The sequence below is a fragment of the Choristoneura fumiferana genome, chromosome Z, assembly GCF_025370935.1.
Source record: "Choristoneura fumiferana chromosome Z, NRCan_CFum_1, whole genome shotgun sequence".
Lineage (NCBI taxonomy): Eukaryota > Metazoa > Arthropoda > Insecta > Lepidoptera > Tortricidae > Choristoneura > Choristoneura fumiferana.
Window position 1 is genome coordinate 2,879,335 of NC_133472.1, and position 59,801 is coordinate 2,939,135.

Below are 59,801 nucleotides of genomic sequence, written 5' to 3' on the forward strand. Positions count from 1 at the left end.
AACAGCCTTATTTAAAGAAGCTGCGCCAATTCCAGTCTATGCCTTCGCGAGATCTTCCCAACTCTCGCATTGGGATGTTACATGCGGTAAGATGGCGCTTTAGGTACGTCCCTGTAACGCAAGAACTGGCCTCCCGGTGTCCGCTTTCCTTCTTGTAACATACATAACCACTACATAACCATCTTACATGTAGTAGTAAAAGTACATTCCAGGACACTGAATCACGTTACCGGGTGGGACCTTTGTCCTTACTAATGTCATTGACATCTCACGCATTTGCCAAAACAAATCAAAGCCAAATTGATTATGAAAAATTTCCATCCCGTGATTCAGTTTCTCAACAACAACATCAACATCACGGCCTGTATACGCCTCATTAGAACGAGAGGGCTCGGGCTCTATTTCCAAAGCGGGCCCAGTGCGAAATGGGAACTTCACACCACACCATAATAATACACTGTAAAGCTTGTGATAAACAATTGTGATTTTGGTGCATGTTCCTATAACTCAAAAAACCCACGATCCTCTGCTTGAGAGGCCATAGGTCAACCACCTTCGGCCACCAAGGTTCGCAAGGTAATAAAGGCTTCTAATAATAAAATGGTCACTATAGGTCTTATAAATAGGCTCACAGTTGCTCAGCGAGCTGTGGAGAGAGCTACGCTTGTTCTCTAAGGGATCGAATCAGAAATGAGGAGATACGTTAGAAGAACAGGGTCACTGACACAGCCCAAGCGAATTAGCTCGTTGAAGTGGCAACGGGCAGGCCATATAGCACGGAGAAGCGTCGCTCTGGGGCCGAAAGTTTTTCGAGTGGAGACAGCACGGCAAGCGCGCGTAGGACGTCCACCAACCAAATGGGCCGGCGCCACACTTGACGGAACTTATTGAATACAACGCGCAACGACCGATCTTCCGCGTAGTGTGCCCGCTATTTGTAATTTATATACAATAACATGTATTGGCGTTCCGTCGTGGAAGATCCGTGACGGAATTTCTGTCAAGTGTCCGTATTAAAGTCAATATTTTTAAGCCAGTGTTCACGGAATATTTAGTTTATTTAATATCCGATAGATGTCACTGGGATCGAATTAGATGGCGCTATCGTTTGGTTGCCTCAGATCCTATAAAAGGAAGTAGTTGTTTTTTATTCAATATACTTTGCTACGAATGTAAACTGTATGGAGTTTCATTTCATGAACCCTATAGTGGACCTCTTCTTTTTGGATTGTACGGGCATTGTACATGGTCCATCGAACCGGGATATACGGCAAGATTTACTGTGTCCAACTGCTGGCCTACGGTATCAAGGGGCGACGGATTGTCGTCGAGGATACGTCTTCGTCACACAGGAGCAACGAGTGCGAGCGAGAGAGGATATCATCGTGCCCTGTCATCGGATAGAAGAGGACGTCATCATAATCAACCTGAGGCTGAGCGGCGGACAAGTGACGTATAGTGCAGTGTTTTACATCTTAGAAGAAAAAACTGTGAGTACTCTATGGTTTATTTGTGAAGTGTCATCAGTCAAGCTTGCATGATTCATAACTGACAGCTATCAATTGACTTTGATTTGTTTACAACATAATTGTCAAATATTAACTTAGAAAATAATTGGAACTTTAGAAAAATGGTTAAGATTTTGCAAGTGTTAGAACTAGAAGTAGACTTAGAATAATTTAAGAAAATTTGATGAGACGGGGAATCCATGCCCATTTTCGGTTAGACATTTTAAAAACTAAAACACTTGTAAAATTTTACGAATTTTAACGGGACTTAGAAATTTTGCGGCGGTGTTTCAATTTCACTTTGGATTTTAATTTGGCGAGAATAATCATCAACAATGGAGGCAAAGATTAATGTTCAGTTGGATGTTTCTAGTCGTATTAACAAGGCTTATGTCAACTATAAGAAATCACCGAAGGAACGTATTACTGTACCGTATGTTGATGCGCGTTTAGAGGCTTTAGAAAAGTTATGGCAGCAGTTTTCGTCGATGCATGAAAAGTTAGTTGCAGAATCTTCACAGACTGAGTTGCAAAAATCTGTGTATGTCACCAAAGCGATTTACGACGCAACTGACGAGTGTTACCTCGATTACAAATGCGAACTTAAAACGACATTAAGTACTTTAACACCACTGCCATCAAGCGAAAGTTCACCTCAATCATCGTCATCAACGAGTAAAACTATGCAAGTTAGACTGCCAAAGATCACCATCCCTGTGTTTTCGGGGCAATATTCGGAATGGATTAGTTTCAGGGACCTGTTTGTGTCTCTTATTCACGATAATGCAGACATAGATGATGTGCAAAAGATGCACTATCTTAAGGGACACCTCAGAGGCGAAGCGGAGCAACTACTGCGTCATATTCCTATTACTAACAGCAGTTACCAGCAATGTTGGACTTTGTTGAAAAACCGATACAACAATAAACAGTATTTAGTAAATTGCATATTGAATCGTTTTTTCAACCAAAGAAATATTACATCAGAGTCCTCCAGTGCAATTAAGGAATTGTTAGATGTAACCACAGAAACTATGAACGCTTTGTTAAATTTAGGAATTGACACTGAGTCGTGGAGCGTGATTGTCATTTACATTGTAAGCCAGAGGTTGGATCCTGAAAGTAGGAAGCAGTGGGAAGCCAAGGTTAGCGCATGGGTAGCTCTTTCCGATCGATTGCCTTCAATGAAGCAATTTACGGATTTCTTGGAGACAAGGTTTCATTCCTTAGAATTTCTGGATCCAAAATCAGGTGCATCTTACGTACAAAAACAACGAACCTTTATTCCAAATTTTCACAAAAATAGCAATCCCAAACCTAATCCAATTCACATGCTACATGTCAGTCAAGTGTCTTGTGCATATTGTAAACGGGATCATAATATTAGAAGTTGTAAGGATTTTATAAACAGTGATCTCAACAGCAAGCGTAATTTTGTCCAGACTCACGGACTATGTTTTAACTGTCTAGGAAATAACCACTCGGTGAAATATTGCAAAAACACTACATCTTGCCAAATTTGCAGAGGAAGACACCACTCACTATTGCATCCAAAAGGGGAAACACACTCAGCTGATCCAACAGGTTCACATCCATCAGTTGAGAATCACGGAACACCACTAGCAGGGCATGTGTGCAAAGTATCAAACCAGGAGGCGGGGCCATCAACGGCCACGAGCATCAATAATCATTTTGTGAAAGGAGTAGCACATCAGGTGCTGCTAGCCACAGCGTTAGTTAAAGCTGAGTCACAAAATAAGGGAGAATATCAGCTCTTAAGAGCTCTCATTGATCAAGGGTCTCAAGCATCATTTATCACAAGAGCTTCAGTTCAGTTGCTTGGACTAAAAACAACAGCGGCCAAGGGAGTTATATCAGGATTGGGTGGTGAACAGAACCTTATCACAAGGTCCATGGTAGAAGTTTTAATCACTTCACGCCTCAATCCTGGCTGCGTGTTGCGAGTTTCAGCGTACGTTCTTGACAAACTTACTTCATACTTACCGTCGGCTGTAGCATCAGTCACATCATGGCCGGAGCTGGAACAGCTTAAACTGGCAGATCCGGAATACCATACTTCTAATAAGATAGACATCTTATTGGGGGCGGAGGTCTACAGCACCATTATAGAAAATGGAATAATCAAATGTCCCTCAGGGTCCCTAGTAGCACAAAACACCACCCTGGGATGGATATTAAGTGGGCAACTAAGGTCAAATGAAGATATATCCTGTAACGTCGTAAACATGCATACTCAAGTAGATCAGCTTCTTAGATCTTTCTGGGAAATAGAAGCCGAACCCTGCAACAAAGAAAAAATTCTGTCAGTCGAAGAGCAAAGATGTGAAGACTTCTATGAATCCACAACCACGCGGGACGATCATGGGCGATATATTGTTAGGCTCCCGTTTAGGGATGAAAATCCAGCCTGTGCGGATGGCCATTCAAAGGAAATTGCAGCGAAGAGGTTTAGCTTTCTGGAACGGAAGTTGGAGCGGGATCAGCACCTGAAACAGAGATACAAAGAAGTGTTAGATGAGTACCTAAATCTGGATCATATGATACAAATAAATCACAGCGAAGGTGAACAAGCAACAAAGTATACGTATTTACCACACCATGCTGTAATACGGGAAGACAAAGAGACTACTAAAGTAAGGATTGTGTTTGATGCTTCGTGCAAGGGTACGAATGGCGTGTCATTGAACGACGATTTAATGGTGGGACCAACTCTGCAACCAGAGTTGCGTCATATAATAATGCGTTGGCGAACATATCCTATTTGTTTTATAGCGGACATAGTTAAAATGTACCGTCAAATAAAGGTGAATGATGAAGACTCAGAGTATCAGCGCATTCTATGGCGTGACAATCCAGACCAAGAGATAAAAGAATACAAGTTACTCAGAGTAACTTTTGGAACATCAGCAGCTCCATATCTGGCAGTCAAAAGCTTGATTCAGGTAGCAAAGGACGAAGGAAAGGACTTTCCTTTGGCTGCTGAAAGGGTCAAGAATGAGTTTTATATGGATGACCTAATGTCTGGATGTGAGAAAGAAGAAGAAGCAGTTGAAATTTACAAACAAATGACAGAGTTATTAAGAAGAGGTGGATTTGAATTGCAAAAGTGGGCAAGCAATAGTCAAGCGTTATTGGAACAAATACGGGATGTAAATTCAAGAAAGGAGGAGGATAAAAGGATAGAGGTCAAGCAAGAGTCAGTAAATAAAATATTGGGACTTACCTGGAGTAGAAGCCTCGATGAATTTGTATATGCAGTTCAGCTGCCACCGACGACCGGACCTGTAACAAAAAGGAAAGTTATTTCGGATATATCCAAGCTGTACGATCCACAAGGGTGGATAGCACCGAGCATAATCAAAGCAAAAATATTCATACAGAAGCTATGGTTGGCAGGCATTGATTGGGATGATGAGTTACCTCCACCGTTGCTTGAAGAATGGATTGAATATCGTGAAAACCTATCAGAACTTACCAAATTTAGATTGAAACGTTGGGTGTGGTGTAGCTCTGACGCAACGTTAGTGGAACTGCATGGCTTCTGCGATGCGTCAAATTCAGCTTATGCGGCAGTCGTGTACATTCGAGTGATAGACGCTGAGGGAAAGGTACATGTTAGTTTGATCACAGCCAAAACGCGGGTAGCGCCGATTAAACAAATATCAATTCCTCGATTGGAATTATCTGGTGCAGTTCTGCTGGCAAAACTACTCGACGAAGTGTCAAAAGTATTGAAGGTACCAAAATCAAACTTACATGCTTGGACAGACTCTGAAGTAGTGCTGGCATGGTTGAGCAGCCATCCTAGTCGATGGAAGACATTCGTTGGAAACAGAGTCTCGGAGATTCTATCAGTGACTTGTCGTAGTCAATGGTCACACGTACGGTCAGAACACAACCCTGCGGATTGTGCTTCACGGGGGATTCAGCCTTCAGAATTTGTGACCTATGATTTATGGGTAAGAGGACCATCATGGCTACAAGATAAAGTAATTTGTTACAAGAGTTTCACAAAGCCATTAGACACCAATTTGGAAACCAGATCAATTAAAACTCACCTGGCTGACGTAGTTGAGGATCAGTCGAGTGACGAGGACGTCTGGTCGAAGTTTTCGTCGCTCACGAAGTTGCTGAGAGTTGCAGCTTATTGTAGAAGAATCCTGAAAAGACAAAACCATACTTACCTCCTGAAAGAAGAAATAGAAGATGCGTTAGTGATTATGATTAGAAAATGTCAAGGAGAAGCGTTTAGAGAGGAAATTAGCAATATCAAACTAGGTAAAAATATAAGCAAAAAAAGTATACTCACTTCACTGAGTCCTCAGCTAGACGACTCAGACTTACTCCGAGTTGGTGGGCGGTTGCATTTCGCAGAAATTGACAACGACGCAAGGCATCCAATCATATTGCCAAAACAATCATTCCTAACGGAACTCATAATTCGAGATGCACATAAAAAGTCATTACACGGGGGAGTGCAGTTGATGCTTAATTTGCTGCGGTCGAAATATTGGATTATAGGGCTAAAAAACTTAGTGAAACAGCAAATTAGGAAATGTGTCATTTGCACAAGATACGCAACTGCAAATAAAAATCAGTTGATGGGACAACTACCATCGCCGAGAGTGACCATGAGTCGAGCATTTCAACGTAGCGGTGTAGACTACGCAGGGCCCATTAACATAAGGGTTTCAAAGGGTCGCGGCAATCGGGCATACAAAGGGTACATATGCTTGTTTGTTTGTATGGCCACACGTGGAGTTCATTTGGAGGTCGTGAGTGACCTGACGGCTCAGGGATTTTTAGCAGCCTTTAAGCGTTTTGTTGCACGTCGCGGTCATTGTAGCGATTTATACAGTGACAATGGTAGTAATTTTGTGGGAGCAGCCAAGGAGTTGCTAAACTTATTTAATGACGAAAGATCAAGGTTTTTGCCAGAAATAGCTGATTGGCTAGCCACGAACGGCACCCAGTGGCACTTTATACCACCCCACGCGCCAAATTTTGGTGGTTTGTGGGAAGCTGGCATTAAATCCTGCAAATATCATTTGAAAAGAATCATCGGCAATTCAACACTGACATTTGAGGAGATGACGACAGTTTTGGCTCAAATTGAAAGTTGTCTGAATTCACGACCAATGTGTTACATACAGGACCAAGGGGATCCAATGCCTCTAACTCCAGGCCATTTCATTATAGGGGAACCCTTGCTAGTTGCGCCTGATCGTAACTATGAGCAGTCAGCGGTTGGTTCGTTAAGACGGTGGCAATTCTGCCAACGTATGCTACAAGACTTTTGGCGGCGTTGGTCGCAAGAATATTTGACACGGTACATGCAAAGGTACAAGTGGTCGCGTGTTATTCCTGAACCAAATATTGGAGATGTGGTGCTTGTTAAAGAACTGGATTTACCCCCAGCTAGGTGGCTCTTAGGCCAGATTGTAGAAAAGCATCCAGGGTTGGACAATATTACGCGAGTTGTGACGTTGCGTTACAAAGGCTCCTTAATAAAGCGACCAGTGTCAAAACTTTGTGTATTACCTGTCTCAGATTAGAAGTTAATCATATTGTCATATTGTATAAGGAACTTTATTAGAAGATGTTTGTTCTTTTATAATGATAATGTCGTTTCCTGTAAAGGAGGCTTGTTTAAGAACAGTTGTTCTTGGTGGGCGGCATGTTCACGGAATATTTAGTTTATTTAATATCCGATAGATGTCACTGGGATCGAATTAGATGGCGCTATCGTTTGGTTGCCTCAGATCCTATAAAAGGAAGTAGTTGTTTTTTATTCAATATACTTTGCTACGAATGTAAACTGTATGGAGTTTCATTTCATGAACCCTATAGTGGACCTCTTCTTTTTGGATTGTACGGGCATTGTACACACAGTGGACGCAAGCCGCTTCCAATGAGGGCTATCGCGTATGAATTCGCCACTAGAGGCGCTAGTGTAGCGTGAGGTCTCCGAAATGTCAAATCTCATAGTTTTTGGGTGAGCTACGCGGGTTTATTTATAATTAGAATAATTTTGTGAATATTTTGCAATATCAGAAATTAATTATGGCAAATATGCGGGGCAATGAATGTCTGTGTTTTGAGACAGTTTTGTCTTTCGGAAACCTTCGTCCTCCCTTTTTTCCGAACAAAACGGGGACTATGCAACACTGTGGCATGCTCGATATTTTTATGGTACGGTTTTAAGGTGTGTTAAATATGATTTTAATCTAAACTTTGTTTTCACGCCTGCAATAACAGACTTTGAAAGCCATACTTAAAAACCTCACGCAACAGTGCGCCATCTAGTGAGACAAAAAACGATAGCCCTCATTGAGGCAACTGGAGGTCTATGGGGGAGGCCTATGTCCAACAGTGGACGTCCTACGGCTGAGATGATGATGATAATAATATAAATTCGAATCATGTAATTTTCCTTAATGACTCAATCACAGTAATAACTTCTCGTTATCTTTATCTTGTATATTGACTTTTACTTTATTGCGTCGTACGTCTAATCGTCATCGAAAACAATGTAAACTAACGGATATTGCTTACATTAACACTTGACAGACGGGCGTGCCTTCAGTCAATTTTCTACTTTGACGTCATACAAATAAAATAGTTTTTACATAATCTGGAAACGTGGGTAGCGGTATACTAAAAATGGCTTTATTTGTATGACGTCAAAGTTGAAAATTGACTGAAGGCACGCCCATCTGTCAAGTGTGAACTCCAAGTAATCGTACAGTATCGACAATGATTTAATTTTTGTTCCTTGAGTCCTTCGGGATAATAATATACTACGTTTTTTTAGTATTAGAAAAAGGGTAAACAATCTTGACGAGTCTGTTTACTTAAAAACGATTACAAAAACAGTAATGATTCTATGACACCAAAATAATGTAAATGATCATATGTCCTTGCTAATTCTTACATATTTGCTGTGACTTATTTTTCAAAAGTATTTTTCAATAATAAGACACGTCAAGATTGCTTACCTTCTTTTTTAAGCTAAAAAAAAATAAGTATTGTGACTTAAAAGGCGGTAAATAAGGAATTACAGATGTACTGCTAAATGGTTTTCCATCGGGAAAAGTCGGATCCCAATCAGAATACGACGGCACCCAAGTGTCAATCAATTAAGTATTGTATAAAATGAATGGCTTTTTCATATCCATTAAAGGAACTTTATTATTTAGGGTCTGTTTCACCATCCATTGATTAGTCTTAGCTGACGGTCTACGTCGAACAAAACTAATAAATGGCATCACATTTAACCGTCAGTTAATTTATCAATGGCTGGTGAAACAGCCCCTTTAGTGTCAAATGTCAAAACGGCTGTACATCTGTATGACTTTATTTATACACTTTTGAACTAGTGGAGCTACTACGAAAATCGAAGTTCGTATCATGCCGTCCCTCTCACTCTCGTATTAAATAACATAAGCGCCAAGCGGGACGAACTTCGATTTTTAACACGCTTTTTTAATTTCGTAGTAGCCCTCAGGTGGGAATCGAACTGGCCCTATACGAAGTGCATAAACTTCGCATCTTGCCGTCCCGCTGACGCTAATATTATTTAATACAAGAGTGAAGGGGACAGTACGATACAAACTTCGATTTTCGAATTTCGTCTTAGCCTCCATGTTATAAAGTCACACCATATTTATTGCCCAGCCATCAACGAAAGGAACGAACGTAGACGTTAGCTCTTGCCATTTTTTTTCTATTGTCTGTCCAGCTTAATCAAGACTAGAGTATCAACTGTTGGTCTATCCAGTTCATAACGAGGTCTTCTCGTCTTTAAGAGGCAGAGTCTCATCGCTGTAGTCAACATGACTGGTCAGCACTGGCTCTGCCCCCTTCTTCTCGGTACCCATGTGTCCGTAAGGCATGTCTCGCTTCTCTAGCTCTTCAGCTAGCCGGGCGAACAGCTCCCTGGAAGAAAAGTGACGTACTGTTACACCAGCCAGGGCCTGATTTAGGGGAGGGTAACCGGGGCTACAGTCTGGGGGCCTCCACAAAAGAGGGGCCCAACAATCAAAGACTTCGGATTGTTTTTCAAATTCCGACGAGTGAACACTAGTAAACAACTATTCATCTATATTTGTTCACTTCAGTCAGCAGTTCGCTCCACTCCTTCGTTGCCCCAAGGGCTCCAAGCCTCTAAATCTGGCCCTGACACCAGCACCAATATCTGACACAAAGTGTACGTAAATATCTGATACAACTCTATTTCTAGGGCTGGTATGTAGGACATGTCAGATATTTTGCATGCTCCGCTGTGGCAGATATTATTGCAGGCTACTGTAAACAAGCAGCTTTGATGGAACGACATCCCGTGAGAATTTTACAGAATTCTACCTACAACCCAGGATCATCCCATCCCTACATGTCTCTATTCATGATTTTAGCTTTCTTGGTCTGATGTTTCCAACTGAGGCTTTGAGGAAGTCAGGCAGGACTTTTTTCAATAGCTAGTCTATTCATTCCAGCAAATAGTAAATATTTTTTTATTGTATTTGACGAAAGTATCCATACATCGGTCGATATTCAAGGTATACCGAATCAAAAGGTGAAAAACATTGAACCAATAGTTAAAAAAAACCGGCGATCTTTAGTCAAATTAACACCTTAAAACACCTCGTAAAAACCGACCTTTCAAATAAACAAAAAAATTGACTCAGCAAAAAACGAAGCTGAATTATATTTTTTAGGTTACAAGTGAAGGAAGGGAAGGTCGTCAGTAATATTTCTAACCGAGAATCAGCAACAAATCCTAAATCCAACTAACCTGAAGACGAATCCTTGCATGTTCTTCGCTAGGTAATACAGGAACAGCCAGTCCCCGAACTGACACCCGTTCACCACGCTGATAACGTTGTAGGGGTTGAACTTTCCGCCGGTGACTTGGCGGAACATCAGCTCGTTGAAACGAAGGGAACGGCGGTATAGGAAGAAGGAGATCACACGCCAGATCACAGCTGTAATGAGGTAATAGCATAGTTGGCAAATTTTGAATCAGAGTGCAAACTTATTAAGTTGTTCTTAGGAGTACTTGTCCTCAAAATTGAAACAGAATGCGTCATGCGACGTGTTCGCGTTTCTTCAGATTAGCGTCAGCGAAAAAAGTAGACTTAAGTAACACGGAACGTAATTTGATGATACGACAAATGAAACTGATACTACTGATAAACATATGATGATAAAATAAGTTCTCGAGTGGCGACCACAAACCGGAAGATGAAGCGTTGACAGACCTCCCACTAGGTGGACTGACATCGTAAGAATTGCAGACAAAGGGTGCATGCAAGTGGCGAGTTGTCGTTCATTGTGGCGTTCTAAGGAGGAGGGCTTTGTTCAGCAGTGGACGTCTTCCGGCTGATGATGATGATGTTGATAAACATACCGATTACAGAGACGATGAACAGGAACAGGAACCAGAACCAGAGGATGACGTAAATCTTCTCATGGATGATGTTGAGAGCCATGACGCAGAGAGCGTCGTGCTGCTGGATCGAGCCGCTGGGACCGTACTTGTGGAAGATGCATTTCGTGACCTGAGACATAAAGTCATCTTAATCTAGCATACACACACACACACACACACACACACACACAAACATCACGCCTGTATTCCCGAATGGGGTAGGCAGAGCACATGAAACGTTACCGCTTCGGAGCCACTTTTAGCAATTTTAGGTTTTAAGATAGAATACGCTGCGTGCGATTTAAAGCGCGCTTAGCCAACGTTGGGAAAAAAGGACTGGCTGATCACAGAGTTCGGCATACACCACTTGGTGAACTAGAAAGTGGCATCTGATGACGAAGTGGACGATGAATGTGATGGGAATAATGTAATGTGATGTGATGCGATGCGTACTGCCATACGCGCCCATAGGTTTGTCTTTTCATTAGACTGGGAGTTATATGAAAGACAAGACTAGAGGTCTTTGCCCAGCAATTCCAGCAGCCCTATTCGCTGGTGATACCGTTATTTATTACTAGCGTTTACCCGTGGCTTCGCACGCGTAAATCATTACATACAGCAGTTGAATTGAAATTCCGGGATTTTATTAAATTCTCATGGGAATTCCCTAAAATTACATCGTGCGTTTCATTGACGTTAAATTAAAACACCCATGCCAATTTTCATGACTCTAAAGCCAGCGGTTGTTATTTCGAGATTTTACCCCTATCCCGTGGGAATATCAGGATAAAAAGCATCCTATGTTTTAATCCAAGTTATAAACTAACTTTTTGCCAAATTTAATCCAAATCCGTCCAGCCATTTCAGCGTGAAGAAGTAACAAACATACTCACTCACTCACAAACTTTCACATTTATAATATTAGTAGGATAGGATTATTTCTAAGAATATTTCCGTTAAAAAAAGGTCACCTTAGGGAACACATTCTCCAGAGGGTCAGCAATATTGTTCCAGTCCTTGAAACCGATGACTTTGACCCCAAGGTCCATGAACTGGCCATTCAGGAAGCAGTTTACAATCCACACTTGGAACATGAGGTGCAACAAGTTGACGATCTCCATGGCAACCAACCACACTGACCAAGTGCGTGTGATGCGGAGTCTGAAGACAAAAAGGCATTTATGTCACCGATGTCTCTGAAAGCAAATTCTCTGGAGTGTTACGTCGTAATAGTGAAGATCAACAGCTGCCGGTGCAACCGGTGGGTGGAAAAATTTGAAAAAAATCAGGATGGTAGTAAGTATATTAAACTTTCAAGGAAAACTATAACGGCTAAGTTTGCTTGAGAACAATATATTGAGAATAATATTATTTATTAGGAGTAAATAGCAGCCTATGATATAAAATATACCTAAACTTGGAAGAGAAAAGAAAAAGAAAAAAAGAGTATAAAATACGAAATCCTTAGAAAAATATTACTTGATTTTTTCGTAATTTTTACGAAACCCTATTTTGGCCGTGTCCGACACGCTCTTAGCCGGTTTTTATATTTTCAGTAACATATTTTTACAAACAAAACTTAGGGCGACGGAGAATCCCTTGAGTTACTTCATTAATTCTTTCCCAACCTCAGGATGATGTCTCTTCTGATGATGTCGAGCTTCTTGTCCAGAGACTTCTGCGAGGGCACCGTGGTCCCTTTCACCACCATGTCGTCGCCATCTTGGATCGCTATGCTGGCGTATTGGAGGCCGTCTACCAACGCTTTGATCCGACCACCTGTAGAAAAAAACATCGGTGTAGTCCGAACGGCGGATTGTCGATTTCTTAGAGCTAGACTAGAGCTGAATCGTTTTTAACCGCGTGATTTTGTGAATCAAGTATACTAATGCATGCGGCTTTATGTTTACTTTATTCACGACTATGTTAAACACCGCGGCGGTTTAGCCGTAGTGCGGCCTAGCTGTTTTAGATATCGCTAGATGGTGCGCACGCAAAAAAAAGGTTGTATTGCCTTTGAGGAAGAGGTCCGTTTGATGCACGGAATAATATTCCGTGGTGTGATGTACAGTTTTGCTTATGACAGGCTCTAGATTGGCTCATTTAACTACGCATGGGAGCAAAGAAATCGAGCCGCCCTTGCAAATTTTCACGTTTCCATGATAGCACTTAAGACCTAAAAAACATAAAAAATCAACGTAAAAATTGGTGGCTCGATTTCTTTGCTCCCAAGTATATTTATCCAATCACATTTATTTTTTTCAGCAAAACATGTGGCACACACAAGCCGTGGTGGCCAGTGGTTTGACCTATCGCCTCTCAAGCAGAGGATCGTGGGTTCAAACCTCGGCCCGGACCTCTTGGGTTTTTCGAAATTCATTACATTTGAAATTTACCACGAGCTTTACGGTGAAGGAAAACGTGAGGAAACCTGCACACGCTTGTGAAGTAATTCAATGGTATGTGTGAAGTATGTAATGTTGCATAACAATTTGATCGCTTTGTTGCAGCTTGAATTGAAATTTATCAAACGATGCCAAGATTATCCTTATCTCGACCCCAATTTGATAAGTGGCCCGCTCGCTATACCCTGCAGGCTGCAGGTTTAATAAGAATTGGATTTGCAATGTGTTAGTTTTAAATTCTGTTCATTTAAAGGTACTGTCACCAGCACCAATATCTGACACAATAAGCCGTGCATAAATATCTGACACGTCTCTATCTCTAGGGCTGGTAGGACGTGTCAGATATTTTTGCACGCTCCGCTGTGGCAGATATTAATGTACGTCGAGAATTCGAGATCAGGCGTATCGTAATTTTTTTATACATACGTAATAACATAACACAAGTTCAACTTAAGGTAGCGGTAGTGTATAAGTCACCTGCCTATGTGACTACACCACCTTAGCCATACTCCACACTAACGGACTGACGTCACGACGGACTGAAGATACGAACCTAAGACGAACTTCACCGGTCTGATAATAGAATGAAACATATTTTATAATAAATTTGGTAGGTATATTAGAAAATATATTAGGAATGGGTTTGCTAAAAAAATCCTGGACAGGCTATTTTCTAAATATAAAAAATAATAATTATAAATCAGTTTTGTAAAATAATTAAAAATAGCCTGTCCAGGATTTATTTAGCAAACCCATTCCTAATATATTTTCTAACACTTGTACTAAATTTATTATAAAATACGTTTCATTATATTATCAGACCGGTGAAGTTCAGTTTAAGTTCGGATCTTAGACCCGAGGCAGTATTGCTTATCGTTTCTGAAGCTCGCGATCGCAATCAAATGACAGATTTCGCATACAAAAACTGTCATTTGATTGCGATCGCAAATGTCAAAAACGTTAGCCAACACGGCCTCACGTCAGTTATCGAACATAGCAAAAGTAAAAGGCATATGTGAATCGGAATAACGTGACCACGCCACTGTAAATGTGTACTGACCTTCCTTCTTCTTCCACACATAATGCGGCATATAGAAACAGATGGACTGTAGGAAGAGCACAAACGGGACCCACTGGTAATACGTGTGGTGGAGGGTCTCGTCGGAATCTGATATGGGCCCCACCCCAGGGTGGGGGAGGAACCCTGATTGAAGGAGACTCTCGTTGTAGTGTCGGACCTGTGGACAAGAAATGGGTTAACAGTGCTCTATCAGCCAGGCCCCATCAAGACAGGAATTGCCCGGCAGCTAAGGCAGTAGCGCTATTTGAATGCACTCATGTCTGAGGTCCAAGATACTGACGTGTTCGCCGAAACAATTATATTTTCAAGTGCGCTAGACAATACCGGGTGTGTCCTGTAATACGAGCAAAACATTTAAACATAGATCCCCCTCGTCAAACTGAACAACATTATTTCAGCGGCTTTTAAAGATAATGGAGTCTTTGAATCTTCCTTTTTTTCATACAAATTGTTGTTGTTTCTTTAAAAAAATATGGCTCTGTCCATCGGAGGACAATTTTGCCAGTGTCTAGTAGTTTTTGCCGTTGTACGGTAAAAAAATTCTAGAAAACGAAATATGAGAGGTAATGGTGGATGAACGATGACCGACAAAAGAACTTCATACAAATTAAATACTGCTATCAATTTACGTCGTCCTAGAATACAACTGACGTCGCCTGTCACGCTACAAACATCAAGCATTTTGCTTTACATTGCTTCTTCGAATAAACTTAAAAGTGAAATTAAAATTAAAAAACTAACTATTTAAAAAAATGGCTGCCAAGAGGCTGCGCACGATCGGGACAGATGGCGTGCTCTCGTTTCGGAGGCCAAGACACTCTTTGGGTCCCTGAGCCAAATTAGTTAGTTAAAAAAATGGCTAAATGGCTGATGGCTGTTCAGTTTGACGATATGATCTATGTTAACTATTTGCTCATATTACAGGCCACACCCGGTATAAGGCCTCTGGTTATCCAACCATCTCGTTGCTGGATGTTATACGCTGCGCTGGCTGACCCGATGAATAATAACAACTACAATACCCCTGGTGTTGCAGATGTTTATGGGCGGTGGTGATCTCTTACCATCAGGAGACCCACTTGCTCGTTTGCCATACAGTCGAATAAAAAATATAAAATAAAATAAGCAAATATTCTGAGATTTTTTTTTGGTTTCGGAGTGATAGAGGTACTTGGGAAATGAAACATTTGAAAAAAAAAATTGTGCGAAACGGCAGTAGGTACACGATTGATTAACTATTATTATAATTTAAAAATCTCGAATCAAATGAACCATCAAAAGTAGTAGGCAAATTTTGAAAAATAATATCGCCACCATTTTACTTAATATGGCACAACTAAAAAATGGTCGAAGGTCGGTCTGAAGCGGACACTTAAGTGGGTGACAACTAGGGAATCCAATCGCGGGATTGTTAGTACAAAAATCCCTGGATTGGATACACCAGTGACATCATAAACTCACTATAGTGAATGTGGCCATGAAGAAGCAGTACGTCTGTATGACATTGTCAGGTACACCCTGGTCTGATATGCACTTGATATGGTCCCCGAAGAACTCCCTGGCGCAGACCAAAATCACAAAGGCCACAAGGATGGTCACTGTAGCTTTGTAGTGTAACTTGAAGACTACGTTTTCTATGGTCGGCTTGGACTTGTTGAATTTGAAGCGCGGCGCGAGCGTCGATATAGTCGCGGCGAAGAGTTTGCCCTCCATCTTTGTTTTTTGTCCTTCTCCTAGTTAATCTGTAATGAAAAAACAATATTACTTAAATAATTTATTGAATCAGGCGTTACTTATCGGAGGTCCATATTTTTTTTTATTCGACTGGATGGCTAACGAGCAAGTGGGTCTCCTGATGGTAAGAGATCACCACCGCCCATAGACACCTGCAATGCCAGGGGGATTGCAGATTCGTTGCCAATCTAGAGGCCTGAGATGGGATACCTCAAGTGCCAGTAATTACACCGGTTGTCTTACTCTCCACGCCGAAACACAACAGTGCAAGCACTGCTGCTTCACGGCAGGATTAGCGAACAAGATGGTGGTAGCAATCCGGGCTGACCTTGTACAAGGTCCTACCACCTGCAAAATATATCAATGAACTAAAATTATTTCTTTGCTCACCCGCGACCGCGACCTAAGTTTATGCAAAATATGCGTGTTTATGCAGTTCCTCCACCTCCACACTGTAAGAACACACACAAATCACACAAACCCATCTATCACCACCACCACAATACACTACACACATAGTGTGATGCTTCACTTCTTAGACAGAATGTCTAACATCTGGTAGTATAGGGTAGGTACGGTTGTGTTGCCCTGAAGATGAGCTCTGGTTGAGTTCGAAACGCGTCAGTGTACTGTGGTGGTGGTGATGGATGGGTATGTGTGATTTGTGTGTGTTCTCACAGTTAGTATAGTACGCTGAGGTCCGTTTGACGTTTCAGTCTTGCTTGCGATTGGCTCATTTAGATATTTAATATCCAATCACAAGCGTGACAGAAATGACGAACGGGTCTCACGATTCAAACGCCATAGATATTCCGCCTGTCGAAAAACCCATTATTTTAGTAAAAGCATAGTAAAATTGGAGGCAATAGCCCGAAATTTTAATCATACAAACTGTTGGTTCTTATGGTTTACGCGTATGAAGCCGTGTGTATAAACTAGTTTAAAATAAAATCGCTTCCCGCCGTCTGGTAAACGACGTAAACGACGAATTTAAATGTTTATTATAAAACCCTTCTATTCGTGGTTTTCATGTGGTCTAAGGCTTTGTGATGTGACTATTATTCTTTTTTGATTCCTTTTAGATGATAATTGCAACAACAGGGACATATTATATAATCAAGTGTGCCCACGATAGGGTGTCTTAAATATGTAGAAAATTGTCAGATTCTATTGAATTGTACTTTAGGTATATTTTAACGACGCAAGACTATAGTTCTCATTTTGCTATCTGGGCTAAGAGTAAGATCAGAAGGAATTCAAGCAATGACAGTATTCAATGTTTATCGTTAGTCATAATATGCCTGTTAATATGACTGTTCATTGGTATGCTATGCGTTTTATGTTTATACGCGCATTTATAACAAATGAACAACCGGTCACATTGTTTATTTAACAATCTATGCGTTGATACGCGCGTAAGAGTCCAAGTGATGGTAAATACCTATCTCTTAGTGTTATAGGTCATTGGCATGTAAGTAGGTCACCTGATACACAGGTTGTCCCAGCTATGCCATATGGAGAGAAAGTATGTTAAAATTTGTAGATAAGCAATTTTACTGAAAGAGGCTTCAATTTGATTTTAAAAACAATTTTAACTGCATTTAAAGATTTTTGAATATTCCCCTGTCTGCATAAAAAACGCCTGTAATTTACGGTAGGTACCGATCTAAAGTCATAAGGACTTTTTTCAGATAAGTAATATAAAATCTTAAATAAAGGGAAGACCGTGTGAATTTAAATTTATAGGTAACTAGCTTATGCCCGCGACTTTGTCTGCGCGGATCTAGGTTATCGCGCGGTGGCGCCCTCTACCGGAATAAAAGGTATGTTGATCCTTGGGGTTCAAAATACCTATATACCAAATTTCATCAAAATCGAATCAGTGGTTTCGACGTGAAAGCGTAACAGACAGACAGACAGACAGACAGACAGAGTTACTTTCGCATTTATAATATTAGTAGGGAAGTAGGGATTTCAGGAAATTTAATATTAGGTGCCCTTTTTTAGTATTTGGTGGGTTCCGCATTAGAGACCTTATACTTCGAAGTGCAAAATTCGAACTTCTTATCTTGCCGTGACGACGCTGATATTAATAACACGAGAGTGGAGGGACGGTACGAAATGAAATTCAATCTTCGAATTTCGTAGTAAATGGTACTTAGTAGCCTCCCTGGAGTTCGGAATTCGAAGTTGGCTAAGTATACAGAGTATTTATGGGTGCGGTCTGGTAACCAATATCACTCATTCAGACCCCGAACGTTGCCTATCGATGTAAAACGTAATCGATTCCCACAATATCGATAATAAATCGATAAAAGTAATCGTTTCTGCGCTAGTATCGACACACTCGATTTAACATTAATTCAGACCGCTAAACTAGCACAATCGTAAAAACTTTATTGTTACTATTACACCTAACTTATTAGCCATAACATGGCTACCTTTCCATTTTATAAGACTAGCGAGTAGCGACCCGCTCCCGCTTCGCACTACGGGATTAGTAAAGATCCTAATAATAAAGACTACTTTCGTATGTTATATTTTAAAAAACCTATGTATTTTTAGGGTTCCGTACAAGGAAAACTATAACGGTTAAGTTTGCTTGAAAATTATTAGTAGTTTAAAAGTAAATAGCAGAAAAAGGTATAAAATTTACCTAAACTTGGAAGATTCCATATAAAATAAGAAATCATTAGAAAAATATTACTTAATTTTTTCGTAATGTTTGGAACCCTATTTTGGGCGTGTCCGTGCTTCCGTTAAGTTACCATGGGATCAAGATAAAGCCGCGGGTGTAACAGCTAGTCGATGAGCATTACGTCACATTAGTCAAATATTATTGTGTCAAGTCGTTTAGTCTTTAGTGTACGCACTTTCCGCTAGTGGCGCTAGTTACATACAACAGGAATAGCTGGGAGGAGCGCTAGGAACATAACTAGTTTAAAACTTTCGCAATAGATGGCGCTACCGTTCGCATGTGCAAAAATTCGCTTCGCATTACATTTAAAATAAATTTTCTAAAAATAAAAGAATGTGTAAAGAATATTAGAGAATAAAAAGAAATTGAACTGCGACTAAGAAATTGAAAGTGATCTGGTGTGATTAAAAATAACCGACATTTTTAAATCACACCAGATCACGCCGTTCGAAACCTCAGATGTACGGCGAAGGACTTAATTTCATAGTAAACATCATGGTGACATGGCATTAATTAACAAGGAAAATCGTAATGACTTTCCATTTGAAAGGGTTCCATAGTGGCTCATGTATTAAAGTCCTTGACCACTAGAAAACTAATAAGAGCTGCAATTTTCCGCAAAGCAACGCTTATTTCAAATTCGGCTTTGTTTTTCACCGGCATGGAATAATATTTTAGAATTATGATTTACTGAAAACAAGTAGGTACCTATGTAAGTAGGTATATGGGCCTCTGCGGATCAGATCCAAAATGACATGTGTAAATGTACTTAATAATATTTTATCTACATGCATATCATAACTTCCCAATATGTTCAGAACGACGCAAAGGGTTTATAAGAAAGTATCTGCGGTGCAGCTTAATGTTCACAGTAGTGCACTAAATACTTTTTTTTACAATGCATATCTGTACATATTGTAGAAAACTTATGACATGCATGTAGTTAGATAATAATTATTTTAAATTCAAAGTAAAGTCAAAGTCAAAGTCAGTCAAAGTCAAAGTCAAATACAGTCCATATTGAACATATTATAGAAACTTATGATATGCATGTAGATAAAGTATATGCGGCTATACTCATTGCGTGATCAGATCCAACATGTACTTTAATGTCTCAAATGTACAGCCACATAATATAATTCTGTCTGTAACACTTGTGTTTAAATGTAAATATTTAATTAGGTAACTCTTGTCCTGTATTTCAAACAATGTATATTGTTTCTGAATAAATAACTATCATAAACTATGTACATAACTTTGTCTTTGCTTAATTGACCCACTTTTTAATTCATCGGAATCAACAACAAACGGGCTATACTACGAAATGCAGAATAAGAACTCCATATCTCGCCGTTCCGCTGATTCTTATATTATTTAATATGAGAGCGAGAGGGACGGTACGATAGTACTATACGAACTTCCATTTTCGAATTTCGTACAATCGTACAATCGTTTCCACTTCTTTCTGTCATACGGCATAAAATGAGGGTAGAAAGGGATGGTGCATGTCAGTGAAGGAAGACTGCAACTGCATTGTTATACTACTATGATTACGAAATTTTAAGCCAATCCGACCACTGGAATTGTATCTTTGATCTGAACAAAAACATAGGCTTTTAAATATATCAATGATCTAAAAACAATTACTTTGCTCACCCGCGACCCTAGTCCATGCAACAAAATGTGTGTTCAGCTCCTCCATCTCCACACTGTAAGAACACACGCACACAAACCCAATCACCACCACACTACACTTCGTTTTTTCTGCATTAGAAAGAAGGTAAGCGATCTTGACATGTCTTTTTAATGAAAAACACTTTTGAAATAAGTCACAGCGAATATGCAACAATGAGGGCTATCGTTTTTTGTCTCACTAGATGGCGCACTGTTGCGTGAGGTTTTTAAGTATGGCTTTCAAAGTCTGTTATTACGGGCGTGAAAACAAAGTTTAGATTAAAATCATATTTAATACACCTTAAAACCGTACAATAAAAATATCGAGCATGCCACAGTGTTGCATAGTCCCCGTTTTGTTCGGAAAAAAGGGAGGACAAAGGTTTCCGAAAGACAAAACTGTCTCAAAACACAGACATTCATTGCCCCGGAACGCATATTTGCCATAATTAATTTCAGATGTTGCAAAATATTCACAAAATTATTCATAATTATAAATAAACCCGCGTAGCTCACCCAAAAACTATGACATTTGTCATTTCGGAGACCTCTCGCTACACTAGCGCCTCTAGCGGCGAATTCATACGCGATAGCCCTCATTAGCAAGGACATATTATCATTTAAACATGCTTTTTGTATCATAAATAATAGTAACTGTTTTTAAAAAAAAACGTTTATCAATAAAGATACTCGTCAAGATTGTTTACCCTTTTTCTAATGCAAAAAAACGAAGTAGGTATACACTTTACTGCGTTTCTGACGTGTATTGCATAAACATATAGCTATCATAACCATAACATAACTCGCGGCTGAGCGTCATTGTTCCTAGTTCACTGACATGAACCTCCGCCAAGTAACGCCTGGTCAACAACTACCGTGAACTGCTTCAACTTTGCCATCTGGCTCCAACTTTGCCTGATTCAATTTAGAGTCGATAACTAGCACCCTTCTAGGTTTTTAAACTTTTATCCCCCGTAATAATAATTGCCGTGTAGATAAAAGTTTAAAACCTATAAGAGTGCTAAGTTATCGACTCTAAATCGAATCAGGCAATGTTGGGGCCAGAAGGCAAAGTTGAAGCAGTTTACGGTACTACTTTTTGGTAACTGGGATGAATAGCGGCTCGTATATAGACGGGCCATATTTTCACTGCAATTTTGTGGCCGGCAACTATTGGTGTCCCTCTCTTACTCACATGTTAGACAGGGACACCAATAGTTGCCGGCCACATATTGCAGTGAAAATAGGGCCCGTCCAGGAGCCCCTTTACCTAACGAGACAAGTTCAGCTGGCTGCGGGGCTACTATGCAATTCGAAAATCGAAGTTCGTGTCGTTCCGTCCCTCTGACGCTTATACTATTTAATACGAGAGTGATACGGACGATACGACACGACCTTCGATTTTCGAATTTCGGAGTAGGCCCTCGCTGCTCCCTAATAGACCAGTGTACACTCGAGTGGAAATTCTTTGCTCTTAAAAATTACATGTAAAACAGATTGCTTACCTACGCTGTGATTTCAACGGTCCATGTTAGTTTTTACAGGGAAATAAATAATTATTATGTATAATATAATAAATACCTTAAGTTATCCACGTTTTTATGACATAGCACGGGCAGCAGGCATGGCTATACTGAAGTTCGCTTTGTCTTGTCGCGTTATCATTTTGATAAGATTGGCTCATACTGTGATAAACGAGATAATGATCCGATTCTTTTGCGCGAACTAAACGCAAACAAATCTAAAATCTAAAAAAAAATCTGCTAGCAGTCCGCAAAGGGCTCTTTAACGTGCGACTACCAAATAAACCGCTAAAAATTAAGTAATATTTTTCTAAGGATTTCGTATTTTATACGGAATCTTCCAAGTTTAGGTATATTTTATACCTTAGGCTGCTATTTAAGAGTAAAACTACTAATAATTCTCAAGCAAACTTAGCAGTTATAGTTTTCCTTGAAAGTTTGATATACTTACTACCAACCTGAATTTTTTAAAAAAAATCCACTCACCGGTTTAGATTTTAGAGGGGGGGGGGACGCTCGATTTTATGAAAATTTGCACTTTACAGTTAATTATTTCGCAAACAAATCACTGAATCGAAAAATCGTCTTAGCAACCCCCTAATGGTTTTAAAAACCTATCCAACGATACCCCCCACTATCTATAACCCTAGTTGGATGAGAAAAAAAAACACCCCCACTTTACGTCTATGGGAGGTACCATAAAAAAATATTTTTGAATTTTTAATTGTACCATTACGTCGGCATAGTTTACTTATATATCCGTGCAAAATTACAGCTTTCTAGCATTGATAGCCCCTGAGCCAAGCCGCGGACGGACAGACAGACAGACATGGCGAAACTATAAGGGTTCCGTTTTTACCATTTTGGCTCCGGAACCCTAAAAACGAAGTATACGGTGGCCGATGGGTCAGGAATCAATTGGTTCGACTCTACAATCGAACATACTAAATCATGATCCAGGGCGGAACCATTTAATAATCAATTTCACTATGATTTCCTTGACGATAATATGCGATGTTAACACGACATTATAGTAGCGCGAATGAGGGCTATCGTTTTTTGTCTCACTAGATGGCGCACTGTTGCGTGAGGTTTCCTAGCACGGCTTTCAAAGTCCGTTATTAGGTACGGGCGTGAAAACAAAGTTTAGATTAAAATCATATTTAATACACCTTTAAAACACCATAAAAATATCGAGATGCACAGTGTTGTATATATGCCATAGTTTTGTTCGGAAAAAAGGAGACAAAGGTTTCCGAAAGACAAAACTGTCAAAAACACAGACATTCATTGCCCCGGAACGCATATTTGCCATAATTAATTTCAGATATTGCAAAATATTCACAAAATTATTCTAATTATAAATAAACCCGCGTAGCTCACCCAAAATCTATGAGATTTGACATTTCGGAGACCTCACGCTACACTAGCGCCTCTAGTGGCGAATTCATACGCGATAGCCCTCATTCACTTTGTTTGACTGTAGGTACATGCAATACATAAATACGTTGTAAGTTGAATAAAAGCTTCTAATAATAATAACAATATATCAAATAATTTAAATTTGATAAATTATGAAATCAAATTAATTAAAAGTAACTTTAAATAAGTAATTTAATGTCATAATTTAACAAAATTAATAAAATTAAAAATAAAATTCGTTCGCTATTACTGCTGTAAGCTTTGCTAGCTCCCGGATACATCGAATCAAAAATGAGATCGCAGAATAACCGTCAAACACACAAAGATTCTGCTTTACCGGCATCGAACTCGGAAATACATAAAAAGTAAATGTCAATTCTATTTATTTATAACTACGTATCACCAGAATCACCCGCCGGTGGTTTGATGGTTTAGTAGAACCACCCGTTTGACAACTGTTATATTATAAAACAGTTATAATACATATATACAAGCGGTTGTCAAACAGGAGCGTCGAATCTAGGTAATACTAACCTAATATACTAAAGCGGCCGAGGGCAGTAAAACGTTAAAATACCAGGGTCTCGGTTCAGCATATAATTTCGTTGCTGTCGGATTTGAGACCCTGGGTCCTTGGGGTCCCGGCGCACAAAATTTTATTAAAGAAGTGCAATAGCGCCTGGTCTACACTACTGGAGACCAAAGGGCTTGCAGCTATCTCTCTCGACGAATCGCCATCGCCATTCAACGAGGGAATGCTGCCAGCCTCTTGGGCAGCATACCACGGGGGCCTTTTTTAGATTTAGGGGCTGTTTCACCATCCATTGATTAGTGTTAGCCGACGGTTAAATGTGATGCCGTCTCCGTCTATTCAAACAAAACAAATAGAGAAACAGCCCCTTAATTTAGTGGGTATTAAGTTTTTAAGTTAGGTAGTTAGTTTATAGTTAAGTTTTATATGGTTACTTTTCTTAAATCTTGTATTTCAAGTTAAATAAATATTTAAGGAATTGTAAAAAAAAAAACAAAAAAAAAACTTAATATCGACTAATTATATAATCTGTAATACTACAAAATAAACGAGTTTAAGAAACAAGAACAGAGTTCTATGTAAAATGCAACAGAACTCCGAGCGTTCTTTGAAAGCGTTGCATGGATAACGTGATATATGATCCGCCATTGTTGTGTTTCTAGAAAAGTTTACGACGAATATTTATAGGTTGCGTTTTATGCAAACCCCTCTTTATTGTGCTCTATCTTAAAATAATGCAACATGCCAATAGGTAGGTACGTATGTTGACACCTTGTTGACACCACCAATCAACTGACGTACTTTTTAAAACACAATAGGGATGTTGACACCATAAAAAAATAATTCAAAGACACGACTCCAGTAAAAGAACGCTTTATTTTAGCCCTGAAAACCAGATTAATTTTCGATTAACTGCAAAATTCGATTTTTTGTTGCTTTAAAACAAATAAGTAGTTATGATTGGTTTTTGTTTGGAGTCTTTTTGTATTTTTTTATTTCAACTCCAAATTTGTTACTTTTACGGATATCCCGTGAAACCATATCGAAAATACAAAATAAGTATAAGTAATGCTTAAGTAGCGTAGTAGAAATAAGCAACCTGAGATATGTATGCATAGGAAAAATTCGTGTCTAGATTCCTGTCCAGCGGTGGTGTAGGGGTTATAACATGCAGCACGGATTGCTGAGGACCTGGGTTCGATTCCCAGCGCTGGTCTCTTTTTCTGGTTTTTCTGTGCATCCATGTCTCAGTTTGTATTTTCGAAATAAGTAGGTAGTTAGTTGATTGAGTTGGCCTACATTAAACAGTAAGGCAAAAAATATTTATTTGCCTTGATTTAACTGAAATTTGAAGTAAGTACCTAGTTGGCGCATGATTTAATTACTTAGATCCTGAAGATGTTCATCGCTGAGAATCATATAGTACAGTCAACCAATTTGATTCCCAGGCCATCACACAACCGTATCGTTATGACATTTATTTACTTTCATAAGGCTCCATGTCGGCCCATCAATCAAATGAGGGCTATCGCGTATGAATTCGCCGCTAGAGGCGCTAGTGTAGCGTGAGGTCTCCGAAATGTCAAATCTCATAGTTTTTGGGTGAGCTACGCGGGTTTATTTATAATTAGAATAATTTTGTGAATATTTCGCAATATCTGAAATAATTATGGCAAATATGCGTTCCGGGGCAATGAATGTCTGTGTTTTGAGACAGATTTGTCTTTGGGAAACTTTTGTCCTCCCCTTTTTTTCCGAACAAAACGGGACTACGCAACACTGTGGTTGCTCGATATTTTTATGGTACGGTTTTAAGGTGTATTAGACATGATTTTAATCTAAACTTTGTTTTCACGCCCGTAATAACAGACTTTGAAAGCCACACTTAAAACCTCACGCAACAGTGGCGCCATCTAGAAAGACAAAAAACGATAGCCCTCATTCCTACCGCCTTATCAGTGATTCCTTCGTCATCACTTAGTCACTGATTAAATACTGCAAATAAGTTGTGACACATGAGCGGATAATATGTTTTCCTTCTTAGTCTAAGGTGTTAGATCTTTAAGCGGAAATGTTTGCTTAGTGAAATAGGTGAATCAGTGAAAGTCACTTTATTGTACAAAAACATTTAGGGTTGTTTGTTATTACAATTCATCATCATCATCATCATCATCATCATCCCAGCAGCTATCTACGTCACACTGCTCGGCATAGGCCTCCTCTCAGAGTGAGAGGGCCGTAGCTCCCACGCGGGCCCAGTGCTGATTGGGAACTTCACACACACCATTGAATTGCTCCGCATCCGCAGGTTTGTGCAGGTTTCCTCACGATGTTTCCCTTCACCGTAAAGCTCGTAAATTTCAAATGTAATTTCACACATGAATTTCGTAAAACTCAGAGGTGCGAGCCGGGGTTTGAACGACGGTCCTCTGCTTGAGAGGCCATAGGTCAAACCACTAGGCCCAACTGCTATAATACAATACAATGTATTTGTATAGTAAATCGAAAAATACTCCGAGATAAATGCTTTTTTAATCGTATCCTGTAGTTATTTCATTTTAATGTCCTGTCATGAATTGATTACATATTATTATATACCTAAATAATAAGCAATTATATTTATTAACTTTGAAAATAATAAGCCAATATTATTTGATTCAGTAAAAATCTCAATTTGTATGGAACACGAACATCGCAAACGTTCCGCTAGAGCGCTGTTATGTTCCATACTTAAGATTTTAACGCGAACGCGATCGAGACGTATTTTGTAACCGAAAACTTACGCTAAGGGCACTGAATTATTTCCAATTTACGCGTGGATTACGGAATTCGATTTGGACTCGCAATCTGACATATGACACTGAGATTGGCTATTGTGTCATCCTTGAGTGTTATTCTTGACAGTTTGCCATTTTAATACAGATATGAAAGGTCCTGAAATTTGACACGGCTGTTTTCGATGCAATTACAACGAAACTAATTGAAAAAAAAAACCATCTTTATTCCGAAAAATTCCAAAAAATACTTTTATTATTTTGCAAAAGTATTTTTGCTTTCATTTTGAAATGTGTAATCTTGAACCCTCACTGTCAGAGTTCGACATGCTCTTGACTGTTTTTCCCTACATTTTTAGTAATTTATTTAAAAACAGTGAGACGTATATAAAATTTTACAAGCAAGCTCCAGAGCTTCTAAATAGAAACGGCTCGGAGATTATTTGCTTAAACTATTCAAACGTCTTAGACGTATTTACCGACTTACGGAGAGAAGTGTTACTATGAGTGAAATGAGGGCACAGAGAGAACGCCCCGACGAGTTTAAACAAACGACTAATTTGTGAGAACCGCATGGAATACAGTTCCTGGTGAACCCAGCAAGCGCTCGGTGGCTTTCGCATCTAAATTTTCCTAGCGATTAGACCGAGCTAGATCGTTTTTTCGGTTTTTTCGCAAATAGTAGATTGTACAACAAGAGCATGAAACGAGCCATTTTATCCGAGGCGTTCATATAGATCGTGCAGGCGTTCATGGATAGCCACGTCGAGGGGAAAATACCCGTTTAATGCTCGAATTTTAAACTCTGCTTTTCAATTCGACTGAAAGGAAATTAAAAAGCAGCAGTGGAAACAATTGTTCATTTACTAGATACCTCTTATTTTTCATGCATTGCAATATAATTATATGTTTTTTTTTAGTTTTATTGATTTATTTGCGTTTATTTGATTGATTTTTAGTTTTATATAAATTAAAAATTATTAAAAAACATGTGATATGGGATTTTCCAAAAGTAACATTTTGGATTTCAGTAACGTTGTTTATACAAAACAACCGTGTCACACGACCCTAAACACAGCGGTTGAAATTTCGAAATTTTATCCCAATTCTGTGGGAATATCGGGAGAAAAATTAGCTGTGCATTAATCCAGATTAATACAGCTAGGTATTGTAAGTATCTACATATCAAATTTCATTTATATCCGTCCACCCGTTTTAGTGGGAAGAAGTAATAAACTTACGCAAATATCTCACAAACATTCAGAAACTTCTCATAGTAGAACTTTGTAATTAAGTTACTTTTAGTTCTGAACTATTATTCTTTGTTTTTGTAATGACGTATTTGTTATTGTATATAGTTATTGTGTGTTAATAAATAATTATTCTATGTATACGAACTTGCCCAATAAAATATATTATCTGTAAGGTATTCAATAAAATTGTAGATCTGTAAAGTGCGTTGGCGTCGAGTTGCCGTGGTGGCGCTGCACGCTGTGCCTGTGTGCGAACCCGCGCGACTGCATTCCTGCGCCAGCGCACCGCGCAGGGCATTCGAGCTGGTTTTAGGGGGGCTTCTACGAAATTCAAAAATGGAAGTTCGTGTCGTCCCTCTCGCTCTCTTATTAAATTGGATAAGCGTCAGCGGGACGGCAAGATATGAAGTTCGAATTTGGGGTCAGCTTGATGACTAAAGAGACCAGTATCTGGACGCAGAATGGTAACCTCCCGCATGGAGAGACAGGCTTGCAAAAAATTCCTTTGGCCGTTAATTCTACGATTGTTCACACTTTAATATTGTCAATGTGAAAGTTTGTGTGTGTATGTTCGTTGCTCCTTCTCGCCAGAATGGAAGGACACTATTGGACGTCTGGAATAACGACTTTTTCTAAATAAGTGGTCTATCAATTTTTAAACAAGTTCCTATCAAATGAATATCGCTAAAGTCGAACTTTCAGGTTGACAGACACGTCTATTGGCGTTACTGTTTTATGGCATGCAAACGATTATCAACTTTAGGGTAGATCACATATTCGGCTGATGGTACAGTCAAGGGCAAAAATATGTATACACGGCCTTAATGTTAAGTGCATAAAGTCGTGTATACATATCTTTGTAACTTTGGCCGTGTCGATATCTATGCCCTTGACTGTACCTACTCATGTACAGTTGAACAAATTGAATCCTGACCCAGGGGACCTTTGTGCTACTAATGTCATGTTGACATCTCGTGCTTTGCAGGAAATCATAGTGAAATTGATTATTAAAAGTTTCCACCCTGTTGAGGTTAATGATTACACACACACAGAAGGAATGAAGTGAATGAGCGAATATCAAAATTCCTCTGTCAATTGTGTTGCACTGAGGATGATTCTGATGGAGTTCGAAACGTGGTGATGGATATAGGGGAAGGATCTGAAGATGCTAGCAACGTTTACAATCCAAGCATTCGCCCTGATATCAACTCCTAAATGCCTACCAGCTCTTGGATAGACAGATAAGGATATAATTCAACGCTGCTGTACCTTTCTTGCATTATCAACACTTGAACTCAAGCCAGGAAAATAACTAGGTCTTTGTGAATATAAGTAGGGTACCTAAAACTGTTTATTTAGTACTTGAGTAGATAGAAGGACAAGTACTACTCTAGTCTTGTAGGGTTCTTGGAACATAACACTCAATTCCAGTTTATTTGAAAACAATAATTTTTGATCAAATTTTGCAAGGTGTTAATAAAATAACTGAACCGGAATGTAGTTTTCTCAGAATTGAGAGTAGAATCGATGTTTTAATCAGGTGGTGTCTGTCTTTTTGAATCCATTTTTAGATTTTTAGACGACCGGATGGCCTAGTATTTAGAAAAACCTGACTACAAATGAGCATTATAAATCCTACTAATATTATAAATGTGAAAGTTTGTGAGTGAGTATGTTTGTTACTCCCTCACGCTGGAACGGCTGGACGGATTTAGATGAAATTTGGTATGTAGATACTTATCTGGGCATCTGGAATAAAACTAGGCTACTTTTTATCCCGATATTCCCACGGGATAGGGACTAAATCTCGAAACAACAACCGCTGGGCTTAGAGCCATTAAATTTTCGGGAATTCCTTCGGTAATTTTAAAAAATCCCGATATTTTTTATTAAACTGCTGGATCTAATGATTTATAAACACTAGTACTCCATATTATTTGTCCATGTTTTAGTGTGATACAGTTGCTTCAAGATTAAGGTTTAAGGTTCCCACACTTTGCCCATTAGTACAACAAGCACGTGTATGGCTCCAAATTCCGAACAGTCGAAGAATACACAATACCGACACCAGACAAACAGCCATACAAATCGAAATCCGAAGTAACAATGAACTAGATGTTACACTGAAGAACCTCGACTGTCTTTTTTAGGGCTCCGTGGCCAAAATGGCAAAAATGGAACTTAGGTACTTTTTTTACTTAATTTCTTGTGTTTTTATGTACGAGTATTTTAAAGAGTATAACAATGGTATAGAGTACATCAATACAATACTAAATCTTATAGTTTGGCCATGTCTATCTGTCTGTCTGTTCTGTTGTATTCACTTTTTGGTTGGATTTATGCAGACAAAGCGGTAAAATAAATAGTAGATTGTACAACAAGACCATCAAACGAGCCATTGTCTCTAAGCTATATGAACGTCTCGGGTAAGATGTTCGTATAGCCTGGGGACTAAAACAAGCAATAATGACACGAGATGTTTATTCGGGTGGCATTATGGTTAAGTAGGTATTTAGTCTCGCGTTAAACACTCCTTTTCACTTGAATGGATTAATATTCGTAATCATTTCATTAATTGTGTTTCACAAAATTAAATCATGCTTTTTAAATATTTTTGCACAGTTATCATTTTGAGGCTATTTCCACGTACTAAAAATCCTTCATTTACAAATACCGTGATTGGCTGTTTAGGGGTTTCCATCGTGAATTAAAAAAAAACTTTTATCCCTAGAGATTAACGAGGAGCTTTAGTCCCGATATGCAGAGACTAAAGTAACATTTTAAGAGCATGAGAATTAATAAAATACTAACACTGTGTTCTGTTAAAAGTATGTTTGTCTGTCAGCCTGCCTTAATAAAGTTCTAAAGCACATAATGAAAACACATTTCCGCCTTTTTTCCTGATCGCCGGCTTATTTCTACGCCTACCTACACTAAACAGAGACACCGAACACGAATAAGAAAGAGACAGCAGCAGACCCGTTACTAATATCAACTACTACATTTACGCAGAAACAGTGATGTGATAGATATCGATGGTTTTTCTTATTTAATGGAATATATGCGAAATATAAACAAACAAAGTAGCATTCACAAAGGTTGAAAGCGGAAGTTCACTAAGCGACCTTTTTTTAAGATAGCAAGTTATATAGATGTTCGGAATCGGTAAACTTTTCTCTGTCATTTGAGCTATGACTCAAAATTTTCATTAAAATGACACTTGGTCAATTTCTCCTTTCAACCGTCGTAGGTAAGTATGTTCGTTACCCATTCACAGTTACTGTCCAGCTGTTCTGAATGTTCAGCGTTTTTGAGGGTTTTTTTTTTAAATACCGTTTTTGAAAGTATGTATTGATTAAAGCAGGGTTACTCAAAGTGGGGTACGCGAACCCCTAGGGGTTCGCTATTCGACGGTAGGGGGTTCGCGACAGGGTTTACGTGACTCCAAAATCCACCAGGCTGCAATACTAGCAAGATGATTAAGATTCGTTTTGGAGTCTTTTTTTATTTTTTATTTCAACTCCTTATTTGTTTGTTATTTGTTGTTGTTTGTTTCAGTTTGTATTTTCGTTGGCAAGATGATTCTTACCTATATTTGTTACCTTTTATTGAAATAAATAATATACGTTATATTATGATGATGATTAAAATTAAAATAACCTTACTTTCTCCAACAGACAATTTTATTACTTTCTTTGGGGGAGGAGGTAGGGGTTCGCTATCGTCTAGAAACTTTAACAGGGGTACGTGGAGCCATAAGTTTGAGAAACCCTGGATTAAAGAGATCACTTTCAGGGTTAAATCTAGCTGTCCTAGTCCTATACACGCGGATGGTTGTGCTATTGTGGTCATTGACATCTATGTACCTTACGGCACTAGACTGGCTGTTTAGAACAAAACGCGGCGCATACCCAATATTACTTTGACACAACCCCTGTCACGGAGGTCAACAAACTATAGTAAAAGGTTCACAAAACCGCGCTGTGAACAAATTTTGTGCGCCGTTTTGATGTAAGAAACATGCAGTCTGTTAGATGTCGATAATTGTGGTCTATATAAAACCAAATCAATGCGGCACTCTTTCACTGAAATCTTAGTAATGCCACTATCACAACGATTCACAGTAACTTTTTAAAAGAGAAGCCTAGTTAATAATACGGATGGACTCTCGACTCGGGCCAGACTTCTTTTACAAACTAGCAAATTAACAATCGTTTTTCCTGTGTCCAGATCTCAGGCTCTGTCAAGCGCACCACGCATGGCAACACCGGCGTTTTGCAGATGCTATAGGTCAGGGTTACTCAAAGTGGGGTACGCGAACCCCTAGGGGTTCGCTATTCGACGGTAGGGGGTTCGCGACTACGTGACTCCAAAAACCACCAGGCTGCAAGACTAGCAAGATGATTAAGATTGGTTTTTGGAGTCTTTTTGTATTTTTTATTTTTAGTTTCTCCAACAGTCAATTTTATTACTTGAGGGGGGGGGGTTCGCTATGGTCTAGAAACTTTAACAGGGGTACGTGGAGCCATAAGTTTGAGAAACCCTGCTATAGGTAATACCAATCCCACTAACTAATATTATAAATGCGAAAGTTTGTAAGTCTGTTGGTTTGTTTGTTCTTCTTCATAACGTCTAAACTACTGAATCGATTTAGACGAAATTCGGTATACAGATAGTTTGAGATACGGAGAAGGGCATAGGATAGTTTTTATACCGGAAAATTGCATAGTTCCCGCGGGATAACGATAAACGAATTCTGCGTGAACGGAGTCGCGGGTAACGCGACGAAGCGTTGATAATTCTACATAAAATATACATATAAACAGAAATTTCCGCGTCGAGCATAAAGATTAACTAAAACCAGTCAGTACCCTTAGTGTAAGTTTTCGGCTACAAAATACGTCTCGATCGCGTTCGCGTTAAAATCTCAATATATGAAACCACGAACAGCGCCTCTAGCGGAACGTTTGCGATGTTCGTGTTTCCATACAAATTGAGATTTTAACGCGAACGCGATCGAGAAGTATTTTGTAGCCGAAAACTTACACTAAGGGCACAGAACGTCGACTCCCGCGCATCACTACGCAGCAAAAACGCGCGGCGCTGTGGGAACGACCCTTACCTGTTCGCAGCGCTGGTTAAAGCCGGCCATCCATCGGATCTAAAAAAATATAGTCATGTACTTAGGGTTCAGCACCTCTAATAATATTCAATTCATTACGTTAGCTGGCTCATGGGTTAAGGAAAAAAATTAAATAAATATCGAATAGGTAGTATAAATGTATAAAAATTCGGTGAAGGAAAACATCGTGAGGAAACCTGCACAAACCTGCGAAGCGATTCAATGGTGCGTGCGAAGTTCCCAATCCGCACTGGGCCCGCGTGGGAACTATGGCCCAAGCCCTCTTGTTCTGAGAGGAGGCCTGTGCCCAGCAGTGGGACGTATATAGGATGATGATGATGAGGTATTATAAATTGTGCCCGCATTTTTGCTGACATGATTGAAGGCTCTGTTACAGTTTTTATGTCAACTAGAAGTACAGGACGTTTGAAAAATAATCGAAAATGTCATCAAATTCAAAAGCCCATTCATAAAAAATATGCAAACACGAAATTGAATTTAAGGCGGTTAAATGGCTCGAATAATGATTCAACTAGTGTTTTTATTTCATACATATTCAGCAAAAGGAGGTTAAATAAGTTTTTGGTAAAAAAATATTTTTTAATATAAGCTTACTTTTTGTTGGCTGTACTTGTATTGTCACCCAAACTACATTAGAATACCAAATTTCAAGTCGATGCCATTAACCGTTGAAGAGTTCCGTCCTGTGGAGACGATCCTGGCCGGACTACCAGGGTGTCACTATCAGATTATTGTATTCTCAACAGATTTACATAAGCTTACTAAATTTCAAGTCGATCGGACTACTGGAAGTGGGTCAAATTTAACTTGCAAGATTTGACCCAAATAATTAAACGAACAACTACGATTAAAAGCTTCTATAAGAGAGAGTTATTTATCTTACACCTCCTAACGCCCAAATCAAATTTTTGTTTTATGAACATGAAACTTTATGTCACTTCTGAGAGAGTTCAACGTTAAATTACTGATAAGCCCTTTATAAAGGACTTTGGGCGTTACGAGGATATGTGACATCATTCATCAATTTTCTAAATTTTATAATTCAACAAAAAAAAAATATTTTTTCAAAAGCTGTATTTGCTTTTGACAAACATTAACTGAACTGAAGCCAAGGTAAATCAAGAATACACTGTACTGACTAAAATTAAATAAATTTTGGACCTACCGTCGATTTATAAAAGAAATTAATAACCAACTTTCAAATTTTTGTTTAAGATATGCTTACACTGGCTTTAAACACAAACAAATGGACCTAAAATCCACTTGAACCTGTTTATATATGTCTAACTTTGATTATATCCCTATTGTTCTGTGTTTTAACCGCAATGATACATACGGGAATAACAGTTTGACATTAAAATTCGCAATTAAACTAATGTTATGCAGTTTTAATTTAAATTACTTACGTCATAAAAAGGTCCTTGATTTCAGTGGTTACGATGAGGAAAAATATTTCGCGTTTATTTATAGTAATTAGCCGTTGAAACACTTCTAAACTGTTGCTGAAAAACATTCTTGTTTCCTCGAATCTTGAATTTCATTAAAATCAGTTCATAACTTATTGCATGATTAAGGCATCCAAAAATCTTTTCAAAATTTCCCATTTACAATTTTAGTATCTAGGATAGGATAATTAAAAAAACGGACTGCAAAAATTTTGTATTTTTTTTATTTTTAAATGAAAAAAACAGAGGTCGACGTTCTCAAGTCGACGCGTATATATATATATATATATGGGCCCGCGTGGGAACTATGGTCCAAGCCCTCTTGTTCCGAGAGGAGGCCTGTGCCCAGCTGTGGGACGTATATAGGCTGGGATGATGAAACGAGCATACGGATCACCTGATGCCAACACGAGGGGTATCACAAGTTTGTGAGAGGTCAGTGATCTTACGAATGAAAATGACGAAAGTTATAACATTATCGATTTTTATTCCAGTTTATAAATAACCGAAGACCCGTAGACAGGTACGTGCTACGCAGGAGTGGGCGCAAGGCCGAAGCATTTGACTCCGACCCCCTGCTTCGATTAACGAGGATACCGCCGCGGTGACCACGAGGCGGCGGTATTTGGGAATGCGATGTTCAACGCTCTAAGTACATCGTCCCGGCCATACATTGTATTGTATTGTTTAACTCTTCATCTACACCCATATAGTAAATCCTCAATTATACGTTAAAAACCATAGGTAATGACCAGCATTACGACATTGGATTCTATTATGAACACGGCTGTATCGTAATGGTCATTACGATACAAAAATCTGTATCGTAATGAGATTTCAGACATCATTACAGCACGGGGGGGCGCAGCGGGCGCAGCTCGTGGGGCAGACATACCTACCTAGTTCTCGTTAATGCAGGTCATTCTCAATGGTTCTTGAACACATGATAGAGGATTTAATATATGGATATAGACAAACTATTGTATGCAACTGCAATGTATGTCGGCAGCACGGCACTAACTAAACTACTAAATGGTAACGGCACCCTACCTACTTCCTTTCATAAATAAATAATGATTCCTGAAATTATCGCGATTTATACACGAAATAACTTCCTACCGAATAAATACACAGACAGACAATTTTAAAGTAGGTTTAAATATAGGTAAGATTAACGATTACATTCATTTGCACATATCTAAGCCATACCTAAATATAAGTACCTTTACTTATAGTACTAGGGTTTTGCGATAGTCAGCCCTGTGTGTCTTACGCACACATTGACGCGTGTACAGACGTCGTGCGTATGTAGATTCAAGAACTCGTATTTTGTATGGCGTGGCTGCCGTGTGGATCAAGTTAACGCTCGTGACCGCACTTTATAAGACAAAGAAGAATGCGCCACAAGTATGTAGACAGAACGTCACCGTCACAAAAATACACAGACAGACACTTTTTAAGTAGGTTTAAATATAGGTAAGATTAACGATTACATTCATTTGCACATATCTAAGCCATACCTACATATAAGTACCTTTACTTATAGTACTAGGGTCTTGCGATAGGCAGCCCTGTGTGTCTTACGCACACATTGACGCGTGTACAGACGTCGTCGTGCGTGTAGATTCAAGAACTCGTATTTTGTACGGCGTGGCCGCAGTGTGGCTCAAGTTCACGCTCGTGACCGCACTTTATAAGACAAAGAAGAATGCGCCACAAGTATGTAGACAGAACGTCACCGTCACAAAAATACACAGACAGACACTTTTTAAGTAGGTTTAAATATAGGTCAGACTAACGATTACATTCATTTGCACATATCTAAGCCATACCTACATATAAGTACCTTTACTTATAGTACTAGGGTTTTGCGATAGTCAGCCCTGTGTGTCTTACGCACACATTGACGCGTGTACAGACGTCGTCATGCCTATGTAGATTCAAGAACTCGTATTTTGTATGGCGTGGCTGCCGTGTGGATCAAGTTAACGCTCGTGACCGCACTTTATAAGACAAAGAAGAATGCGCCACAAGTATGTAGACAGAACGTCACCGTCACAAAAATACACAGACAGACACTTTTTAAGTAGGTTTAAATATAGGTAAGATTAACGATTACATTCATTTGCACATATCTAAGCCATACCTACATATAAGTACCTTTACCTATAGTACTAGGGTCTTGCGATAGTCAGCCCTGTGTGTCTTACGCACACATTGACGCGTGTACAGACGTCGTCGTGCCTATGTAGATTCAAGAACGCGTATTTTGTACGTCGTGGCCGCCGTGTGACTCAAGTTAACGCTCGTGACCGCACTTTATAAGACAAAGAAGAATGCGCCACAAGTAAGTGGACAGAACGTCACCGTCACAAAAATACACAGACAGACACTTCTTAAGTAGGTTTAAATATAGGTAAGATTAACGATTACATTCATTTGCACATATCTAAGCCATACCTACATATAAGTACCTTTACTTATAGTATTAGGGTTTTGCGATAGTCAGCCCTGTGTGTCTTACGCACACATTGACGCGTGTACAGACGTCGTCGTGTCTATGTAGATTCAAGAACGCGTATTTTGTACGTCGTGGCCGCCGTGTGGCTCAAGTTAACGCTCGTGACCGCACTTTATAAGACAAAGAAGAATGCGCCACAAGTAAGTAGATAGAACGTCAGCGTCACAAAAATACACAGACAGACACTTCTTAAGTAGGTTTAAATATAGGTAAGATTAACGATTACATTCATTTGCACATATCTAAGCCATACCTACATATAAGTACCTTTACTTATAGTACTAGGGTCTTGCGATAGGCAGCCCTGTGTGTCTTACGCACACATTGACGCGTGTACAGTAGACATGGGTAATCTCAACTCCGCGAAGTGATCTGACTCACTAGATCCAGCTCCGGTGTCGGTACCGAATCCGCTTATTGAATCCGACTCCTTTATTGACTCCGGTTCTTTCGAGCGATTATTAATTTATCTATGGCCGATCCGCCCCGGCTCGGTTCGGTCGGTCGGTGTCGGTACGGTACTGCGGTGCCCCACCCGCTGACTGAACTGAAGTACAGATTCGTGAGAGAGAGAAAGATTCGTTCGTTAGTCCAAGTCCGAGTACCGAACCGAACCGACCAACCAAACATAGATAATAAGATCCAAGTCCAAGATCCGATCCGCAGGGCTACTACGAAACTCCAAAATCTAAGTTCGTGTCGTGCGGTCCCTCTGACACTTATACTATTTAATACGAGAGCGAGAGGGACGGTACGATACGAACTTCGAGTTTCGTAGTAGCCCTGCCGATCCGATCCGAGCCGAGCGAGAGCGAAAGCAGGCGGACGGAGCGAGTCAGTGTGAGTGAGCGTGACGGCGATCACGAGCGAGGCGAGCCGCTCGATCCAGTCGGAGTTAGTAACTCCGGAGTCAATAAGATTTGAAAGGAGTCATTAAGGGATTCGGATCCGCTTGAGGATCTGACTCTTTTGAATCTTCAGATCCGGATTTACCCACCTCTAGTGTACAGACGTCGTCGTGCCTATGTAGATTCAAGAACGCGTATTTTGTATGGCGTGGCCGCCGTGTGGCTCAAGTTAACGCTCGTGACCGCACTTTATAAGACAAAGAAGAATGCGCCACAAGTAAGTAGATAGAACGTCAGCGTCACAAAAATACACAGACAGACACTTTTAAAGTAGGTTTAAATATAGGTAAGATTAACGATTACATTCATTTGCACATATCTAAGCCATACCTACATATAAGTACCTTTACTTATAGTACTAGGGTTTTGCGATAGTCAGCCCTGTGTATCTTACGCACACATTGACGCGTGTACAGACGTCGTCGTGCGTGTAGGTTCAAGAACGCGTATTTTGTACGTCGTGGCCGCCCTGTGGCTCAAGTTCACGCTCGTGACCGCACTTTATAAGACAAAGAAGAATGCGCCACAAGTAAGTAGACAGAACGTCAGCGTCACTAAAAGATGGTGAACCTACAGTCTTGATTACATTTGTCACGTGACGAATATTAGTATGAAATCGTACACTAATTGTTAATTGCAGCTTCACTCACGAAGTCAGCTGATCCTGGCCATCCCACTGCCGCAATTTATCATTGTGTAAGCTTGTGTAAGAAGAGCTCAAGACAATGAGGGCTATCGTTTTTTGTCTCACTAGATGGCGCACTGTTGCGTGAGGTTTTTAAGTATGGCTTTCAAAGTCTGTTATTACGGGCGTGAAAACAAAGTTTAGATTAAAATCATATTTAATACACCTTAAAACCGTACCATAAAAATATCGAGCATGCCACAGTGTTGCATAGTCCCCGTTTTGTTCGGAAAAAAGGGAGGACAAAGGTTTCCGAAAGACAAAACTGTCTCAAAACACAGACATTCATTGCCCCACCATTTGCCATAATTAATTTCAGATATTGCAAAATATTCACAAAATTAATCTAATTATAAGTAAACCCGCGTAGCTCACCCAAAAAGATTTGACATTTCGGAGACCTCACGCTACACTAGCGCCTCTAGTACTAGCATTTAGCCGTGGTTTCGCCTTAAGTGCCTTAACTGTTAGAAGTGGCGTTAGAAAAGGAAGTAGAATTAAGATGGAAGGATGACCTAGTTAAGTTTTAAACCCCGAAGCAAAAAAGGCGTGTTGTGAGTTTGACCGCTATGTGTGTCTGTCTGCGGCACCGTAGCTCTTAAACGAGTGGACCGATTTTAATGCGGTTTTTTTAAAGCAAGTTTTCTAGCGATGGTTCTTAGACATGTTTTATCAAAATCGGTTTAGCCGTTTTCGAGATATTGAACTTTTAAGTGACAATGTCGGGAATCCAACTCTGTTGTTAAGTTATAACCTAACCTAACGAGTGTAATAAATAAAAATTGTCAATTTTATCGAAAGCCGTCTAGACGTTTTAATGACTCAATTAATAACTCATAATAGACTACTTGACTAAAAAAATCTAATTAGTCGTAGATAGACTATCAGAAAATCATCCCTCAGTCCTCCCCCATAGACCTTCAGTTGCTTCGGTTGGCAGCGGCTCGCACCCACGGAACCCGCGGCTTTAACCAGGTCATCCGTCCATCTCGTTGGTGGACGTCTTACGCTGTGCTTGCCGATCCGCGGTCTCCACACGAGAACTTTTCGGGGTATTTTTTCTTTTGTCAATTAAAGAAAAAACCGGCCAAGAGCGGACACGCCCAAAATAGGGTTCCGTAGCCATTACGAAAAAAACAAGTAATATTTATTTAAGGATTTCGTATTTGGTACGGATTATTCCAAGTTTAGGTATATTTTATACCTTAGGCTGCTATTTACTCTTAAACTACTAATAATTCTCAAGATAACTTAACAGTTATAGTTTTCCTTGTAAGTTTGATATACTTACTACCATCCTGAATTTTTTCAAAATTTTCCACCCACCGGTTTAGATATTAGAGGGGGGGGGACGCTCGATTATAATGAAAATTTGCACTTTAAAGTTGAATATTTTTCAAACATGTCACTGAATCGAAAAATTGTTTTAGCAACCCCCAATGGTTTTAGAAGACCTATCCAACGATACCCCAAACTACAAGGTTGGATACGAAAAAAAAAACACCCCCCCACTTTAAGTCAGTAAATTTTTGTTTTTACTTTTTTATTGTATAATTTTGTCGGCATAGTTATAGTTTACATATATATTCGTGCAAAGCTTTCTAGCATTGATAGTCCCTGAGCAAAGCCGCGGACGGACAGACAGACAGACAGACAGACATGGCGAAACTATAAGAGTTCTGTTTTTGCCATTTTGGCTACGGAAATGATGATATATCCATCCAGTTGAAGTTCTGCGTGTCGGAACGCCGTGCGATACTTTAATACGGCGTGACGCCACAGGCTAGGCGCTCCCACTCCAGAAATTTGCTGAATCATTTAAGGAATTTTTGGTTTGTTTGAAAAAAGAAAAATACATAGGCAATATCTTATAGCCATTCTGCAATTATATTATTACTGCGTAGCCTGTGGCAAGAGGTGAGATTTTTGAGCAGGCAACCTGGAGCAAAAAAACACCTACCTTAAAAACGACTCAAGGCACCTGGCGATTAGAGTACAGTTAGCGTTTTATTAATGAATATTGTGCTATTTTATAATTTAATTTAATATTTTAATATTTTGGTGTTATGGGGCTGCATCTCTGATCATCATTTTGGGGTTGTGGCGTGGATATCCACCCCCAGCAGAGAGGGTTCTTCAACTTCATCCCGCTAGTTATTCAAGTGACGTCTAAAATATTGCAAAAATTGCGAAGTTCAAAAAAAAGATCAACTTTGAAAGACTTAATCTCGGGAACTATTGGGTCCACAGAAACAATTCTAGTATCATATCGTAGCAAATTTAGTCTACTTTAACAAACTTTTAAAAAAGTTTTGTCAAACTAGTCCTTTAGGGTTATAATCCCCTAAATTAGAAAAAATAAAACGATTTTTTCGTGGTTTTTTAGATTTTTGACAAAGTTGCGTCCGGCGCTCAAGGTCACAATCTTGGATTATTCATTAGGCCAACATCATAAACAAGACTGCAAAAATTCAGAACTACCGGATTTGACGCATACCCCATACTTTCAGGCGACAAAGTTACTGGATTATACATAAATTGGGTGAGTTTGGCTGTGGTGAAACCCGATGGGAATCGAGCTGTATGAAGCTTGCACATTGCTAGCCTGTTGCCCGCGACTCCGCCCGCGTACATTTCGTTCATCGCTAACCCGCGGGAACTTTGCAATTTTCCGGGATAAAACTACCCTTTATCCTTTCCCGGGACTCAAACTGTCTGTATAACGAATTGCATCTAAATCGGTTCAGCGGTGTAGACGTGATGAAGAAAAACAAACAGACACAATCTTTCACATCCATACTTATACTTACGTAGGTATACTTGTAATATTATAAATGCGAAAGTGTGTGTTTGTATGTTTGTCCGTCTTTCACGTCGAAACGGAGCGACGGATCGACGTGATTTTTGGCATAGAGGTAGTTTATGGGCCAGAGAGTGACATAGGCTTCTTTTAATCCCGGAACAAAGCACAGTTCCCGAGGGAACAGCGCGCGATAACCGAATACCACGCGGGCGAAGCCGCCGGCTAAAAGCTAGTTTATAATATAAGTGGGATGTATCAAACAAGTAAGACCCTTGTGGACAGTGAACCAACCAGATAACTTAAAGTTGGAGTTAAATAGCCGCTATCGCTAAGTACATACACAAATGAACGTGATATGTTATCTGAAGCATTCTGTTAAGTACTTCGTACAAGTTACGTCTTGACAATATATTATATGTATTTATATTCGTCCATAACCTACAAAAAGTTCGAAACCCCCTCATAGTCAGTTCAAAGTTCAATATCTCAAAAACGACTGAAACTATTTTGATAAAACATATCTGAGAACCATCGCTAGAAACCCTGCTTTAAAATAACAAAAAACTGTATTAAAATCGGTTTAAGAGCTACGGTGCTACAGACAGACACACATAGCTTAACACCCCTCTTTTTGCGTCGGGGGTTAAAAAGATGATTGAAATCACTGTCATCATCCCAGCCTATATGTATACGTCCCACTGCATGCACTGCTGTGAACAGTGCCCTTAGTGTAAGTTTTCGGTTACAAAATACGTCTCGATCGCGTTCGCGTTAAAATCTCAATTTGTATGGAAACACGAACAGCGCAAACGTTCCGCTAGAGGCGCTGTTCGTGTTTCCATACGAATTGAGATTTTAATGCGAACGCGATCGAGACGTATTTTGTAACCGAAAACTTACACTAAGGGTAAAGAAGGGCTACTACGAAACACGAAACTCGAAGTTCGTGTCGTGCGGTCCCTCTGACACTTATACTATTTAATACAAGAGCGGTACGATACGAACTTCGAGTTTCAAGTTTCGTAGTAGCCCTGCAGGCCACCTCTCAGAATAAGAGGGCTTGAGCTATAGTTCCCACGCGGGCCCAGTGTGGACTGGATACTTCACACACACTATTGAAGTACTGCGCAGGTTTGTACAGGTTACCTCACGATGTCTTCCTTCGCCGTAAGGCTCGTGGTAAATTAATTTCAAATGTAATAAATGTCATGAAAAAACTCGAGTTGCGAGCTGGGGTTTGAACCCACGACCCTCTGCTTGTGAGAGGCGATAGGTGAAATTGAAAAGAAGATCTTTTTGCAAATACACCGCAGAATGGCACCGATTAGCGAACGTGATTGTAATTTTAAAATGAAATTAAAACTCGGCTTAACTATGAAAAGCGGCGCCTGGCTCTATTGGTTATGGATTATTAACATAAACAATAGATTCATAAATTATATTTATTTTAATATGTTGTTAGGAGAGTCGTGTACTACTCACTAAACAGCGTGATCTATAATAAAACTAAACCAATGCATTTCTCATCAGGATAGAACCGCATATAAAAACAGCGAACACTTGACAGTGTAAACTAGTCTCCATGTGAGTAAAAGAGAAAGTCATACAAACCACAAGTTAGAGTAGGACGGATTTGTTTTTGTTGAATTCCAACAGGCTCAACAATCACTCCGTACCGAGCCCTAAAAACTATCAGTTTTCGTTCTCCCAGGGTTCCATCACAGCGGCACCAAGCAACCGATCGCCGCGCAATGTTAATAGACCACTTGCCCTCTGAACCATTCAAATGAGCAAATACGAACCCCAATTACAAACATACTTTCGGCTTCTCGTTTGGCCTGCATGTTACTAGACACAGCGCATGTTTCTAATCTAGCGTTAAATTTCTCGAGTAGGACCGCGGATCGGGAAGTGCAGCGTATGACGTCCACCAACGAGATGGAGGGTCATGGGGGATGGAGGGATGGAGGGGTAAAGCAGTACACGGTGGATTCAAGCCGCTGCCAACCATTCGAGCACTTTTCGTCCCCAACGACCATGTTCTCCGTGCTATATGGCCTGCCCATTGCCACTTCAACGAGCTGAGAAATGGTAATCCTACGCCAATGAGGGCTATCGCGTATGAATTCGCCGCTAGAGGCGCTAGTGTAGCGTGAGGTCTCCGAAATGTCAACTCTCATAGTTTTTGGGTGAGCTACGCGGGTTTATTTATAATTAGAATAAATTTGTGAACATTTTGCAATATCTGAAATTAATTATGGCAAATATGCGTTCCGGGGCAATGAATGTCTGTGTTTTGAGACAGTTTTGTCTTTCGGAAACCTTTGTCCTCCTTTTTTTCCGAACAAAACGGGGACTATGCAACACTGTGGCATGCTCGATATTTTTATGGTACGGTTTTAAGGTGTATTAAATATAATTTTAATCTAAACTTTGTTTTCACGCCCGTAATAACAGACTTTGAAAGCCATACTTAAAAACCTCACGCAACAGTGCGCCATCTAGTGAGACAAAAAACGATAGCCCTCATTAAGAGTGTTTGGAAATAATTCCGATTCGCATTGGCAATCCCTTCAATAGCGAACCTACTGTGTTTTAAAATAAAGTTGTGATAAATACCTACTTGTGATGTGTAGATATCATTTAATAATATTGTGAATCTGTTTAAAAAAATATATACTTCGCTGAGTTTCTTGCCGGATTCTTCTCAACAGACGTTTTTCCGAACCGGTGGTAGATTTTTTTTGACATTCATAAGTGCTTGTTATAGCCTAAATTGAATAAAGATATTTTTACTTTGACTTTGACTTTGAATTGGCGTAGCCTGGCGTAGTAATGACAATGATTTGGCGAATAAGCGAATCGCATGTTATTTATAATAAATAAATGTTTTGCTAGCTTATTCTTTTTTTGTTAAGAATCAGAAGGTTAAAGGAGACTGGACTGGAGATGGACCCAAAGGAAGGCCAGCGCCATTTGCAAGACTGGCAGATTGCTGATTTGGGATCATTTCGTGACATGCACCATGAAACCAATCTCTGAATCACTCTATAGATGGATGTACTAACCTAAATATACTAAAAGTACCGTTATCGTCTTGGATATGTTCAAGGATACGTCAGTTGATAATAAACATTATCAGTTCCGCTGACATAGTTGCTGATGAGTGATTTTCGTATTAAGAAAATCGTACAGGAAGAATAGTAGATTGTTTAACGAGGGAGGAACAATTATAACAATGGTAGGTAAATATTGTTTTTTATAAATATTTATTTAATTATTTTATATTATGCAAGCGGGGGAAACAAGCGTGCGGGTCACGTGATGCCTGATGGGAAGCAATCACCGCCGCCTATGGGTATCACGGTGCATTTTGTCACAATGCCACATGCAGCCTTATGACGTTCATGCCGTCGCGGTATTACTAGAAGTCTTTTTTATTTTAGGTGTATGTTTAGGTCATACTGAAAACCAGCGCTGCGGCTTGCCGTGGCAACACGGTGAGTATGGCCCTTTTTGCTTCTTTCGGCACAATGTTTCTTTTCTTTCTTATTATTTAGTATATAAGAATATGTAAAGTTGTCCTATTTATAATTGTAAGTAATTTAATTTTTTTGCAGTGCCGAATTTTGGCAAATGAATTTATTCTTTATTTCTTCCTTTTTAGGGTTCCGGAGCCAAAATGGCAAAAACGGAACCCTTATAGTTTCGCCATGTCTGTCTGTCTGTCCGTCCGCGTCTTTGCTCAGGGACTATCAATGCTAGAAAGCTGTAATTTTGCACGGATATATAAGTAAACTATGCCGACAAAATGGTACAATTAAAAATTCAAAAAGAATTTTTTAGGGTACCTCCCATAGACGTAAAGTGGGGGTGTGTTTTTATCTCTCATCCAACCCTATCCTATAGTGTGGGGTATCGTTGGATAGGTCTTTTAAAACCATTAGGGGGTTACACAGACGATTTTTCGATTCAGTGATTTGTTTGCGAAATATTCAACTTTAAAGTGCAAATTTTCATAAAAATCGAGCGTCCCCCCCCCCTCTAAAATCTAAACCGGTGGGTGGAAAAATTTTAAAAAAATCAGGATGGTAGTAAGTATATCAAACTTTTAAGAAAAACTATAACGGCTAAGTTTGCTTGAGAATTATTAGTACTTAGTTTATGAGTAAATAGCAGCCTAAGGTATAAAATATACCTAAACTTGGAAGATTCCGTATAAAATACGAAATCCTTAGAAAAATATTGCTTAATTTTTCCGTAATGGCTACGGGACCCTATTTTGGGCGTGTGCGACACGCTCTTGGCCGGTTTTTTAACCTCCCTAAGTTGTACCGCTCCGGGAATGCTGTCCCAAGAAGCGGTTCCATATTTTTGTGGTGCGTAGAAAAAGTTTCGCTCAAAGCCAACCATCAAGGTGGCTATAAATGTCTCTCTCTAGAACATCGTCTGTAACCAACCGCCTCAACTCCAGACTTAGCCTGTAATCATGTTTTTTTGGCGTCACGTTTTGATGACATATCTCCATGACGCGCGACTTTCAATACTGATTAGATTTCAGCGAACATGATCATTGCCTGCTTTCGAAGAAATCGCTGACACAATTTCAAAATTTTAAAGGAAAACTATATCATCATCATCATCATCACATTAGGCGTAGTGTAGAACGTGTACTGTTGAACATAGGCTTCCCCCATTGACCTCCGGTAGTCGGTATTGAGCAGGTATGGGGAGACTGCGGCCCGCGATCATCAAACAAAAATCAAGAGAAGATTTCGTATTGTTACAAAATTTCATTCTCATGGCAATGGCCAAATTAGTGTTTCAGAAAATACATATCAATGTTTTTATTTCAGTAAATAACATAGCCAAAAATGCAACAACTTGGCCCGCCATTTATTTCGTTAGTATATATTGTTACGCGAAGGAAAAAGTTTCCCCATCCCTGGTATTGAGCTATTTAAGCTATTAATTATTGGTGTTGGTTATTTCTTCTTAGCATGTGTATTCTTAATTTCGATTAATAAAATAACTCAGGTGTTTGATTTAATTGAAAAAATTAGATTTCGTACTTTTAAATTTTTTTTTTTTTTTTTTGTTGAGAAATTTTTCTTTATTTTAATAGTATTGTAAATGGGTCAATATGAAATTAAATAGTGTATTTTATTCTGTTACTTAACTCAGGAGACATCAGAGATACAGTGATAATAATTTATATATGGTACACTTGACACCAATGAGGGCTATCGCGTATGAATTCGCAACTAGAGGCGCTAGTGTAGCGTGAGGTCTCCGAAATGTCAAATCTCATAGTTTTAAGGTGAGCTACGCGGGTTTATTTATAATTAGAATAATTTTGTGAATATTTTGCAATATCTGAAATTAATTATGGCAAATATGCGTTCCGGGGCAATGAATATCTGTGTTTTGAGACAGTTTTGTCTTTCGGAAACCTTTGTCCTCCCTTTTTTTCGAACAAAACGGGGACTATACAACACTGTGGCTTGCTCGATATTTTTATGGTACGGTTTTAAGGTGTATTAAATATGATTTTAATCTAAACTTTGTTTTCACGCCCGTAATAACAGACTTTGAAAGCCATACTTAAAAACCTCACGCGACAGTGCGCCATCTAGTGCGACAAAAAAAACGATAGCCCTAAGGTCAATGGACCTAGTCCCAAACTAAGCAAAGCTTGTATTATAGACACTAAGCAACGGATAAACATACTTATATAGATAAATACATACCTAAATACATTTTAAACACCCAAGACCCGAGAACAAACATATGTATTATTCATACAAATATCTGCCCCGGCCGGGATTCGTACCCGGAAGCTCGAGCTTCGTAGTCAGGTTCTCTGACCACTTGGTCATCCGATTGTCAAAATTCTTAAAAATGCGTCAAAATTCTCGAAGTCGTTAGAAAAATGAGCCATGAGATAAGCCATGAAGGAATTAAACCAGGATCTACGTTTTACCATGGCGACAAACTACACTAAAAAGTTGAATGACCAAAATGCAGGTTAGCTTACATCCACTGCGCGATGTCTATATCGTCGGAATTTCCCAAAATACTAGGCAAATAAAAGTTTTCGAAACATAGTATATTTGACTTAATCTCTCACGCCTTAATTTTTTAAAACCAATGACATGGACGGGAGACCTATTAAATATAATGACCCGGATAACTCACGTCTTAAATCGAGTTTATCTCGACATGTTTCGGGCTAATCCGTAGCTCTTCGTCTTCGGAGCAACGCGACTCAGCGGCTGCTGCAACACGCGCACTACGCGCCGCCGCTCTGCTCGCGCGACTCTGCAGCGCTCTGCGGCGAAGACGAAGGGCTACGGATTAGCCCGAAACATGTCGAGCTAAACTCGATTTAAGACGTGAGTTATCCGGGTCATTATATTTAATATGAGTGAGTCTCACGGTAGTTTCATGTTCAAAATTGCAAATCTTTACGGGAGACCTAGTTAAAGCCGCGGGTTCATGGTAGATGCAAGCTGTGCCCTTAGTGTAATTCGGTTACAAAATACGTCTCGATCGCGTTCGCGTTAAAATCTCAATTTGTATGGAAACAGGAACATCGCAAACGTTCCGCTAGAGGCGATGTTCGTGTTTCCATATAAATTGAGATTTTAACGCGAACGCGATCGAGACGTATTTTGTAACCGAAAACTTACACTAAGGGTACTGGTTCCCACCAAATAAACTAGTCTATGGGGGGAGGCTTATTACCAACAGTAGACAAGCTACGGCTGAGATGACTGAATCTCCAACTTTGACATTATCCCTCGCTGAACCCAGACAAAACACCAAACATCTTGCTATAACGGGTTTGTACTCTAATGCAGTGGACAGACAGACGGGCGGCGGAACCAGTTATGCTTAATATACCTAAATTAAGAAATCCGGCCAGGCGTGAAACGAACTCGCGTGGAGGGTTTCGAAGGTGATTTTTTTTTTAATTGCACTTCCCCTTAAATAAATGACATATATCAAAGATTTTTCTGTGACATATTAGTAGAAACAATTTTCTGCGTTTTATTTCTATTATAAGCCTAAAAGTGGAGACAACGGGAAGGGAAATGATAAATTGTTGCCTGTTTTCTTTAATAACTTCGAAGCTATTTATCCTAAAATCATAAATAATTATGGTTTAAGATATTTATTTCTCAAAAGATTTTTACAAAATCGCTTAAAGATAAATACATTTTTAAGCTTGATATAAATAAAAAAAAGGGAGGGATACTTTAACTATATTGTACGAAAAACAGTATATAAAATAAGATACACAAAACACATGAGGGTAGATTGGCGTAACACGACAAATATATCGTGAGAATATCGATGCGCTTCCAGCAATGAGCATAGTAACCGATAGGGCCAGTTAAACAAAATAAACATATATTTGATAACATATATTTTCATAATATTTGCCTCGATATTACTCGTGTGTGTTAGCGTGATAAGTCCCAATTGTATTTTGACTATGAGTGAAAATCACAAAAGTTTAAAACGTTATATAATATCTGATATTTTCACAAAGAGCTCTTTCATTCCATATATCAAATAACTTTGCACAACTTATTGTTTCAGTTTTCCCCCACAAAATTAACTTCTATGTTTAAAACTCGTTTACTTACACTTCATGGTCTTTGGATCATTGAATGAATTACGTATTACAATCAGTACCTACCCTTAGTGTAAGTTTTCGGTTGCAAAATACGTCTCGATCACGTTCGCGTTAAAATCTCAGTTTGTATGGATACACGAACATCGTAAACGTTCCGCTAGAGGCGCTGTTCATGTTTGCATACACACTAAGGGCACAGCAGCACCAATATCTGATACCTATTTACAACGAACCGTGCATAAAACGTCACTACTTTTAAGAATGCCCGTATCTCACAATCGATAATTTTACTGAGTGAGTTATTAACATTATATCAAGAGTCCATTTTGTTGAAGTATTTTTTTATTCGACTGGATGGCAAACGAGCAAGTGGGTCTGATGGTATGAGATCACCACCGCCCATAAATTTTGCAACACCAGGGGTATTGCAGACACGTTGCCAACCTAGAGGCCTAAGATGGGATACCTCACGTGCCAGTATTCACCGGCTGTCTTACTCTCCACGCCGAAACACAACAGTGCAAGCATTGCTGCTTCACGGCAGGATTAGCGAGCAAGATGGTAGTAGCAATCCGGGCGGACCTTGCACAAGGTCCTATCACCTGTATTGGTTTGAGCTACGAGATTTTTTCAAAGCATTGACGAAATATCTGATACGACTCTATTTCTAGTGTTCTTCCTTTTGAAGTACAGAACCCTATAAACTTCGAAACTAGTTTATAGTTATTCCGTAAAATACTTATTTGCACTCAAATATTAGGTTTTTAGTTTCGGATCTTTTATAGTCACCCATTTGCTGAGCTGCTGTAGTTTTCGAGATATTGAAGTTTAAAATTACAATGTCGGGGTCTCATCTTTTCTAATTTGCTTTGGTTGTTGGACCACAGTTTTTGTGTTATTTTACTTTTGTTATAAAATACTCATGACCTCTTTAAACTCGAAATTCGTTGCACGACGTGAATGTAAATGAAGTGACCTCTTATTTCAATTTAAACTTTAAATTTTACTGTATGTTGAACATGAAACTACCGTGAGACTCACTCATATTAAATATAATGACCCGGATAACTCACGTCTTAAATCGAGTTTAGCTCGACATGTTTCATGATGATAAAAACGCGGGTAGTTGTGTGCCGGTGTCAGTTTCGTCGGGTAGTCGCGCGAGCAGAGCGGCGGCGCGCAGTGCGCGTGTTGCAGCAGCCGCTGAGTCGCGTTGCTCCGAAGACGAAGGGCTACGGATTAGCCCGAAACATGTCGAGCTAAACTCGATTTAAGACGTGAGTTATCCGGGTCATTATATTTACTGTATGTTGTTTTGAAAAGAAACTTAATATTTTTAAGCGATTGCCTGAAAGAAGGTTATGTTTTCCGGTGTATGTATATTAGGTACGTACAGTCACATGTCGTGCGTCACAGTTCGTGAGTGGAGGGCCACATTTTTGTATCGAGAAAGTGTTGTGTCTATGAATACCAGATTAGAGGCCCATTTAAATGAGGGCTATCGTTTTTTGTCTCACCAGATGGCGCACTGTTGCGTGAGGTTTTTAAGTATGACTTTCAAAGTCTGTTATTACGGGCGTGAAAACAAAGTTTAGATTAAAATCATATTTAATACACCTTAAAACCGTACCATAAAAATATCGAGCATGCCACAGTGTTGCATAGTCCCCGTTTTGTTTGGAAATAAGGGAGGACTAAGGTTTCCGAAAGACAAAACTGTCTCAAAACACAGACATTCATTGCCCCAGAACGCATATTTGCCATAATTAATTTCAGATATTGCAAAATATTCACAAAATTATTCTAATTATAAATAAACCCGCGTAGCTCACCCAAAAACTATGAGATTTGACATTTCGGAGACCTCACGCTACACTAGCGCCTCTAGCGGCGAATTCATACGCGATAGCCTTCATTGTGTCGATTTTGACAGCTGGCTGTTCCAAATCTGAAACTCATTTACTATATTTGATACTGTAATGAACATCGACACTGCTGTTACCTACCACAGACAATAAAGTTGTCATAGTAAAATCGGTTGTTTAATGCGGTCATTGCCGACGGTTCGTGATTAAATATCTGAAAACAAGAAAGTAGTTTCCTCAGAATCGAGAGTTGAATCGATTACACTATGTTTTAAATCAGGTTATTTTTGTTTTTAAATCCCTTTTTTATTGTGCCCAATCTAAAAGTTACGACATCAACAGGCGCCAGTTTAATATTTCAGCGAGCGAGCGTTGCATACTCTTTCGATAATTTAATACTGGCCGGTTTGCCGTTACTGTGTGATTCTCTTCTAAAAAAAACAAAGCGCAACTGACAAAAACAAATCATGAGTGTAGAATTAGAAATTAGAACTACTGGCTAAGCAAAACACACCAATATCTTTTAAAATAATTCAGATATTCAATTATAACATCCCTCTTTTTGCGTTGGGGGTCAAAAATAAGTTCAATCAAATTACTCACAATTAAAAAATATTTTTGGGTTGTCTCAGGTTTTCAGGTATTTAATTCACCTTGTAGGTACTATAGGTAGAGGACTTATGATATGTGTGTACTTAGATAATATTCATTAGGGCACTGGGCACACATACTTGCAACATAATGAAATTCATGATGTAATTGTTGGTTAAGTTATATGTTGACTAACACTCAGGCATGTAAGATACTTGTGGTTTGTATGATGCGCTGAAAATACTGTAGTTTCTCCAAAACAGGTAAATGTGGTCTTAAGTTGGGTTTAACCCACGGCTCGGTATTAAGGGGCAGATAGGTATACTTTGTTGAACTGGGAATTTTTAAAAAGTACCAATTCTTTTATTATTTTTACCCGACTGCTCGGAGGAGGGTTATAATAGAAGAGACAATTGTTACAAGCCAATTTTCATATTTTGGTATTAATAATACTATTTTGGTGAATGATGTCATACTTAGTTTTATCTAGTTCTGCCATACCTATGCAGTTTTATTGACGTCTCTATAACTCTATTAGTGTTCGCCTTGTGTTCGCAAGCGTAATCATTAGATGCGACAGTTGAATAAAAATTAGGGGATTTCGCTTAATTCCCATGGGAAATCCCGAAGATTACATCGCGGTCCTCATCGACGCATGATCGAACATATGTCAGTTAACTATAAGAAATTCACAAAAGGTTCGCAAAATGTATACGAAAAATAAAAAATGTACAGTCAGTGTTGTCACATCTACTAACTTTTTGGTAGATCTACTTATTTCGCCTCCGTTCTACCTATCTACCACCCTCAGCCTCAAATCTACATATTTTTCATGATATTACGATTGTAAACAATTTTCCACGCGTGTAATGAAATGTTACTTACCTACATACTATCTAATTTAGGGGCTGTTTCACCATCCATTGATTAGCGTTAACCGACGGTTAAATGTGATGCCGTCTCCGTCTATTCGACACAAACAAATAGAGACGGCATCACACTAACGCCAGTTAACACTAATCAATGGATGGTGAAACAGCCCCTTAGCCTATCTTTTAATTTCAGCACTTAAAACGGAACGCTTTAATCAAGTGGAGATCCTAACTCTGAATATTTGAGTTTATTTAATAGAATATGGATAAACTGAACATCACGAATAAATGATTAAAAAAAATTATGCGCATTTTTAATCATTAAAAATGTATTAACCTTGAGTTGATAGATCTACCTATTTTCCATTTCAAATACAACCAATTTCTTCTAATTTTTGTACCCTGTTCTACCGTTTTTCATAAATTGTATGTGACAACACTGTGTACAGTAACCTATATTGTCAGTCAAAAATAAAATAGAATTTACAATGTCAAATTAGAGTTAAATTCAATAGTAACCTGTCACTGACAATTTTGACTAACCTAACAATGTGAATATACATACACATACAGGTTAGGTATACATACGTTCGAAAAAAAAATGTTTTTTATTCTGACACTTCATGGTTTTTTTCAAAATCATAATCCTCCTTCAGGCAGTGGGGTAAAACGTTACGTGCTCGAAGTGCTGTCGCCTTAATAAATACTTTTATCATTACATTACGCATAGTGCCTACGTGCTTGCTCACGCGCATAAAATTGTTCCCGGTAAAAACCAACCGTCAAACTGGGGGGGGGCTACTATGAATTTCGAAAATCGAAGTTCGTTACGTTCCGTCTCTATGAAGCTTATACTATTTAATACAAGAGTAAGAGGGACTGTACGATACGAACTGTGCCCTTAGTGTAAGTTTTCGGTTACAAAATACGTCTCGATCGCGTTCGCGTTAAAATCACATTTTGTATGGAAACACTAACATCGCAAAAGTTCCGCTATACATACAAACGGAGATTTTAACGTGCACGCGATCGACGACTTAATTTGTAACCGTAAACTTACTCTAACTAAGGGCACTGTGCCCTTAGTGTAAGTTTTCGGTTACAAAATACGTCTCGATCGCTTTCGCGTTAAAATCTCAATTTGTATAGAAACACGAACATCGCAAACGTTCCGCTAGAGGCGCTGTTCGTGTTTCCATATAAATTGAGATTTTAACGCGAACGCGATCGTGACGTATTTTGTAACCGAAAAGTTACACTAGGGGTACTGTACGAACTCCGGTTTTCGAATTTCGGAATGGTTATGTTCAACTAATGTACCGCAACAAATCTCAAATTGATATTAACAATAGAAGTATTTTTGAAGTCTGTGTGTGTTGCAGAATACAACTCCATGTGTTCTAGTGAAACAAAACATAAACGCCCCGTCAAACTAGCACTTTGTTCTAAGAACCGCGCGCACGTGATGTGTATTTTAATTTATAACAAATGGCGGACTTTATTTCCAGAACAATACAGGTCCAACTATAAAAAAGGTATATTAGGTACAATAAAATTAAATAAACTAAAACTATAATAAATCTAAAAATGGACCCTGCGGCATGGTACCAAAGATGCCGGCAGCATTTCCCCGCTGGATCGCAAGACTGATGCGTTGAGCGAGGAAACTGCCAGCTCTTCGGTCTCCTGTGGTATCTCTGAGTCTCTTTGATAGATCTTTGAAGAGACTCAGAGCGCCAGGGCCCCACGGACCAAAGGTCTCGACGCCGAAAGGTACAAAATCATATTCGGCACCGAGACCACTGTATTTTCCTGCTTTGGCAGTTTCCATTTCCATTATAACAAATTACTTACCTGATATTTTTAAGGACATGATTTTAAATGTATTCAAATCACAGATTTCGTGAATGGCTTGTATTTTTTTTTTTATAGTAAATATTAATGATTTTTTGAATATGTAATGTGACTAATTTGACGATCCTTTTGTGAATATCTTATAATTACCTGACATTTATTTATAATGTACTTTTTCTAAGGGTAATAAATAAATCTATCTATCTAATCAGGGTAAATACAAAATATCCATAGTACTAAAACTATCATTAAATTAAAATAACTAAAACTAAAACTTTAATATTATTATTTTTAATTATATTTATTTATTTTACTGTATATTATTTAAGTGACTAATATTTTTTATTATTATTATTAATTTATATGACTATTTGACATTTAATTAGAGTATTATTATTATTATTATTATAATGTTTTGTTTGTACACCAGAAAAGGTAGATAATTGGTGTATCTAATTATGAAATTGTTATCTGTACCAACAATGTACTTAATCCAATTCTCAGAAACAATAAAAGAATTTGTAATCTGAAGTAGCTACAATTCGACTGGCAAAATATAATACCACTCTCTATCTTTACAACTTAATTGTGTAAATAATACCACAATTCTTAAAAACGGACACTCAAAAACATAATTTTTGGGCAGTCGGCTAAAAAAAACTTTTCCTGGACCCGTTTAAAACAAATACCGAACTAGCTTTTTTTAACAACACCTAGTTTTATGACTTGAAATGACTTAATTCTTTTTAAATAACGAACCCGACCGTTCCGAGAATTCTAAATTTCGAACACGGTTTCCATCTCACCAGCTTTAAAACGCGGAATGTCGTAACCGCCAAACTGACTGCATTGCAAATTTATCTTAAAATCTAAAAGCAAACGATTGACGTTTGTTTTGAAAAGCTATGTCAGTGTATAACAGATCTTAAGTCAAAGCAATAAGTCGAAAGTTTCATTTAAGGCTCTTTAAGAGTCCGTGTAAAAGGAAGAATAGAAAGGTGAGTCTGTTGCTCCGAATGTTTAAAAGTAAGTCTTAGTCCCATAGAGCGTAGGTTGAGTTTCGGTTGGACGTGTGGAATTCGCATGGTGGTAGGGGTATGCAGGTTTGACAGGTTCCGCGTTACTCCCCCCCTCACCCCCCGGCCGTCTGCGCCTGCATTGACCGTCTATACTACCACCAACTTACTTCTACATAACCCCGTGGCGCCACTGTCAACGTTGAACTACAAATTGCTATGGAGAAACATGTAGTTGGTGTTTCTGCCGTACCGGCGGTTAATTTGTGGGGTCATAGAGGCAATTTATTTGGATTAAAAGGCGTGAGACATCAATTTGGAATGATATTTTTTACGTGTTTCTCTTATGCGATGTGATCTATCTTTTTTAACTTGTTTATTTTATGTGTGTATTGTGGGGACTGTAACTTGGTAAGAGCTTAGGTACTGGGGATCTACGCGCGTGACTTTAAACTCAGTTCAAAATAAAAATGGTTATTCTTCAATCATTTAGATTTATTGTGGAACTTGGTAGCACTTATAAATACATTCACATAGATGGTTCCAGCTGCTTAGGCTATCGGGAGCAATCTGCGCTCCCCGGCATGTATACCGCTGTCAATCTTTTTAAAAGTTAAATTCTAGAAACATACATTAAAAAATCCTATCCTTTTATACAATACTACGTCAATCTAACCTGCCAGGTGGTTAGTTTTACCACCTGCCAGCGGTATACAGCCTAGTTCCTACAGTACGTATTATGGCGTAATTTAGTTCTTTAAGTTCTAAGTTCTTAATAACTTTTTGTTAAAACTTAACTATAATACCATTCCTATTGACTGTAAGTATATCTTTTTACTGACAAACTACAAATCACTACAAAATCTCAAGATCACTTAAAGAGGGTGAAATTCGATTTGCAAAATTTGATGATTTTACATAGGAATAGTAAAAGCTTCTAAAAACCGACCAAGAGCATGTCAGATCATGGTCAGTGTAGGGTTCCGTAGTTCCTAGAAAAATCCGTTCTCGAGTAGGTATTCGAGGAACATAAAAAATACGAGGTGGATAAGTTTACCAGTAGAAGAGCGTATCTCCATAGCACTTCCGTCCTTTTGTTGAGAATCGCAGTTTCAAAACGGTAATCAAGTGAAAATTAAATATAGGTGATATTACTTTTCTTTCGTATTTCATCAAGTTATTTACTGTCACATTATACGTAAAATCAGCCAAATAAGTGGTCTATCAATTTTTAAACAAGTTCCTATGAAATGAATATGTCGCTAAAGTCGAACTTTCAAGTTGACAGACACGTCTATTTGGCATTGTTGTTTTATGACATGGAAACGATTATCAACTTTAGAGTGGTACAGCACATATTTGGCTGATGTTACCTTTACGGCTAGACTTGATTTTCATTGAAATAGGTTGACCGAAAAGCAGTGGTGGCCGCGTGGTTTGACCTATGACCCAAGCAGAGGGTCGTGGGTTCAAACCCCGGCCCGCACCTCTTGAGTTTTTCTAAATTCATGTGTGAAATTACATTTGCAATTTACCACGAGCTGTACGCGAAGGAAAACATCGTGAGGAAACCTGCACAAACCTTCGAAGCATTTCAATGGTGTGTGTGAAGTTCCCAATCCGCACTGGGCCCGCGTGGGGACTACGGCCCAAGCCCTCTCATTCTGAGAGGAGACCAGCTTTGGGACGTATATTGGTTGAGATGATGAGGTTGATCGAATCCCACAGAATTCGCTCCAATTCTCAAAAAAACATAAGCAAACAGGGGTGCAGGTACGAAATTCGGAAATCGAAGTTCGTTTTGAATAATAATTATTTAATTAAGTATTAGCACAAGCGGGACGGCGAGATTCAGTTCGAAATTTGCTCTTCTACAGGCCAGCTTACTAAGTCCTAGGTCACGTAAAAGGGGGATGGCGGCAGTTCCGTCGCAGGATAGGATCAAGGCATCAGATAAACTAACTGTCAGATAACTAGTCAGCCGCCTTGAGCTCTGATAACGATATCAAACATCGGTGATCGCTGTCAAGATATACAAACCTGGCGTTAACGGTGATAGTTCTATTTTACTAATACGTATGTACTTGTACTACTTGTAGATGGGTCTAAATTCTTTTTAAGGCCTAAACCTAGGGCTTTTGAAGGCCAGTGCCCTTAGTGTAAGTTTTCGGTTACAAAATACGTCTCGATCGCGTTCGCGTTAAAATCTCAATTTGTATGCCAACACGAACAGCGCCTCTAGCGGAACGTTTGCGATGTTCGTGTTTCCATACAAATTGAAATTTTAACGCGAACGCGATCGAGACGTATTTTGTACCGAAAACTTACACTAAGGGCACAGTACGCTTAGTGTATTTTCCCGTTCACAAAATACGTCTCGATCGCGTTCGCGTTAAAATCTCAATTTGTATGGAAACACGAACAGCGCCTCTAGCGGAAAGCTTGCGCAACAACTTTTGTGAGTGTAGGTTTGCTACGTAAACTATTCCGTCTGCGTATCGTAATGAAAACGGGTACCCTTAGTGTGAGTTTTCGGTTACAAAATACGTCTCGATCGCGTTAGTGAATCTCAATTTGTATGGAAACACGAACATCGCAAACGTTCCGCTAGAGGCGCTGTTCGTGTTTGCATAAAAATTGAGATCTTAACGCGAACGCGATCGAGACGTATTTTGTAGCCGAAAATACACTAAGGGCACGGGTACCCTTAGTGTAAGTTTTCGGTACAAAATACGTCGTCGCGTTCGCGTTAAAATCTCAATTTGTATGGAAGCACGAACATCGCAAACGTTCCGCTAGAGGCGCTGTTCGTGGTATAAAAATGAGATGTTAACGCGAACGCGATCGAGGTAAAGGTGACTGACGCCACATAGAGGCACAGAGGAACAGGCTGGTACTAAGCCATTAAGATTAACAGTTGAGGAAATTAAATCACGTCCCAGGGTTGTACCTTTCGTAATCTATTTCTTCATGATTTCTTTTAGCAGAGGTTATCGTGAACTGCGCATTTTTCCGGGATAAAATTCAACGGTTAATAGCATCTACAAATCGACATGAAATTTGGTATGCAAATGTAGTTTCGGTGGCAATGAAAGTACAGTCAACAAAAAGTACAGTCGGCAGGAAAAGCTTGTATTAAAATTGTCGTTTTTACGTGAAAATTATTTTTAGTTTTACCCGATTTGTTTGTACTTGCTAGATGTCAAAACCCCAAATCAATGTGATACCATAAAATTAATGATATCTCCTAATCCGAGATTAATAGTAGATAATTGATAGTTATTTATCTATGTACTTAGCTAAACAACGATTTGAGCTCTGGTACGTTTCAGTACTTTAATCTGAAATAGGGATTACCAACAGACATATATTTGTGCTATATGAAAATTGTAGCAAGATTATTGTTTTAAAGTAGGTAAGTTTTCGATCACTAAACAAATCTGATGAAACGAAAAATCGAGTCGCCTAAAAACCCCGACGCAGGAGGGGTGTTATAAGTTTGACCGCTATGTGTGTCTGTGTGCCTGACTGTCCGTCTGTGACATCGTATCTCTTAAACAGGTGGACCGATTTTAATGCGCTTCTTTTATTTGAAATAAAGTTTCCTAGCGATGGTTCTTAGATATGTTTCATCAAAATCGGTTTAGCCGTTTTTAAGATATTGAACTTTGAATTGACAGTCGGGGTTGTCCTACTTTTTGTTGGTTAGGTTATTTGTCTTTGAATATGAGTAACTCTTGTGGTGAGTGCTCTGTGGGCGTACGTGCCTTAACACGCAGATACGGTGAGTCGAGCGGCTGGACAAAGTGACTAGAGATCATAACAAGAGTTCACAGATAAATGTAATATGAGAAGGCACTGAGCTTGATGCCAAGTAAGAATATTTGCATGGTCATCGCAAAGGTACTTAAGTATATGTACAAGGTGTTAAGTATACGTACAAGACCGAAAAAAGGCGACACCCAGTTAAAAATCTAAACAACTTACTAAAGTAGAAAGACCATCGAAATTGTCATTTCAGAGTTCAATAAACCCAAACACGGCTTAAATGAAACATAGCTAAGAACCACCGTAAGAAAATTCTTTTTCTTGTAAAAAACGCATCGAAATTGTTATATTCGTTTGAGAGCTACGGTGCCAATAGACAGCAGCAAGCAAGCAGCAAGTTCGTGTCGTGCGGTCCCTCTAACACATAAACTATTAAATACGAGAGCGAGAGGGACGGTACGATACGAACTTCGAGTTTCGAGTTTCGCAGTAGCCCTGCAGATATTAGCGTTAAAGTACTTCTCAGCTCACGCTAATAGAAACAGGAGTATGAACCTCCCACACATACATACACATACATAAAATCACGCCTCTTTCCCAACGTTAGTAGGCAGACACTACATCCTTCCA

General features: G+C 39.1%; 1 protein-coding gene across 6 annotated transcripts; it reads right to left on the minus strand.

Annotated features, from left to right (window-relative positions):
- Window positions 1-8,667: 8,667 nt before the first annotated feature.
- On the minus strand, window positions 8,668-34,455 carry Inx7 (innexin 7). Of its 6 annotated transcripts, none has more exons than XM_074092532.1 (9): window positions 34,364-34,455; window positions 33,178-33,216; window positions 15,907-16,187; window positions 14,425-14,602; window positions 12,588-12,738; window positions 11,931-12,120; window positions 10,939-11,089; window positions 10,324-10,513; window positions 8,668-9,467 (listed from the first exon to the last, which is right to left on the minus strand). In XM_074092532.1, exons 3-9 carry the CDS (start codon window positions 16,156-16,158, stop codon window positions 9,311-9,313), a joined length of 1,269 nt encoding a protein of 422 aa, XP_073948633.1. In that variant the 5' UTR covers window positions 16,159-16,187; window positions 33,178-33,216; window positions 34,364-34,455; the 3' UTR covers window positions 8,668-9,310. The 6 variants fall into 6 exon arrangements, with proteins under 6 accessions (XP_073948633.1, XP_073948695.1, XP_073948819.1 ...); XM_074092594.1 differs by lacking the exons at window positions 33,178-33,216; window positions 34,364-34,455 and adding exons at window positions 20,534-20,586; window positions 22,133-22,160; XM_074092718.1 differs by lacking the exon at window positions 33,178-33,216 and having other exon boundaries at window positions 34,364-34,418.
- Window positions 34,456-59,801: the final 25,346 nt, after the last annotated feature.

Coding starts and splice junctions, on each gene's coding strand:
- Inx7 (XM_074092532.1), bottom strand. CDS start 16,158: ATGGAGGGCAAACTCTTCGCCGCGACTATATCGACGCTCGCGCCGCGC. Junction 12,121..12,587: donor AGAAGAGACATCATCCTGAG/GTTGGGAAAGAA, acceptor TTTTGTCTTCAG/ACTCCGCATCACACGCACTT. Junction 9,468..10,323: donor ATGCAAGGATTCGTCTTCAG/GTTAGTTGGATT, acceptor CTTTTCTTCCAG/GGAGCTGTTCGCCCGGCTAG.